The sequence below is a fragment of the Eutrema salsugineum genome, unplaced genomic scaffold (genome assembly GCF_000478725.1).
Source record: "Eutrema salsugineum unplaced genomic scaffold, Eutsalg1_0 scaffold_14, whole genome shotgun sequence".
Lineage (NCBI taxonomy): Eukaryota > Viridiplantae > Streptophyta > Magnoliopsida > Brassicales > Brassicaceae > Eutrema > Eutrema salsugineum.
The window spans coordinates 247,914-319,838 of record NW_006256877.1 but is presented as its reverse complement, the minus strand read 5'-3'; the positions used below and the strand labels follow the sequence as shown (position 1 = coordinate 319,838).

Below are 71,925 nucleotides of genomic sequence, written 5' to 3'. Positions count from 1 at the left end.
CTACAATCATAAGTTTCAGGTAATACTTTTCACAAATCAAATCTTGGTCCAGTGCTTCCCACTTACTCCAAACTCTCTTAACCTCAGCCTCCACCTCCTTCAGACAAAATTCAGCTGTCGCCAACTCCTTTTTCAACAGCTCAATGTCTTCCACCGAAGATTCAGCGTTACTCCACATTTCAGGCACATTCACGGGCATACTGCGACCCCTAAAAGCCAAAAAAACTGAGAGGCTCACCTTGTTCTTCCACAGCATCAATGACCTTTTTAATTTCTTCCATGACGGGCGTATCCCCACATTTACGGAACCCACATCCTCCACCCTTAATCATCAACACACACAAACAATTTTACCAATTAACAAACAAAAAAATAAGATTTTTAACAAATCGAAGTTTGTTACCTCATCTTTCTGGCAGGAGTAAAACCTACGTCCATGATCGACATCATTTTCTAATGGTAAAATCACAAAAGCATTGCCACAATAAAAGGCTAAAGGGATTCCCGACCTTGGGTCCCTAAATGACAAGAAGACATCTAGATCTGGAACGTCACTCCCCGATGAACTCCAATAATAACTCAACGGCATACTCACACTTTTCAAACAGGAAACCCTATCACTCGAAAAGATGAATACAAAGGTGTGTCACAACAACTTAGCTTTTTGCCGATTATATGCGGTTCAGCACTACACAGTGCATAGAAAGACTCTACAATGATTTATTACGGGGTCGTCCACATATACTCATACGCGTGGGAGTGCGGTTCAAGATTTTCCACGTTCATCATTGAATTCAGCTATTCCCTAACACAAACCATCATACAAACCAAATGTTTCAATCAAAATTAAAAATTCTTAAGTAGATAATACAGGCCCATAAGAACACATAACTGTAGCTTTAAGTCAAGCTTACAAATTCAAATAACTTAAACAAACAACTGAAGCAATTCAGGCCAATACACACACCAAAAAAAGGGCCTCCCTCACAAAAAATTCCACTTAAAACCATACTACAAAGTGCATTCAGATGGGGTTGATGCATCGAGTTTGGTTATGCCCTGGTTGAAAACACCTGGTACACTTATTCGGGTTACGTTTTTGGTCATGACCACCTGCACGGCATAATACAGAAACAAATTAAGGGTAGCAGAATAGGTTAATAGACATTATAAATTGCATTGCAATCCCCCACTTACATCCATTTCCCCAATAGAGGGTATTCTCTCAGTTCGAGGTCGTCCAGATGGCATTCTCGTACGTGGAGGAAACAAAACAAAATTCTTAATCTCATCAGGGACTTCTACATCCTTAACATCCCCTTCAGGATAAATAACACCTGCATAAGTACCGATCCACGTTTTGGTTTTATACCAATCAGCCACTAAACTGTCCCAAGGCATTCCCAAATGGTCAGCAGCAATCAAAGCATGACCGCAAGGAAACTTCAACTTATCAAACATTTTACAAGTGCAACTCCTTTCCGCCAAACACGCATACATCTTCCCACCACATGGATCCACTATCTGACAGCTTACATTTGAGATATTGTTAAGCTTACTCCCTTTGAAAATATGCTTTAAGTTCATCTTCACTAATTCATAATACCCATAATCTTTCACCTCATGCGCAAGGATTCTCTAATCTTATTTACGGTCAGTGCAACTCAGAACAAAATAATATTTCTTCGTGAATGATTGATAAAATGTGAAGATGTTCTTGATTGGATACATAGCAAGCCCGATCCTTCATTCTTCTTTGCTTGCATAAATCTTTCCAACATATAGTCGATCGTTATCAACACCCAAACCCAAGTCAGGCATATCGGCACATTCATACCGAGTATCATTAAACAAAGGATGAATGTCAAACTCCTCGACATCAATTTTGGCCATGTTACGTCTTTTCACAGGTGTAGATGAAGCCACATCTGGTATAGGTGTACTAGGCCACTCATTATCGGGAGCTTGATAGAATCATGGAACCATCGGGTGCAACGGTCGTACCGCAAGTCGAGGTTCAGGGCGAGGAACAAGACCCAGCCACCGACCCAGACGATGTCCTGGTCGTGCCAGCCGGGCCTATGACCAGATCACGTACCCGAATGCTAACGGGAGCGATCCAGCGTGTGCTTACCGGTCTTAGGAGCCAAAGCCAAACGACAGTCCAACACCGGAATCAAATCACAAGGCTATGACCATGATCTTGTACTCAGCTCCGAACTAACTTGGTTGGGGTGCTGTCTTGATACTCTTTTTCCTTACATTCGGGTTTATCCCACTGGGTTTACCGAATGGGGTTTTAACGAGGTTAAGGCATCACCCATCTCACGACCGTGGTTCGTTCGCGGTTGGTACGCTACTTAGAAGTTCAAGAGTTTTCTCGGCAAAGTATGTGAAGGGTCATCTGAGGAAGTTTGATCGTTTATCAATGTTTTTTTTGCTTTCATTTATTTTCTTTTGTTTCCTATGTATGACCGATGGTCTCCTAAAGCCTCTATATAAAGGCATCTTTGTAATCAGATTTCGATCATCACTTTTCTCTTAATAAAATTATCTTTGAGTTTCTCTTTTGTTCTTCTTGAACTTTTATTCGATACTTGGTGGTTAGCCATTTGATCGTTTTGGTTTATCAAGTAGTCTTCATCCTACTTGACGCAGTCTTCACCAACAGAGAGTGAGAGAGATCGTAGTCATATCTGGGGCTTAGGGAATTTTGGGACTTGTCTAACACCCTAACATCCGATATCGCGACCCTTGTCCTTCTTTGTTTCTATCCCCTCGTTTTCGTTCCTTTCTATGGATTAGGGCCTAAGGATATTCTGGTTTACACTCACGCCTTAGCATCTTTCCCTCTGAATCGTTTTGGAAATCGAGGATTTATCAACCTCACCGAACCAAGTGTGTGACAATTCTAGGAAGGATCTTATCAAGTGGTATCAGAGCCCACTTGCTTTTATCGGTAGCATCTATCTATCTTAAACTTTTCAACTTCCGCCTTTTCTCATATTTTCTGTTATATATTTCAAAAAAAAAAAAAAAGCAAAAAGTCCATTTAAAAAAAAAAGAGGCATTCCATAAGTCAAAAAAAAAAAACGAAAGAGAAAAAATTCTTTTCTATCTATCTATCTGTTCTTTCTTTTTCTCTTAAGTCTCCGATCTGCTTGATTCACCGTTTCGGTTAAAGGCTTAAATCGAGTTGTCGATTTAGTTCACCTAGAACCGGGGAGAAACACTAGTGTGTTGTGAGGTCCTTAAAGAGAGTGAGTGAATTCAAGAGAGAAACACTAGTGAGGAATATTTGTACTAACGTGTTGGTTCATTTTGCGAGGTACTTGTATGTCATCCGACCTGTCTGAAAACGACTGGGAGTTTTACACGTTCCGCGACGGTAATCACGTACGTTGGTTCAGTCCCAAAGAGATGGAGGCCAAGCTCAACCAGATAACCCGAATGATGGAACGAATGAGCCAACGCATGGAACGGCTTGAAGGTCAGCCGAGACAAATGGAAGGAAGAGGAAGCGATCAAAATCGCGAAGAACCAATACATCTACGGAGGGATTGGAACCATGAGCAAGAGTTCAACAACCCATTTTATGCCGATAATCATTCATCAGAAAGCAGCCGGGTGAGAACTCGAGGCAACCGCGGAGCACATCGTGGACGAGCAGGAGGAAACCGAGACCGCGGAAATGCCTTTCCTGCGAGAGACCCAAACAAACGCCATGTAGGTGGGCGACATCAGCGGCCAGTCCATGAGCGATATGAAGCCAAACCGGCTAGAGGTCGGAACGACAACGACCTAGGAGGCATGAAACTTCGGATCTGGCGTTCTATGGAAAGAACGACCCAGACGCCTTTCTAGAGTGGGAAAAGAAGGTCGATATTGTCTTCGGCTGTCAGGATCTATCGGAGAGGAAGAAGATAAATCTAGCGGCTTCTGAGTTCAACAGATATGCAATAGATTGGTGGGATCAGATATTTACCAGTCGGAGGAGAAATAGAGAGCGGCCGGTGGAAACGTGGGAAGAGATGGCCACCCTTATGCGGCAGCGGTTCGTGCCCGTGCATTATCACCGCGAGTTGGACACCAAGCTCAGGCGATTGACTTAAGGCACTAAGTCTGTAGAAGACTACCACCAGGAGATGGAACGCCTGATGTTGAAAGCCGATGTTTTTGAACCGGAATACGCTACGATGGCGAGGTTTTTGAGTGGCTTAAACCGAGATTTGCAAGATCAAATGGAGCTACAAGAGTACCATGACATGCATGAAATGCTACATAAGGCGATTCTTGTCGAACAACAGCTCAAGCGCAAGGGGACGAGTAGGTATACTTTCGGGTCCAGTTCTCGGCCAGCTTACCGAGAAGACAAATCCTACGCGTTCTGACAATCGACCCAAGACAGAAGCCAAACCCAGCCAAAACTCCGCAGAATACAAAGGCAAGGCCGAGGTTACCTCAGCCAGGACACGCGACATTGAATGTTTTAAATGCAGGGGCAAGGAACATTATGCGAATAAGTGTCCAAAACAAAGGGCAATGATATTACTAGAAACCGGCGAAGTCGTGTCCGAGGCAGAAGACAACCCCGAGCCGATATATGATGATGAAGCCGAGGAAGAGTACGCGGCTGAAGGAGAATTACTAGTGGCGCGACGAATGTTGGTATCACAAGAACCGATCCGGGAAGAAGATCAAAGGGATAATCTCTTCCACACACGGTGCTTGGTCATGGGAAAGACCTGCAGCATGGTCATCGATGGAGGAAGTTGCACAAATATTGCCAGCCAGAGCATGTTGGAGAAGCTAGGTATGGAGACGATGAAGCATCCACACCCTTACAATCTCAGATGGCTTAACAACCAGAGGAAACTCAACATCACCAAGCAGGTCACGGTTCCCTTTAAAATCGGACGATATGAAGATGCGGTGCTATGTGACGTCTTACCTACGGAAGCTGGGCACATCTTGTTGGGACGGTCGTGGCAGTACGACCGTAAGGCAATCCATGACGGGTTTTCTAACAAGCATTCGTTTGAACATCAAGGACGAAAGGTCATCCTAGCCCCTCTGTCCCCACGGGAGGTTTATTTGGATCATATCCAACTGGAAAAGAGCATCAAAACAAAATCCACATTAAGCGACCTCCTAAACACATCAAACACCAAAAATGTGAGTGAGAGTTCGAGTGAACCACCCAAAAAGGCCTTAATCAACCAACCCGTGAGTAGAGAGACCGAGAGAAATCAAACAGGCCATGCTTGCTAGACAGCCTTTTATTTTGCTCATGTTCAAATCAGCTTTGGCTAGCACTCCTAAACCTGAGCCGGAGCTACCGAGCAATATTTCTTCGGTTTTGCAGGAATACACTGACGTTTTTCCCGAAGACCACCCAGGAGGTCTACCGCCGATCCGAGGCTTAGAGCACCAGATAGACCTCGTGCCTGGGGCGTCCCTACCAAATCGGCCTGCTTACCGAACCAAACCAGTATAAACTAAGGAGTTACAGATCCAGGTCGAAGAGTTGATGGAAAAGGGCTACATCAGAGAAAGTATGAGCCCATGCGCTGTGCCTGTACTTCTGGTGCAAAAGAAAGATGGGACTTGGCAGATGTGTGTAGATTGCCGAGCTATAAACAACATCACGGTAAAGTATCATCATCCCATCCCACGCTTAGACGATATATTAGATGAACTCTACGGGTCTAGTGTGTTCACAAATATAGATTTGAAAAGTGGATACCATCTGATTCGGATGAAAGAGGGAGATGAGTGGAAGACCGCATTCAAAACCAAGCATGGTTTGTATGAATGGCTGGTCATGCCGTTCGGTCTAACGAACGCACCTACTACATTTATGCGATTGATGAACCATGTGCTTAGAGCATTCATAGGCATCTTTTTAGTTGTGTACTTTGATGACATCCTAATCTATAGCAAAAGTCTAGAAGAACATGTGAACCATTTGAAACAAGTGTTAGAAGTACTTAGGAAGGAGCGCTTGTTTGGAAATTTTTAAAAAGTGTTCTTTTTGTACGGATAATGTGGTGTTTCTAGGCGTTGTTGTCAGTTCTCAGGGCATACAGGTGGACAAAGAGAAGATTAAGGCTATCCGAGATTGGCCAAGTCCCAAGACGGTTGGAGAAGTTCGAAGTTTTCACGGCCTGGCCGGATTCTATTGACGATTTTTCCGAGACTTCAGCACCATCGCAGTCCCTCTCACATAAGTCATCAAGAAAGACATTGGATTTAAATAGGAACAAGCCTAGGAGGACACGTTCAAGTCACTTAAACACCGGCTTACCCATGCACCTTTATTATCCTTGCCCGACTTTCTCAAGACCTTTGAGATTGAGTGCGACGCGTCCGGTGTGGGTGTTGGAGCTGTACTCATGCAAAAGAAACGGCCAATCGCTTACTTTAGTGAAAAGCTTGGTGGTACTACGCTAAATTACCCGACTTATGACAAGGAGCTCTACGCATTGGTTCGGGCCCTGCAGACATGGCAACATTATTTGTGGCCTAAAGAATTTGTGATACATACTGACCATCAGTCGTTGAAGCATCTCAAAAGACAGCAAAAATTGAACAAGCGGCATGCAAGATGGGTTGAGTTCATCGAGATATTTCCCTACGTGATCCAGTACAAGCAAGGGAAGGAAAATGTTGTGGCCGATGCACTGGCCGATGCACTATCCCAGCGATACACCCTGATTACTACGCTTGATGCTAAAGTACTTGAGTTCGAGATGATCAAAGAAGCCTACGCAACTGATCCAGTCTTCCAGGAGGCACATGGAGGAGGGCTAATGGGATATTTCGGGGCTCTCAAAACGATAAGTGTGGTCCAAGACCATTTCTACTGGCCACACCTCAGAAAAGACGTAGAAAGGATCTGCCATCGGTGCATGGTGTGCAAGCTTGCCAAAGCACGCAGCCAAGGCACAAGTTTGTACACCCCGTTACCCATTCTAACCGAGCCATGGACCGACATCTCGATGGACTTTGTCCTCGGGTTGCCTAGGACCCGCCGAGGTAAGGACTTTCTCTTTGTCATAGTATATCGGTTCTCTAAAATGCACCACTTTGTTCCATGCCATAAAACGGACGATGCCTCAAACATAGCCGATCTGTTCTTTAAGGAAATCATACGCTTGCATGGGGTTCCAGAACCATCGTGTCTGATAGGAATACTAAGTTTCTTAGTTACTTTTGGAAAACCCTTTGGGTTAAATTAGGAACTAAGCTGTGTTTTTCTACAACCCTCAGACCGACGGTCAAACGGAAGTGGTCAATAGGACCTTGTCAGCTCTCTTGCGATCGGTTATTAAAAAGAATCTTAGGATTTGGGAGGATTGTTTACCTCATGTTGAGTTTGCTTATAACCGTGCCATTCATTCTACCACTCTGTTTTCACCATTTCAGTTAGTTTATGGTTTTAATCCTCTTACGCCCTTGGATCTAACCCCTTTACCTTTGACCGAGCGTGGAAGTATGGACGGGAAAAAGAAGCAGACTTAGTGAAAAAGATGCACGAGAAAGCAAGGCAAAACATCGAAAAGAAAACGGAGCAATTTCAGAAATACGCCGACAAAGGAAAAACCAAGAAGGTGTTTGAGCCCGGAAATCAAGTATGGATCTATCTAAGGAAAGAAAGGTTCCCGGAAGAAAGAAAGTCTAAGCTTATGCCGAGGGTAGACGAGCCATTCACTGTTCTCGAGCGGATCAACAATAACGCTTACAAGATCGACCTCCAAGGTAAGTATTCTGTCAGTTCCAGTTTTAATATCGCTGATATCATGCCTTTTCATGCAGACGAAGCAGACTTGAGGACAAGTCCTTTTCAAGAGGGAGGGGATGATAAAATCATGAAACCATCGGGTGCAACGGTCGTATCGTGAGTCGAGGTTCAGGGCGAGGAACAAGACCCAGCCACCAACCCAGACGATGTCCTGGTCGTGCCAGCTGGACCTATGACAAGATCCCGTACCCGAATGCTTACGGGAGCGATCCAGCGTGTGCTTACCGGTCTTAGGAGCCAAAGCCAAACGACAGACCCAACACCGGAATCAAATCACAAGGCTATGACCATGATCTTGTACTCAGGTCAGTACTAACTTGGTTGGGGTTCTATCTTGATACTCTATTTCCTTACATTCGGGTTTGTCCCACTGGGTTTACCGAATGGAGTTTTAATGAGGTTAAGGCATCACCCATCTCACGACCGTGGTTCGTTCGCGGCTTGGTACGCTACTTAGAAGTTCAAGAGTTTTCTCGGCAAAGTATGTGAAGGGTCATCTGAGGAAGTTTGATCGTTTATCAACGTTTTTTTTGCTTTCATTTATTTTTTTTTGTTTCCTATGTATGACCGATGGTCTCCTAAAGCCTCTATATAAAGGCATCTTTGTACTCAGATTTCGATCATCACTTTTCTCTTAATAAAATTATCTTTGAGTTTCTCTTTTGTTCTTCTTGAACCATATTGTTTCCTAAGAAAAAACATCCTCCAGACGTGCTCTTCCTGTCATCAAGACAACCGGTCCAATCAGCATCACAATAACCATCCAGACTCAAGTTCGTCTCCTTGGTATAGTAGATCCCATACTCAGGAGTCCCCTTGATGTATTTGATTACACGCTTCAGTGCGCTGAGATGAGACAGTCGCGGTGACGCCTGATATCGTGCACACAGCCCCACGCTCAAACAGATATCTGGACGGCTTGCAGTGAGATAGAGCAGGCTCCCAATCATGGCCCGATAGAGTTTTTCATCAACGCGTTGTCCTTCCTCATCTTTAGACAATTTTCTTGACGTGCTCATAGGAGTGCTCGCGGGTTTGCTTGTCTGCATCTCAAATCTTTTGATTAGATTTTGGAGTAAGTGCTTTGAGACACAAATATTCCCTCAGGAGTTTGCTTAATTTGCAGACCCAGAAAGTAGCTCAATTCATCCACTATGCTCATTTGGAACTCTCTAATCATGGTTTGCACAAATTTATCAACCATGTCTTGTCGTGTAGCTCCAAAGATAATATCATCCACATACACTTGGACAATCAGCAACTCTTGCTTTGCACACTGAATGAACAGAGTTTTATCAACTCCACCCCTCTAAAAACCAGCTGCTAGAAGAAATTGAGCCAGCCTCTCATACCAGGCGCGAGGAGCTTGCTTCAACCCATATAGATATAGAACACGTTTCAACTTGTGCACGTGATTTGGGAAGCTCGGGTCTTCAAAATCCTTTAGGTTGTGCGACATACACCTCCTTTTACAGCAGACCATTAATGAAGGCACTCTTTACGTCCATCTGGTACAGGGTGATGTTCATTTTGCATGCGATTCCAAACAGAAGTCGAATTGACTCCAACCTAGCAACTGGGGCGAAGGTTTCATCAAAGTCGATGCCTTCAATTTGACAGTACCCCTGTGCCACCAGATGTGCCTTGTTCTGGATCACATTACCATCTTCATCGGTTTTGTTTTTAAATATCCACTTTGTTCCCACTATGTTGACATTGTCCGGTGGTGGTACTAGGTCCCAAACATCAAGCCTGACAAACTGTTCAAGTTCCTCGTGACATGCAGCAACCCATAACTCATCCTCGAGAGCTTGTTAAATGGTATTTGGCTCAACAAACGATATGAAGCATTCCAGTTTCACCATGGCTTTGAAGTCAATTTTCCTGTTTCAAGTCGTTCTGGCATCATGAATATCTCCTATGAGATCATCAACAGAGTGATTACGATGAACTTGAGTAGGAAACTTCCCTAGCTCATTGGATTGCTCCCTCTCTTCATTCTCATTCAAATCAGTGGATTCTGCAGGTGGCATATCGGGATCTGAGTTACACATCCCATCTTCCACAAACTCCTCCAGTGTGCATGTACTCTGATCATCAAAGACAACATTGATGCATTCTCCCACCATTCTAGTCCTATGATTATAACAGCGAAAGGCTCGACTGTTAGTCGCATAACCAAGGAAAATCCCTGTATCACTCCTTGAGTCAAACTACCCAAGGTTATCCTTGTCATTCAGGATGTAACACACACACCCAAAGATATGGAAGTAGCTCAGGTTCGGAGTTTTCCCATTCCAGATTTTATACGGAGTTGTCTTTGTTCCAGGCTTGACGTACACTCTATTAATGATATAGCAGGCTGTGTTGATCGCTTCAGCCCAGAATCGAGGAGAGACATTGTTTCCGTGAAGCATTGCTCTTGCAATTTCTTGAAGAGTCCAATTTTTCTGTTCCACCACTCCATTCTGTTGAGGGGTACGAGGTGCGGAGTACTGATGTCGGATTCCTTGACTCTGTCAGAACCTTTCAAACACATTATTCTGGAATTCACCACCATGGTCACTCCATATTTGAATGATGTTTCCCTTCTCAGTTTTCAGTTGGAGAGACATAATTTTGAAACTCTCAGCTGTCTCATATTTTTCCCTTAGGAAAATGACCCATGTGTATCTGGAAAAATCATCCACCACCACAAAGATGTACTTCTTGCCGTTTATACTCTCAGTCTGAATTGGCCCCATAAGGTCCATATGCATCAACTCCAGAATTCTCGATGATCTCGTTTCACTGAGAGCCTTGTGTTGAACCTTAACCTGCTTACCCTTTTGATATGCAGCACACACTGTCTCGGTGGTCGTTTCCAGAGCTGGAATCCCTCTGACCACTTCTGCCTTGACTAACTTGGTGAGGCCATTGATATTCATGTGTCCTAGTCGCTTATGCCACAGATCTAACTGAGATTGTCTTGCTGACAAACACTGGTGAGATACACTCCACATATAGCAATTGTTCCCGGACCTGATTCCAGATAGCATGGTGTTCCCTTGTTCATCCACAGCCTTGCAATCAGTTCAAGTAAAGATCACTTGCAGACCCTCGTCACATAACTGACTGAAACTTATTAAGTTTGCCTTCAGTCCATGAACATAGTACACATTCAGAAGCTGCGGTTGATCATCACCTACCAGTGGTCCAACTCCAAAAATTTTACCTTGTCCACCATCACCAAAAGTCACCTGTCCTCCTTTGACTTTATTAAGGTTCTGAAAGCACTTTTGGTTTCCTGTCATATGTCTGGAACACCCGCTGTCAAAGTACCATTCTGTTCCCACTTCATTGTCAGTGGAGGTATAGGCGACATTGCTTAGCATCTCCGACTCAGTGATCTCCATACGAGCAAAGTTACATATCACACTCTTTTCCACATCGTCCATTCTGCCTCGTTTGTCATTGTTACTGCTGTCATACAGGTCCTTTTTGGCGATCCACACCTTTCCAAATGCATTAGGTTCCGGATAACACAACTTACTCCTCCAAGCCTTCTCTATCCGGTTTCTAAGTTTGAAGCAGTTCTTGCGCTTGTGTCCTGCTTTGTTACAGAAGTAGCATACACGCTTTCTCTTGCCTTTTGGTACAGACATCTGATGAGCCTGTACAGCTGTGTTTCCATCCGCAGGTTCAGCCTCAGTCTTCTTTGTATCAATGGTAGCTTGAGTTTTCCCACTACTTTCAGCATGACTAGAGTTAAGTTCACTGATGGAGGTACCACCAAAAACAAAGCCTGAGAGGTTTCCTGTATGGGGTGTGAGTTTTTCAACTTGAAATCCCCCAGTGTAGCCAAGCCCTCAGTTCTTCTTGGGTGGTTGCTCTGAGGAGAGAATCTTATCAAGGCATTCAGCACCTGTGTTTAGCATCAAGATCTTTTTGTGATTTTCCATGAGTTGACTCTGCAGGTTTTGGGCCTTCTCTTTTTCCTCGTTACACACCTCTCTCAAGTTTTCCAGCTTATTCTCAAGAATTTTTCTTTTTTCTTGCTCCAGAGCTAGCTCGTTCTGCAGGTTAGGGGCTTCAGTATTGGGGCTTTGTTGGCTCAGAGTTCGCCCTTGTCTCATGATCTTGAGTAGATGTCTTTTCCATTTCCAGAATGTTAAGTTGGGCCTTCATCAGAGCCTTGTCTTTGATCAGTTGTAGATTTTCAGAACTCAGCTTCACCCAGCTGTCATACAACTTCCTGTATTCTGCTTTGGGATCGATATCATCATCGTCGGACTCTGAATCTGAATCACCCGTTTTGCTCTCACTTTTTCCCTCATCATCAGCAGTGAATGCACAGATGTTCAGCATCAGGTTCTCTTTCACATCTTCTTCTTCTTCTTCGTCTGAGTCAGAATCTTTAAACACTATCATCGACTTATCACTTGGCTTCATGTAGTTAGGACACTCGTTTCTGGTATGTCTAAAGCCTTTGCACTCAATGCATTTCAACTCCTTCCTCTTAGTCAATGGGCAGTCATTTCTGAAGCGTCCAAACCCCTCACACTCATGATACTGGAGATCCCTCTTTCTGGAGTTTCCAGGACGTTTCCCATCAGCTCTCGTTCCACGATAATTTCCTATGTCACCATCTGATCTTTGAACTTTTGTGAAATTATTCTGACCTTTCTCCACCCTCTTCAGCATTTTATTGAAGTTCTTGGCAAGCAAATTCAGATTTTCTTTGACCTGAGTCATCCAATCTGTCTCCCCTGTCGCTGCAAAAGCAATCCCTTTCTGAGTTACCTTCTGATCATCAGTGGCTTCTATTTCTTCAGCCTTTAAGAGACCAACCAGTTTGTCAAACTCGAGGTTGTCTGTGTCCATGGAGTACTTTACCACTGTGCCGCAAACTTGGAGGGTAAGCACCTGAGAAGTTTCTTAACCAATTTTTTGTCTTTGTATTTCTTCCCAAGAACTGCAGCTTCATTGGCTATAGTGGTCAGTTTGGTTGTGAAGCTGGCCACAGACTCGTCAGATCCCATTTTGAGGTTCTCAAACTCCGATGCAAAGTGGTCTATCTGAGTTCTTTTCACGCTTGTGTCTCCCTCAAAATGATTCACAAGAGTATCCCATGCTTCCTTAGCAGATTCACATCCTTGAATGATTCCAAACTCATCCAGATCCACTGCTGCAAAGATAGCAGATATAGCCTTTGAGTTGCACTTAGACAGATTTTTGTCTACCTCAGTCCAGGTATTCTTTGGCTTCGGAATCTGCACCTTCTTCCCTTCTTTGTCTTCGGATGCCACAGTTGGATACGTCCATCCCTATTCAACGGCTGTCCACGCATCTTCATATATCCCTCTGATTAGGTGTCGCACACGAATCTTCCAGGGTCCGAAGTTCCTGGCTCAAAGCAGAAGAACAGCAATAAGCTCTTTCGAGGTCTCCATGTTCACCAAGGATCTCAACCTGATGTAGAAGAGATTTCCACGATAGGTGACCCGCTCTGATACCAAATGAAAGTGTTGAACACAGAGATTCTTCACAGAAATGCAAAACTTTTATTGCTTTATTATTAAGAATAACTTAGACAATCTTCTCAGATTTGTCTAATCAGATTTACACGACCTTGCTACGCAACTCGTCACTGACCAATTCCTAATCTACCCAACCTAACACAACAACAGCTGTATAACTAAAGAACAATCACTCACCAAGAACCCTAATTTCTCTCTCATTTTCTTGCGATGATCTCTCTTCTTTTTACTTAGTTAGGCCAACCCTACTAAGCTCTTCTCATCAGGAATATATACCACATCTTCAATCCAGCATGTGTATATCTCCTTCCTTTTTCTTGTTGCGATTCTGATCTTCCTTGATAACTTAGAGTTTTCAAGGCTCTAAATGAGGGGTTATCAATCCCTTATGTCACTTGCAGTACAAAGGGTATCAATCCATATGTGTGGTAGTTAGGCACTAGTTTATGTGACAAGTTCTTAAGTCAAGTGAGACAAGAAAGGTTTTTTGGTGACAAGAAACAAGAAAGCATTTAAAACAAGAAACAAGTAAAGCAATGACAAATGAACTAAACAAAGCAAGATGATGGTACTTAAGCAAATGATGAAAGATAAGCTTCAAGGTGTGGTCATTGATTAGGGTGCTTTCAATGCAAACTAATGATGCAAAACAACAATGCAACACTTGCAACTCTTTAGTCTAGGCTTCATGATCAGATTAATCCACTCTCATGACAGAAATCCCTTTGTAAATCACTTAATCAAGTCTAACAACCATTAGAGATAACCAAGCAATCAACAAGCATAATGTTTCAAGCCTAATAAGTGACCAAGCAATCTCTAACAAAGAAAGACTGAATCTTTAACAGAAAGACATAGCAAGCAATCACATGATCTCTAATCCAATCAACTTAGAGTTTAAAGCTAGATTAATCCTTTCATGAAGGTATTAATCTCTATACTAATCCATTTTCAAACCAAATTCCCATTTGTGAAATATGAACTAGTAAGCATTAAGAATCAACTCTAATATGTCACTTATGCAATTAACAAACATCATCATGGCATTAATGCATAAACCCTTAGTTAGCTTTCATTCAGGCATTTCATCAAACACCTTTGATGCATGAAAAAACCAGGTTCTAGACCCAAGTGATGTGCAAGGATCTAGCATTAGGATCAGCTAACTAAGGAAAGGAGAAGAGAATCTAAGCTTAAACAATCATTAATCTACATCTAAGCACCCTAAATCTACACACCTAGAAGCTAAAAAGAAGACTACTCACTAATCATGATGAACACACCATTTCCTAGACTCAATCCTAAAATGTGAATGCAGCTACATGAACATTTTTTTTGTGAAAAATATTCAGATTTTTCAGTTTTTTTTTTGGTTTTTTTTAATGCACTTAGATGAATGCAAAATGAGACTCAAAGTGAAAAGGAAAATAAGAAAAGAACAAACATGATTAGTAGACACAAAACCCCTCTCCCACACTCAGATAACACAGTCCCTTGTGTTATAAAAGCATGAAGGAGAAGTGCAAAGCAGAATCACAAAATGCAAAATGAAAATAAACAAAGCTAGATGCATATTTACAAGGGTGGAGTGTTACCTGATCAAGGACTGAGAGATCGGGCTGGAGAATTGACTACACCAACCTCTTGCACCGAGTGAAATCACCTTGGTGTGAGGCATCCTTGGCCATCTTTTGTTCCACACCGACCTCTTTTTGCTCGGTGTATCAGGTCGATATTTCTTCGGCTTTTTGAACCTTGATACACCGAGCTCTTGCACCAAGTGAAATCACCTCGGTGCGAACGCATTCCTAACTCGTTTTCTCAGCTTTTCTTTGGTGCATTCTCCTTATGGCAGCTCCTAAACACCTCAGAAACCTGTCCACACTTAAGCAAGACATCAAAACATCCTAAAAACAGCAAAAGAAATAATTAAAAAAGAGTATTTACATAGGATAAGCTTGGGGTATCTCCCAAGAGCACTTTGTTTAAAGTCACTAAGTTTGACTTTGAGAAACCTGTTCTTAGCTTGGGTGAGGTTGAGCACTGATGCTCTTCAGCATTTCAATGGTCCTGAGCAAGAAAGATTAGGATGGCTGCCTTTGATAACCATTAGACCCTTGTCCTTGATGTCCCATCTTTATCCCTTTGTTCACCAGCTCCTGAATACCATCTGGATCCTTATCAAGTATTACCTTTGTGAGACCTGCCCTTACCTCAGCAAAACAGTCCTGATTTCCCATTGCAATCCAGCTTATACTTCAGAGATCCATCATCATCAGCCCAAGGAGTCAGACTAAAGTCTTGAGAAGAAGGGTCAGGATCAATGCTCTTGTCTTCTGATGCTGAGCCATCACTCATGGTGTTCATCATCTTTAGATCATCAAGTGTAGGAGACCATGAGAGCAAGATGTCTTCTTCCCTGATCAATGGCCCTCCATTCTCATACTTATAGCCATTGGGGTGAGGGTCTTTCTCCTTTTCCACAGCTGAAAGAGATTGGGATTCACCTAGAATTCCAGCAGTGCCCACATACTTCATCTCAAGTACCTTAGGCGTTTCTATCTCTTGAACAACTGATCCACAAAATTCAGCCAAAGGAGGTGTAACAGGGTAAGAGACATCCTTATCCACCTTTGTAAGCACCACTGTTTGAGTATCAAAGTCAATCATTGCACCAGTGGTGTTGAGAAATGAAGTTCCAAGCAATAGGGAGAGCTATTTGGTCTTCTTCACCAATTGATAACTTAGAGTTTTCAAGGCTCTAAATGAGGGGTTATCAATCCCTTATGTCACTTGCAGTACAAAGGGTATCAATCCATATATGTGGTAGTTAGGCACTAGTTTATGTTACAAGTTCTTAAGTCAAGTGAGACAAGAAAGGTTTTTTGGTGACAAGAAACAAGAAAGCATATAAAACAAGAAACAAGTAAAGCAATGACAAATGAACTAAACAAAGCAAGATGATGGTACTTAAGCAAATGATGAAAAATAAGCTTCTAGGTGTGGTCATTGATTAGGGTACTTTAAATGCAAACTAATGATGCAAAACAACAATGCAACACTTGCAACTCTTTAGTCTAGGCTTCATGATCAGATTAATCCACTCTCATGACAGAAATCCCTTTGTAAATCACTTAATCAAGTCTAACAACCATTAGAGATAACCAAGCAATCAACAAGCATAAAGTTTCAAGCCTAATAAGTGACCAAACAATCTCTAACAAAGAAAGACTGAATCTTTAACAGAAAGACATAGCAAGCAATCACTTGATCTCTAATCCAATCAACTTAGATTTTAAAGCTAGATTAAAATCCTTTCATGAAGGTATTAATCTCTATACTAATCCATTTTCAAACCAAATTCCCATTTGTGAAATATGAACTAGTAAGCATTAAGAATCAACTCTAATATGTCACTTATGCAATTGACAAACATCATCATGGCATTAATGCATAAACCCTTAGTTAGCTTTCATTCAGGCATTTCATCAAACACCTTTGGTGCATGAAAAACCCAGATTCTAGACCCAAGTGATGTGCAAGGATCTAGCATTAGGATCAGCTAACTAAGGAAAGGAGAAGAGAATCTAAGCTTAAACAATCATTAATCTACATCTAAGCACCCTAAATCTACACACCTAGAAGCTAAAAAGAAGACTACTCACTAATCATGATGAACACACCATTTCCTTTGCAAGAGTTGATATTAATCATGATTAGAAGTAAAGATGAGATGAAGAAATGATTAGAAACAGCTTTAAAATGATTAAATCTGCTAGATATCTCTTGATCAAACTCGTTTTTACACTAAAGATGCAAAGAAACAAAGAGAATCAAACTTAGTCTGCTGGATAATGCCTAAAACATATATATAGGTAGGGTTTCTTGCTGGGCCAACATAGGACAAACTAGGTTTTGGCCCCAAAAAGGCCCACAAAAATGTCATCAAGCGAGAATGTATCGAGGTGATTTTGGCCGGTGCAGGACGTCGATATTTCTTCGGCAATCTGAGAGTGGTTACACCGAGGCGCTACACCGGCTGAACTCACCTCGGTGCGGTGTTAAGGATAGCTTCAGGGGATCAATACCGAGCAGGATTCAGTCGGTGCAGGACGTCGATATTTCTTCGGCGTTTTGGCTTCCAAAAGCCAGCCAGAATCGTCAAGATTCCAAGGTAATACCGACCTGATTTTGGTCGGTACTCCTTCTCGATATGAATGTAGACCGCTTGCACCAAATCCTTCATAACTCCTTGCTCACTAGTCCAAACCTTGATCGGTTAACTCCATAAGCCAGATGGCTTCTTCAGCTCCAACTTTGGTGAAGGGTTAGGGTTCAGATGACGTTGTCAAGGGCTCCGTTCCACCGGTTCTTTGATCCGCGTTGCTTTGGTCCATTATCCGCTCCGAGACATGTACTGCTTCTTAATGCCGTATTGTTAAGCTCACAACTCCAAATAGGACGATCACAAGTGTTCTGGAAACTAGACCCGACCCTCTTGATTCGGAATGAAGACTACAGAGGCTGAATCCTGGTGCAAGTCCTCCTTCTCATGTGATAAAGCTGAGAGATTGTCGGCTCCATAACAATTGTCCGAGTCTGATGCACATAAGGTGATGGTCTCTCCATGGCTTTTGTCCCAATTGCTCCCAATTAGCCCCAAATGACCTGTAAACACTCCAAAAGTGCAAAACTCGCTAGGACCTAATGCAATTCCTAACTAAAGACAAAAACAAAGACAAATATATGTAAAACTACCTAAATGTATGCATGAGACTCAATATTTGGACAAAAATGCAATCCTAAACATGACAAAATATGAGTATATCATTCCTTTCTTGATATGTAAGATCTCCTCACTAGCCTTGCTGTAGTCGTGCCACGTCACCTTTCTTTCCATAGCTTGCGTGTCACGTGCAACCTCCAAACATTTCCCGCTCTTCTATGTGTCACACACATCGCCTTGATGAACTGCCGAACTTACAGGACAGACCATTGATCTTTGGCCGACCATTTTTAGCAACTTTGGGTGCTATTATTGATCATGCAAATCGCTGTTTAGTTTTCTTGAATGTGGACAGGAAAAATTTCTATAGAACTACATTGGATGAAACTCCAACTCGAAGGGATAAACCCAAGGAGTAAGCTTCTAAAAACAAGAAACATGAAAACAACAAAAGGAAACTGAAAGCAATTGCAACAAAGCAATTTGCAAAGATCAAGATAGTGGTGCCACCAGACATCAGCAAGGAAAAGGAAGACAACCTCAAGGGAATTGTAGAGAAGACAAAACATGTTTTCAAAAATGCAGAGATCCTAAAGAAAGGGAAAGAGATTGTGATTCAAGATGAAGAAGATCCATTCTTCAAACTCAAGAGGATCCTAAGAACTTCCAACCGGAAGATCCTTCTTCTTCTCACTCTTAATCGCACCAAGAGTCTAGCTAAAAAATTTAAAACAAAAGCGCGTGATGGGAGGCAACCTATTTGGTATGTTTTTCTTTCTTTTTATTTCAGGATTTTTCTATTGATCTTTTTTTTTATTACATTTCAGTTCCTATAAAACCCAGAAAAACCAAAAACATTAAAAAAAAAAACTAGAGAAACACAAAAAGATAGGAGGAAGTACTAGGAGAAATCGAAAGAAGGAAGAAAAAGAAGGAGAATGGCCGAGACCATCCACCACGGCCGCGACAAGCTCAGCCACGGCCGAGCCATCATTTACCGTGGTCCAGAACCCTGACCCCCGGAGAAATGCAGCCCCACCGTGGCCATGACAAGGCCACCCGCAGCCGCCCCCCCCTTTCTTTTCCTGACTTGTTTTCCATTTTTCTCGTAAACTGGAACTTGTGATCCCGATAAATACCAGAATTGAACCGAGGTATTTCTGGAATAAATTTTTGTGGGTCACATGCCAGGTAAGTTTTATAAACTTTTAAAAATAATTTTTCTCTAGAAAAACACCTTTTTAAAAGAGAAAAGAGAATTTTTTAGATAAAAAAGGGTCTTTCTCTTCATCTTCCCAAAAAGCTTGGAGATTTTGAGTAAAGACCAGTTTTCAAATCTGCTGATTTCTATTCAAATTTTCAACACTATCCCACTCTTTTTCTAAGGAGATTTCAAATATATTATTATTTTACACTTTCCTTAAGGTATGGATCCAAATTCTTCACTTTTTCATATGAACTTAATTTTAGGGTTTCTTTAGATTCAGTGGGAATTCACCTTAAATTGATTAGAGATAGTCATTGAGCTTAAAAATAGACTTCTGGGTAGTTTAATTTCATATTTTAACACCTAGATTCTATGAATTTGGGATTTTTAGAATCTGAGATCTGGAACACTTAAGAAAAAGTCGAATATGATGAAGCTCTGTTAAATCTAGAGTGATTAGTGGCTATTACTAGATAACCTACTTAGATTTCATATGAAAACACATCTGATTTTGAAAATTCATATGAAGAACATCATAAACCGGAAAAAAGTGGGAAGAATTGATTCAAATTGCAACTTTATTCACTTGGTTTCTCAAGAATTTGTCTTTGTTTTGCAGACTATGGAATTTTTGCGAGCTCATCTCATACACACCATGAGGAGTGCACATGCGAAAAAGCCTCATTCCCAGGAGACATTGGATGCTTTGAGTTAGACACATTTCATCAGTAGAGCTCCTCTAGCCAACTTTATCTCTGCACAAAAGAAGCTCATCGCAGAACATGAAGGAAGGACCTCTACATCTCGCTGAGTAGCATCACCACCTCGCAGCATCACTTCTTCGTCAAGGACCAGAGTGAAATTTGTTGGACAGGCTCTTGATCCAAACATAATTTACTTGGAGCAGCTTGAGAATCTCAAGATCAAGCTTACACCAGCGATCAACTACTCCACCATCGAAATGCTTGGAATTAGAGAAGATGTGGTATAGTATCTTGATTCACTTGGAATCAGATCATAGAAACCGCAGGTGGAGCAGAGTTTTCCAACCTATGAGAGCTACACTAGAGAGTTTCTGATGTCAGTCACCTTGTTCTGCAAGAAGAAAGCCTATCCAATAGCTCTAGATGGTACACTTTCCTTCTCTATTAAAGGACATCTTTATTCACTAATCATTTTGGAGATGTGTGAAGGTTTAAAGCTTCCATATAATGATGAGATGACTTTGGAGAAAGATCCAGAAAAAAGATCTATGGAGAGTAATGGAGAGTAATGGGTCAAGGAGTGTATGACAAAAGGCAGATCCAAGGCCTCTCTCCTCACTCACCCAGCAATGCGATTTGTTCATAAGTTTCTGGCACACACCATCTTCTCTAGGAGCAATTAGGTGAATGTGCTCAAGCCAGAACTAGTCACCCTTCAGCTCCCATTCGCAGGTCACCCTCGTTTTCCCTGCTTTGCATGCATCATTGGCAAGAATATGGTGAAAGTAAAGCATGAAGTTTTCAACTCTGATTGCCAAGACTCCTCACCAGCCTTTGGAAGCATCATCACTGCCATTATGGTTGCATCAGGAGTTGATTTATCATCTGAGACCCTCTTCGCAAAGACTGGTTCGACCTCTCTCAGTTCTCCAGAGACATAACCATATCCAGAACGAAGATGGATCCTATTGGATTCGCTTACAAGTTATGCACTGGCACATCTGAGTTCAGAGTTCTTTTACCATCAGATTCGGTCCTTAGACTCAGAGATGGCGCAAATCCTGGATGGAGACCAGGTACACATGACTTCTTACCATCTGTTCCACTTATTCCATTGACTGTGAGTCAGTTCCTGGCCGCAAAAGCGAATAGGGATGCAGCCTAGACTCGCAGAAGACTCCAGCCTGCACCAGTGCCCATCAGATCGAGATCATCTCGCACCAGTACATCCACTAGGAGTGATGCAGATTTTGCAGCTTTGGAGAGGAAGATAGAGCAGCAGCAGGAGAGAGACTTAACAGGCGCATGAAGCGGTTCCTGAAGAAGAACCACCAGTTCGATGACGATTCCTCTGCCACAGAGACTGATAGCAGCTGAGAGACATAGGCATGCATCTACTCATCATCTCGCCATCATTACTACGTTTCTGGTATCATTTTCTTTTCCTTTTTTTCTTTTATTTTAGACTTTGTTGCTTTTCTTCACCATCTTTTCACCAACTTTTACACACTGGGGACAATGAAATAAAATTTTGGGGAGATTGTCTTATCCGTACTGATTTATTTTCTTTGTTTTGTTTATCTTTTTATGCAAATTTAAAAAAATTTCTTTTGCTAAGAACTTTAGTATTTTTCAGGTATGTTTAACACAAAACTCTGATGATATTTGACCTACATGCTTCTAGATTATACATGATGGCTCTTTTTGTGTTTAGTACTAGACTAGGCGGTAGCTAGAGTACTTGCACTATTAATTCCCACCAGAGGAATTTTATTTATGGAGATTCTTTCTGACAAGAAACTCAATATTGACATCTAATTTTCTCATCATTGGTTCTAGGCAGACATCATGATATACATCTAGGACATCTTTTTCTTCATTTTTACCACTCTTTGTTGTCCTGGATGGCCAGTTCATCTTTAGATAGTAACATACCCTTAACTCAAGCACTTATGTTCGAACTTCATGTATTCTCTCTTTAGTTTTTATCGACAGATGTGTGCAAAAACGTCGGAGATGGAGGATCAACACAGTTTTCAGTCACTCGAGAAAAGGACTGAATAGAATTGGAAAGGAAGAGTATCGGCAATCTTATCAAGCTTAATGGTGCCTCAGAAAATTTCATTTTTAATGGTAAATTTCGTGTTTTCTAAGACTCTATATCCAAAGGTGTTTCCCCTTTTAAAAAAAAAATCAAAGAGAAGAATAGAAAAAGAAAAAGAATGAAAGGAAAGTAAACAAAAGCCTAAAGAGTCTTAGATGGTCGGAATTATTTGAAGCAAAGGCTACAAGTATTCATCAATGGAGTTATGGTTTTACAACCTAGACAAGAATCTAATTCTGGGGAAATTATGAGAAGAACCTGAAGAAGGAGATCAAAGATTCTATGGCAAGAAGAAAATGACTGGAAACTGTGGATAATATCCTGCTTCTTCAGAAATTAAGGTAACCCTAAAAACATCAAACCTCAGCCCTAAAAGACCTTTTGAATACCTAGCCTTGAATGCCTTGTTTATTATTCTTTTGATGAAAACCACTGGAACTTCTAATGAATGTTAAGAGCTAGTTGACTGGTAGCTGAATCTAAGTGTGTAGATTTTCGCATGACGGATCAACAGAATAGTTATGCTTATATTTTGGTGAGAATTTTCTAGGCTATAGACGATTAGAGCATGATGATTGATTTTAGTCTAGAAGTATGGTCACTGATATTTTGTTAGTTCCTGCTATTGTCAAACCTCTTTTCTAGGGTTAAATCTTTGTTTTGTTTGAGGACAAACAAAAGTCTAAGTCTGGGGGAGTTGATAACACCAGATTTTTACCGTTTTTATGGATCACTTTTTATGTCTTATGCAAGTGTTTTCACTCAGTTTTCAATGTTTTATATGTGATTTCCATGTTTTGGAGGTTTATAAGCTTGGACTTTTGGAGTACAATTTGGAGAAAAAGTACATTTTTGGATAAATTCAGGCTGTCTGAAGTTTGGCAACCAATAAAGATCTTCTCACCGTCTGATCATCCCCAAATTTGGAGACATTATAGAGGAGAAAACCATATTTCCAATGCAAATGTAATCAATTCAATCCAAAGGTTAAATCACCAAATATTATCAATGCACTGATGGAAGATCAACACTGTCCGTGAAGGTGAATCAGCTCTCACCTGCGGCTAAGACACTCTACGCCGCGGCTCAGCCACTCTCACCCACGGTGGACCTAAATCCGACCCTCAGAAGCCCAACCAAAGCCCAAGTAATTTCCTGCACTCAATTTACAAACCCTAGACGCCTAGAAGAGGAGAAGCACTATAAATACATTGTCTTTAGGTATTTTGTAACCAAGCCTCTTTCATGCGTTAGAGAGAGTACTTCATTTTAATCTTAGGTTTTACTTTTATGCTTTTGTAGAAGGCTTTTCTCGCCATACTTATCTTCAATAAGAGAAGCTTTTCTTCATCTTCTTTTTTTTTTACTTTATTGCTTTTGTTTTTTAAACGAATGATGATGTCAAGCTCAGCTATGTCTGAGTAGTTATTTTGTTGGTTAAAGGGGCCATCAAAAGGGATCCCATGATCGATGACATCTAGGTTTTTAGGTTAAAGGATTTCGATTTTAAATGACTCTCCTATTCATCCCGTTTTTAATGTTGTATGCTGGAGTAGCTAACCAGTATCCGATCTAAGGTTGAATCAGAGAAACGAGAGTGATGTATCAGATTGCCTAAACTGGATCTTATGGACGTAACCGTTGTATGAGACAAAAGCTACCTACGGAGGGGGTGTGAGCCGAGATGAATTCCAATCAAAACTGCATGAACTCTTTTGCAGCAAGAGACGAAAGCTATTTGTCGAGTTAGAGTGATTAGATGATTAGGGTAACGAGTGTTGGCTAATCTTATAAGTGTCTATTCTAGTTTCACAGTCATAAAAAACCTTATCTAGATTCCTTGTGTCATAGATCATGAACCCTATAGATAAATCCTAAGCCCAGCGCTGTTTTTCTATTGTTTTCAAACCGATTTCTTTTCAAACTTTTATTTTCTGCTTAGTTTATTAGAATTAGTGACAACCAAAACCCCCTTCAATCTGATTAAGTCTACAATTGTTCTTAGTATCAGTTAGGAGTCCTCAACACAGAAATCCCTGTGGATTCATTCCCTAAGTACTACTGCGTTTGTTGTGCACTTGCAACTTGTTTAGGGTAAAACTTGTAATAGCCCACTGCACCCACATCATCTCTCTCTCTCTCTCTCTTTCTCTCTCTCTCTCTCTCTCTCTCTCTCTCTCTCTCTCTCTCTCCCCCTCTCTCTCTCTCTCTCTTTCTCTCCCTCTCTCTCTCGCTCACTTTCTCTCTCCCTCTCTCTCTCATCTGCTTCAACTTCTTCCCACACACTCACAATCTACTTATTAGAATACGAAAAATCGCCAACCTCTGTTGCGTGCACCACCAGAACAAAACTCATCACTATTGTCACACCTATCACGCTTCCATTGCCCTAAGATCTGAGTGAATCTCAGTCTCTATCTTTAATATTAAGCCTTGCGACCACCAGATCTGAGTGAATCTCAAGCGCCATATCCTCTGCCGTTAAAGTCTATCATTGAATCTCAACCAGTGATTAAAGTTAACTATGGTTATATCTCATGCTCGAATATATAACTCTTAATCTCAGGTGGATGCATATATGACGAAGATGACGGTGGCTATGGTGAAGACAAAAAAAGGTGACTATGGGGGATAGCGGCTGATTTGTGCCTCAACTGCACATTCTGATACCGATTAGTGCTTCACAAAAGAGGTAAATGTGGTGAAAAGCGGTTGATTTGTGCCTCAACTGCACATTCTGGTACCAATTAGTGCTTGTATTTTGTTGTTGTGCCCACACATACCCGAGCTATAAATAATTTGAATATTCATGCCTGAACTCAATTTTTTTTTTTGCCGAATCATGCATTGACTCTAAAACCCGTTAGTCAATCATGTCAAATTGTTAACCAGACTGACTTACTTGCCACACTGGAATCCCCATTGGAACGCGAACATGATGTGATGTCGTTTTGTATAATTCTGGGAAAAAAACAAATTTACAGACTCGAGGAATCAAACCCTGAACCAATCCCATTGAACCGAGCCCAGAAACCAGTAAACAGGAGGTATTTGTTAATAATCTCACACTCATTATTCCAAGACAAACCAATACGACATCGTATTGGTTATTCATCTGTTTTAAGAAAATGAGAAAATATAATCGTGTGTTCTAAAGGAAGAAAGTTTCTCCCTCGAGTTGAATGGGACACTTGACAACGACGGTCGCAGCTGTGGTTGATTTTGGGGCAAATTGATTGATCCGGATAGATGTATGTATGATGGATATGGTAGAAGAGATAATTGAACGGAAAAATAGTTCAAAATAATAAAATTAATTTGTTATTATACTATGTAACTTTTATAAATTTACAGTTTACTAGAAAACATATTTTAGTATTGTTTATTATTCTAGTGTAGTATACAAATTGTTAATGTGTACAATTTCTTCGTATCACATTAAACAGTAATTCAAAACACAGGTTTTTTCTCACATATATACATTAACATAAAGTTAACAATTAATAATTTTATTATCTTATTAAGTAAAAAGTTAGATAGTAATTTATTTTATTTTTTTTGCAGATGGTTGATGTCCTAATATACTACTCATAGAAAGTGCTTATGAGAGTATATACAGGACTTTAGTTACTATTTGACATTATGTTTATTTTGTTGCTTATGTAGCAATACCCAAACATTCTACAACGTAGTTAATAGTTTAGATAGCTGTCAATGTCTTAGCTTTAGCTAAACATCGATATATTAAAGATATATAAATTGTTAGTAAATATAAATAATATATTAGAGATGATAAATAAATTGTTAGGAAATATAAATTTAGTGTTAATAAAGTAACATAATCCATACTGATGTAAACTTGAGGTAGTGATGATCGGTGGTATATTTATGGAGGCAAGAAGAATTATAAACAACTTAGAACCTGCTGTAGAAGAGTTTGCATGATGATTCGTATAAGGAGGATTAGATCTGATGGAGTTTCTCAACCTCAGAGGTTTGCGTTCATCGGATCTCAGGTTTTTGCGAAGCTCTGTATCGTCGAAGCTGTCGGCGGCATCTTCTCACCGTCAACTTACTTTACGCCCAAAACTGCCACGTGTGACACACGTGTTTCAATTTAGCAAGCGTTATCCCTTTTGTAATGGATTATAATTGGGTTTGAAATTGTACTGGTTTTGGGCATTGAATCATCATGTAATTTGCTTTTGGGTTTTAATATAATGGACGACAAAGAAAAAAAAAAGCTCTGTTTAACGAGTTTTCTAATTTAACACATAAGTGGATATGTGAAAAGTGTGTGTGTCTCGTGTGTGTGTGTAAGCAACATTTTTCTCAGAATAGTAAAATAAAAAATCCGGAATCAGAGACACAGAGATGAATGAATTACGATAGGATACGCTGATTTGCAGAGACACGTCCGCACTTACTCGCAACCACAAACGAAAACAATCCTCTTCGCTTGCGACGCCATTGGAGAAGAGGAAGAAGAAGAAGAAGACTATGCTTCTCTTACAACCTCCACTGGTTTCATCTCGGTTTCATTCCCTCTACTTCATCACTCGCCCCCACCACCGCTTTTTCCAACCGCCGATTTCTGCTTTCTCTGCAACCGCCCCTTGTTCGCCATCATCATCATCTTCTTCTTCTTACTCCTCCTCGTGGAATGTTTTAGATGCGTGTGAAGAAGAGGACGAAGACGATGAATTCTCCGTCGAGGTTCGTCGTCGCTATGACTTCTCTCCACTTCTAAAATTCCTCTCCAGATTCGGACCAGTCGAATTGGTTTTGGATTCGGAAGATTCGGAATCCTTTTCGCCGGATTCGCTTGATCCGGTGGAATTCGAGCTCGCCGAGTCTTACAAGGCGGTTCCGGCACCGTACTGGCACTCGTTACTAAAATCGTTATGCTCATCGACGTCATCGCTCGGTTTAGCTTACGCCGTCGTCTCTTGGCTGCGAAAGCATAACCTTTGCTTCTCCTATGAGCTTCTCTACTCAATTCTCATCCACGCGCTTGGCCGTTCAGAGAAGCTTTACGAGGCGTTTCTTCTTTCTCAGAAACAGACTTTAACTCCTTTGACTTACAATGCTTTAATTGGAGCTTGTGCTCGCAACAACGACATTGAAAAAGCTCTTAATCTGATTTCTAGGATGCGGCGAGATGGTTACCAATCGGATTTTGTCAACTACAGTTTGGTTATTCAGGCTTTGACGCGTAGCAACAAGATTGATTCAGCTCTTTTGCAGAGATTGTATAGAGAAATTGAACGTGACAAGCTTGAGCTTGATGTGCAGCTTGTTAATGATATCATCATGGGTTTTGCTAAATCTGGTGACCCTTCTCGGGCTTTGCAGATTCTAGGTATGGCTCAGGCAACAGGTTTGAGTGCGAAAACCGCGACTCTTGTCTCGATTATTTCGGCATTGGCGAATTCGGGGAGGACTTTAGAGGCTGAAGCTTTGTTTGAGGAGCTGAGACAAAGCGGGATAAAACCGAGAACCAAGGCTTACAATGCGTTGCTTAAGGGATATGTAAAGACAGGTCCTTTGAAAGATGCGGAGTCGATGGTTTCAGAGATGGAGAAGAGAGGTGTTTCGCCTGATGAACATACGTACAGTCTCCTCATTGATGCATATGTGAATGCAGGTAGATGGGAAAGCGCGAGAATTGTGTTGAAAGAGATGGAAGCTGGTGATGTACAGCCTAACTCTTTTGTTTTCAGCAGACTCTTAGCAGGTTATCGCGATAGAGGTGAGTGGCAAAAGACATTTCAAGTTCTCAAGGAGATGAAGAGCCTAGGAGTTAAGCCCGACAGGCAATTCTACAACGTGGTGATCGATACTTTTGGAAAGTTTAATTGTCTTGATCATGCGATGACGACTTTTGATAGAATGTTAAGCGAGGGAATCGAACCCGATAGGGTGACTTGGAATACGCTTATCGATTGTCATTGTAAGCATGGCCGGCATATTGTGGCAGAAGAGATGTTTGAGGCAATGGAGAAGCGAGGGTGCTTGCCTTGTGCTACAACTTATAACATAATGATCAATAGTTATGGTGATCAAGAAAGATGGAATGATATGAAAAGATTGTTAGGGAAGATGAAGAGCCAAGGAGTATTGCCTAATGTCGTGACACACACAACACTCGTCGATGTTTATGGCAAATCCGGTAGGTTTAATGATGCGATAGAGTGCTTGGAGGAGATGAAATCAGTTGGGCTGAAACCATCTTCAACGATGTACAATGCCCTCATCAATGCGTATGCACAAAGGGTATCGTGACTCTTAATAGTATCTGTAAGAGATCCTTAAAAGAAGCATCATTCGATAGTGATAGTTTCTTGATTCTTCCGTGCCAGGGTTTATCGGAACAAGCTGTGAATGCATTTAGAGTGATGACATCAGATGGACTAAAGCCGAGTTTGTTGGCTCTCAATTCCCTCATCAATGCCTTTGGTGAGGACAGAAGAGACGCTGAAGCATTTGCCGTGTTGCAGTACATGAAAGAAAACGTAAATTGAAGTTATCTTTGGCTAAAACCCATTTTGATGAACGTATTTTACTGACTGACCAACTCTCAAACAACAATTGTAGGGCGTAAATCCAGACGTGGTGACATACACAACACTCATGAAAGCTCTCATTCGTGTTGATAAGTTCCAAAAGGTATGAATCTTTTCGTTTGGTTGATGAAGGAACACCCGAAAGTAAGCACTAATATTTCGAGATGTGATGGTTTTAACAGGTACCGGGTGTTTACGAGGAGATGATCATGTCAGGCTGCAAACCAGATAGAAAAGCTAGATCCATGTTACGGTCTGCTCTAAGATACATGAAGCAGACGTTAAGAACCTCATAAAAAACATAAAAGAAGAACAATGCTAAGGTTTTATCTCGAGCTTGTATCATCATATCAAGCTCAGGTCAGAGATGTAATGACACAGACCACACATCACAAGAGGAAGTCTTTTCATACAAATCCTCACATTTTCTGTCTATGTAAATATTCACACTGTACAAATATATAACTGTTACGTAGACCAAATTGGATAGGGATACGTTGAAAATTCTAAACCAAATCTCATTTAATCAAATCTCAAATCCGAATAATTATGTCTGTCATGAGACAACATTCCTAAACTGCAGCAAATAAAATTAAGAATACAAAAGTTTTGCAACCAAAAAATTACTAACTTACAAGGGTTAACTGAATCAGAGAGCTTCATCAAATAGTTTTCATGGCATGACAGGTATGGAGTTTCTACCATACTTGCTCTTGGCTATCCTGGAACAGAACATGAACATCAGAAGTACCGAGGACAACAAGAAGAGCCTGAAGTAAGTTTTTATCTCCTGCATTCCGACATCGATCACTTCCATGTTCTTCCCATATCTGTTCTTCCTTTCCACCAAATAGCCATCCAAATATTCGTCTATGGAAACCCACTTATCTGCGGACTTGGTACTGTTTTCGTCTAAATGGAGCGGTCCCAGTTTGAAAATTGTGAAGAATGCAGCAGACCAGTCGTTGAGAACTCTCTAATAACAGCACGCGGAGTTGTGAGTTTCTACTCATGTTTTGGTAATAAACAGAATCATGATACAATCCAAAACATGGTACCTTAAAAGTGGGTAGATCAACAGGGTTGAACATTTTAAAGCAATCTCTTGAAGAAGTCTGGTTGTCCCCAAAGATCTGATAGTGATGGTAACAGTTATAAAAATATGGAACATAGGTTTCCATGCAAGTGTCAAGAGCAGGTAACTTCTGTCACACAAACCTCAAAGGTGAAAGCCATTGGTGTCCTTACAACATCATAGATATAATCCGTAGCTGTACCATGTGCCAGGTACCTAAAGTCGAGAAAACCGATTAAAACGGGCAAACACACATCCTAAAGGGGATATGATAACTTTTGAAACGAGTCTCAAACAAAACTTTATTTGAAAGGATAAATGAATTTGTTTTAAGGTTTTCTGCTAATATTGTTTAGGGAAGAGGCAAACCCAACAGAGCCTCCACCAGATCCAATCATGCAGCGGTTTTGGCAATGAAATTTATTCACTTGCTCAAGTAAGGTCCTCATCTTCAGCGAAGGCAATCCTTCTGGGGTTGTGTTTTTGTGGTCATATGGCATAAATAGAGCCTGAAAACATGAGAAATCGACATCAAACTTCTCAGCAAATACATCACAAAGACCAGATCAAGAGTTTTTTGCTATACAATTTACGGAATGTGAACATCCATGCAATCCATCATTCACACGATTACTCATAAACTCCAACAGAAGTAACTAACCTTTATTACAAGATAACACTAAATGAGAAGAGAAACATCACCTCCATTCCAGAATGCACGTTTATCCATATGTGGGGATCAAATGATATAGCTAGCTTCCTCATAATTTGAGTTTCAGGTTCACTAAATGGAGCAGTTCCTGGATTCTCTTCAGATGGATCATAATCCTGAACAGCCGATAAAAAAACGACAAAAGTTCCATGACACATTGACAATGGATCTTTAAGGAAACGGAATGTGAAGTTGATATGAAGAAGTACCTTTTCTTTCTTGCCCCAGTCAACGCCCCAATTTCGGTTCAGGTCAACTCCTCTTCCTGTTATTTACAGATATGATAAAAGATGAAATGCTAAACAAACGCATTAATAACCATATATCGGAGAGACAAAAGATGGTTACCATTTCTGCGTTCACAAAGATCTCCAGCTTCAACACGTTTACGACCATTCGAGTTTTCTATAGGAACCAGCTGAAAACAAAAAGATAACAGCATCTTGTGAGTAACTGAATCTATCAGAAACAACAAAATGAGAATGCACGTCCAGACACACTTACCTTTATGACTAGCTTGTCTAGAGTGCTGTTCAGGGTTACCCCGTTCTTCTTCGGTAAGAACTGCTCTTCGCTTAAAATTGACAAAATCCGAAAGGCAAGTTCAGAGGTGATAAGCTCTCTTCCATGCTGCCCAAAAGTCTGGAAGAAAATGAATCCTCTGTCAAAAAAACAGGTATTACACAAATTATGATGAAACTTCACCTACAGAAAGACTAAAGTGTCTACAGATTTTGATTAACTAAATTTTAATATTAATGGAAAAAAGAGAGAGCGATATCAAGGGAACTTACAAGAAGGATTCTAAAGTTTGACCTGTCATCACTCTCTCTTCCACCCCGACAATATGTAACCACGTTGAGCTCGGAATTGTAGCCCTTGTTTCCAGATTTAATCATCTCAATCTGTGAAACAAATACTGAAATTGGTTTACACATTTGTGCTAAGAATAAATTAACAATGACCTTAAAAATAAAGCCGCTGGCACTAACCGAAAGCTTATCTGGATGTCGATGTACCAAAGAATGTATCTGCTCCATTAAATCATCACTGCAAATTACATACAGAATGATGATAGGGCGTGTGAGGGATCAACATATATCTTAATTAGGAGCGAATTGGATCAAAGTTACTTGTTTTTGACTATTTTGGTGGTTGAGAGGCTTTGGCTTATAGAGAGATTAAACACTCAAACAAATCCTAAATCTCTTTTCTTTATATCCAAGGAAGTTCCAGAGTTTTGGCCCATAATCTCCCCTGGTGCATAGGTCCAGTCGTTCTTTACGCTTTAAGGCGTAAATCACACTTAGTGACCTTGAGTACTCAATTTCAAGACCACTCGACCACCACCTACTTGGTCCCTAAACTGTCTTGTTCTTCATGCTTGAGTAATAAAAGAGATTATCGACCTTGATTCTTATCAACGGGCTAAAACGAAATCTCATCTAACAGCTTCCTCAAACAAAACAACAACCACTAGAAGAAGCAACAACCAAAAACCTAAAACATTGTGAAAGGTGATACAAGTGCAAATGAGTTTGTTTTACTTGTTTTCTCTCGATTTTTGTAACACTTGAAGAAACAACCGAAATTTAATCATCTCAATTATGTGATAAAGTGAAACTCAGTTTTCATCGAAAAAAAAATTAGAGAGAGAATCACCTGGAGTGGTAGAGATCCCAGTTGATTGGAGTAATGAAAGACAAGTCGGAAGGATCAGTTCCGGCGAGAACGAGCAATAACAATGGTGGGAGGAAGATGGCGTAACATATTAGAGGTCGCAAACGCATGGCCGCTTTGAGAGAGGAGAAGAACGGAAGAGAGAAACGGGAAGAAACGAAACTCTTCTTCGAGTTTTGCTTCGTTGGGTTCCTTTGATGTCATCTCATTTCTTATTCTTCAGGTGTGAACAAAGAAAAAGAGACGGAGAGGGAGAGAGAAATGGATCTAATGTCTGTCAGAGATGGCTAGATCGGGCTTGTGTCATTCTTTTATTTTATTATTTTCCTATACTTTCTTCGGTAAAGTAATTTTAAAAATTCGGAATGATTCAATTGCAGTATATACGAAAGATATATTTACGAAACAAGTATAATTTTTATATAATAAGCAATATAAAATAATATTTGATTAGTGAAATAACGGAAAAAAGTCGATTAGTACCTCAACACTATAATCTGGTACTAATAAATATCCAAACAATTTTGATAGGTTAATCAGTACTTAAACTTATTAAAATTAGTAAATACATACTTCAACAATATTTTGTGGCCAATTAGTACATTGACTTTTTCTCTGTTAATCAAACCTATTAATTTGCAAACGGAATTGGATGCCACGGTGGATGCTATATTCGAATGAAACCAATACGACGTCGTTTTAGGTTAAAAATCTGGAAAAAGAAGCAAAAACGACGTCGTTTTAAATTTATTATACATTAAAAAATACACCATATATATCTTCTTTCGTCAGAAAAGAACATCGATAATTAGGGTTTGAAGGGTGTTCGAAATCAAATCAGAATGACTTCATCGTCGAATTCTAACGCTTCTTCGAAGACTCCTGGTAGGTTTAGGGTTTAGGGTTTAGGTTTACAATAAAATGTTTGAATAATGAACACGATAACAAATGATACAAATTATAAATTGTAAAATAATAAATATATATAAATAATATAATTGTAATTAAAAACTAAATCACATTTTTCGTTAAAATAAATAGATTTTTGGTTTTTTTATATCAAGTTATGTACTATTAAATAAATATGTTTATTGGTATTATTATTTTTTTGTCTACTATTCATCTACTAAGCCACGTCTTGATTGGTAAGATGATGATTACGAATATTTACCCCCACCGATTCTGTCTGACTTATATGAGAGAATATGATACCACATACTCGAGCCTTTCTAGCGAGAGAATCGGCTCAGGAGTTTAAATCTCGGGGAATATGAATAATAAGGGAGGGGTATAAGAGTTGAAGTGATCCTGGGAGACCTCAATCTCTTCCTCACATTCTTTTCGGTTCGCTATCCTCCAGCTTTCCGCTTTGAGTGAAGCTAATTGGAGTGTATTCATCGCTGGAGTATCTTTCCGCTAAACAGTTTATCATTTCTTGCTTTCCATATGTACCATATGATCCAAGGATAAATGTCTTTATGTGGTTCAGATAGACCCACTTCTTTTGTTCTCCAAAATAGGAAGTACTCGGGAAGAAACCCGGAAGAGACGGAAAGTCTGATAATGCCCCAACTTTTAAGGCCGGGGGACATTCAAAAATAAGATGGTTGCTAGATTCTTCAGGGCCTCAACATCTAGGACAGCTCATGTCATTGCCTATGTGTCTATAAGTTAATCTTTCACAAGTCGCCACACATCCCGAAAGCGCTTGCCACGTGAGTGTTTTAGTTTCTCCGCTGTGCGGATTTTCCACACATGACTTTGGAGGCTACTGATACTTGGTTCTATCACCTCCGAATCCCCACATAAGTTAAATTTCTGGATTAAATTATATCTGGATTTCACCATATAAGTTCCTTATTTTGTGTGATTCCATGCATACCCATCAAGAGAAAAATTACAACTAGGTCTCAACCCAAGTATAAGAAGGATATCCTCAGATTGGAAGTATTCATGAAGAAGGGGGACATTCCACTTTTTAGTATCTCATTTAATAAATGTATGAACCATGACCTGAGGGTGGCGATAGCCTATCCCGACAGAAGCTCTCGTAGGTCTGGCCGGCATATCTAGGATCCACGGTTCACTCCAGACTCTAGTATTAAGACCTGAACCAATAGTCTTCCTCAAACCAAGTTTTAAGAAGGGTTTTGCGGCAAGAATACTACACCATCCAAATGATGGTGAGTAAACTTTCCTGTCTTCTAGCAGGCATGATCTATTATAGTATCTACCTCGAAGGACTCTCGCAAGTAAGAACGAGGGAAACTGAATAACCTCCACAATTGTTTTGCAAGTAGGGCAATATTAAAATCATGGAGGTCTCTGAATCTCAACCCGCCTCTATCTTGGGGAATACAAATTTTATCCCATGCAATCCCTACTATTTTGCTTGGAACTCCACCAAAATTTTGCTATTGCACTTTTAAGTTTATCTATAAGTCCTTGTGATAGCAGGAAGCACAACATAACATATGTCGGCAGTACTTGGGCCATAGATTTTATTTGAATCTCTTTTCCACCCTTGGAAAGAAGTCGTGCTGACCATGAGTTCACTCGGTTATTAAGGCGTTCTTGGACAAATGAGAAGACCTTCATCTTTGAGCCAGAGATTTCTTTTGGGATTCCCAGATCTTTTCCCATGCCACTTTCTGTAGAAATACTGGTGATGGCTTTTATCTCTTCTCTTCTAGTCTGGTCAACTTTGTTTCCAAAGACTATAGAAGATTTTGCTGTGTTTATACGTTGTCCTGAAGCATTGCCGTATATGTTTAAAAATTTTAGGACCTCATCACATTGCCTGACCTCCGCGTTGCAGAAAAAAAGACAATCATCCGCAAACAATAAGTGAGAGACCCGTGAACTTGCCTGTGCGACATGCAAGCCCATGATATGTTTCTCTTCTTCTGTTCCATTTAAGAGGGAGATTAGTGCATCTATACAAATGATGAACAGGAAGGGTGAAAGTGGGTCTCCTTGACGTAGACCTCTCGAGGATTTGATCTTGCCTCTTGGTTCGCCGTTCAATATAATCTGGTATGTAACCGAGGAAATACAACACATCAATAATTTAACCCATCTCTCATCAAACCCCATCTTTATTATTAAAGCTTCAATAAAGCTCCATTCTACTCTATCATACACCTTGCTCATCTTCGTTTTAATAATCATAAACTCAAGTCTACAGCTAGTATTCGTACGAAGGGCATGAAAATCTTTTTGCGCTAGCAGAATATTATCGATTATTAGCCTTTTCGCCATAAAAGCTGATTGGGTTTCTGAAATCAAGTTTGGAAGGGCTCTCTTAAGTCTCTTGCATAGCAGCTTGGAGATAATCTTATAGCTGACGTTGCAAAGATTAATTGGCCTAAAATCAGCCATCTCTCTTGGTCTGTCCTTTTTAGGGATAAGGCAAATATTAGTTTTGTTAAATCTTGGGTCAAAGCCCCGTCTCGAAAGACTCTCTCACGAGTTTAATTATGTCTTGGCACATCGCTTGCCATAATCTTTGGAAAAATCTACTAGTCATGCCATTTGGACCCGAGAAAATTGCTGTATGGGTAGTTTTTAAGTTTTAAATTAGAGGAATACGATGTTTTCAAAACCAAGGAAGGATAGGGTTGTTTTTACTGTTTGCCTTCCCGCGAGGGTCCTAAGGCAATTTTTTATTTTCAAAAATGCCATTATCGAATTAAAATAACTAAAAATTTCTGGTAAAATCCGATTTGGTAAACAGATTACACAAAATTATAAACCGAAGTCCAATATCATAAACCGAAGTAAAACCAAATGTATAATTTATCGACAACCCAACATTTAAATTAAAAATAAAATTTGGGATCCACATCTGGACGTAGTCCATCTACCATCTCCGGCAATCCATCTCCGATTAGACCTCCGATTGACCGTTGTAATGGCGCTGAGAGTAAAAAAATCGTTAAGGCGCAACAACACCGTGCCTCCGGTGTCCAGACGAGTGCTCCGGAGTAACTCGAAGACAGCTCCGACGGAGCAGTCGCCCATACCGGCCATGGCACCGCGACGGAGTGACCGGGTTGAACATCCCATTCACGCGAGTCGTCTCAATCCACGCCGGCGGTGTAGATCCAAAGTACAATTCGCTCCTCTTCTTCTAGAATGGCCTGCTCAGAATTCTAAAAGTAAGTTACATTTATGAACTTCGACCTTGTCTGAACTGTACTGGCGGTTTGTAACTCAAATTAAGATTGAAACGGGGGGTCTGATTGGCCTGATTTATGTATTAGCGGTTATGAACTCTAGTACTTATGTCTATATATTGAATTCAAACAGTTGGATTACTCTTATATCATCTAGAAACAGTTACAGAAGTTTATATATGAGAGCATACGAATAGGGTAGTTTTTCCAGATCTCTGTTCTCTCGTTCGAACTCCTTCGAACTCCTTTCCCTCAAACTTTTCCCCTGGTTTGCATTTAACTGTTTATCCAGAATATTATATCTTTCCTGCATTTCGGAATTGTTGTTTTGGTTCAAATACAGGAATGGAAGACGGAGAACCTTCAAATACAGGCATGGAAGATGGAGAAGCTTCAAATAACCTTTCGGAAAAACTACCAAAAAGGGTCCTCGGCGATGGTTGCTACTTGTCGAGGCGTTAAAGGGTACTGAAGATCTTGAGAAGCTACTTCATTCCCAGTTTGGGAAGTTATTCCATCTACCTGTTGCAAGATGTTGCAACAGCGCCAAACTAGTCCATGCTCTTCTATCACGACAACTTGTGACCACGAAGAAACACGAGATTTGGTTCCTCTTTGGTGGACAGCCTCTGAGATATTCGATACGGGAGTTTAAGGAAATCACGGGATTGAATTGCAATCCCGAACCTGATAGCACAGAAGAAGAAGATGTCGGAAAGACAGGAATCTGGAAAGACCTGTTCGGAAGAGCGACCGCTATGAACGTGTTTGATGTGCTTGAAATGCTAAAGGATCCGGATCCACCCCGATGGAAACGGCTTCCATTGGCCCTAATCGTTCTTGTCGACGGTGTTCTGTTTTGCAATAGCAAAAATCTGGCCGTCACCGAGAAATACATTGAGATGTTGACTGACTTGGATAGGTTCATGCTGTATCCATGGGGAAAGGTATCCTTAAACAAAACAGTATCTCGTTTTCAAGCTCCGAAGGCAATCACGGATGCGGAGAAAAGGGAGAATCCTTTAACACGATTGCGTCGTCAACTTAAACAGAAAACCAGTGCATGCTATGGATTCCCTCTATCACTACAACTCATGGCCCTCCAATCTATACCAATGTTGGTTTCCAAAATTTATCAACCTGATAACTTGAAGACTTTCGTTGAAGATCCCGAAGGCTGTGATGTGTGCTGTGTTGAGGGTGTCAAGTTTTACCCTAAATGAAATCAATAGCCGCAAGTGCACAGCTGATTGATTGTAGTACTTAGGGATCACATCCACAGGGAAGGAGGATCTTTTCCTGCAAAAGCCTTCGAAGAAATGTAAAGTAAGGAAGTCTAGAACCAAACGGTTTTGTGGGGGTTTTGGTGGTGTGTTTAAAATGTAAAAACGAAATCTAAGAAGAAACTACGGGAATTAAATGGCCTAATAACTAAACTTAACGAAAAAGAATAAAAACGAGAAAAACGGATATTCTAATTGCTTAAATGAAAATCGATTAAAAAGGAATGAGAATATTGAACTAAAGCTTGAAATAAAAACGGTGTGAATCTATAAGGAAGAAAGCGTTGGGCTTCAGAAAAGTTTTCTCAGGGGTACGAACGATTCAAAACATTGCTAGAGAGTAAATTTGATAAGATCTTAGCTTAAACTTTTCGAACTGGAGTCACGGACGTATGAATACGCCACTGTCGTGATCATAGACAATTATCTCTCTCAACCCTGACCAGTAGGTTTCCACTCTGGCCCTGGAAGAGAAGAGATGCATTATGTTTAAGACTCGTCAGCATTCACAAATCGCCCATAGGTAGGTTTCCATTCCTATGTTTGTTTTGCTCTCCCAAACTAGATCTGACATCAGATGAACACTTTCGTGTCACCAAGCATCTGGATCATATTTTAGTTCATGACGCTACTCTCATGCAGTAAAAACGAATTCAGAAGAAAAAGTTCTAAGATTCGGCTCAAAAGCTCATGGAATCCGCATCGAACATATAAATTCCCATCGAAAATCCCTTAATCCCAATAATAAAACTACTCAGATATAATGAACGAAATAAAAAAACATAGTATTAATAAGTAGAATAGAAACCGAAATTGAAAAAGAAAGAACAAGGGTTCAAAAGACAAATCTCTCTCTCCCTAAAAGCTAAAGTAAAAACAATAAGAAAAATATGAAGTAATGATAGATGATGATGATGATTCTTTTTCATCGATTAGGGTTCCTAAAACATGTATTTATAGTGCTCAAGACATCTCTGGACGCCACTTAGGGTTTCTCCAAATGAGGGAATCATTGTGGGCTTCAGAAATGGGCCTTCGGACTCGGAGTTGGCTGGCCGCAGTCGGGATGGCTTTTACCGCGGGAAATGGATGGCTGGCTGCGGTCGCGGTGCTTCTGACTGCGGGAAATACTCTGTTGGCCGCGGGTGGAAACGCTCGCCGGCTGGTTTACGGGACATCTTGCTCTTCGCGTATCTTTTGATTGAACCGTTGGATTGCCAAGCTGTAAAGTGTGCTGGAAAGCTGATACTTTCATCTTTAAGATCTCCAAATTTGAGCTGGATCAGACGGTGAGAAGGCCTTCAATCAGGGGTGAACTTCTGACGGTTTGACTCTGAGCTGAAATCTGGTTTTCTATCCATTTTGTTAAGCTTTTCCCTAAGTTACCTGAAAAGAGTCTTGGAACTACAAATACTAGAAAAACGTAATAAAAGTACTTGAAAGCAATTAAAAACATTAAAAAAGTATTTCAAAACGATCCATAAAAATGGTCAAAATACGGTGTTATCAATTCCCCCAGACTTAAACCTTTGTTTGTCCTCAAACAAAGCAAAAGCCTAAACTGGTTAAGTGAAAACAAAAATAGGAAATGCACAAATCTCATAGACATGAACTCCTAAACTAGGACCAAAGATAGTGCATCAATCCACAACTTAGTCTAGAAAATTCTCACCAATGCAAAAGAGATACTAGTCCACTTTTTCCGTCATGCAAAACTTAAACAATCTAAATCTTGATTCCAGTCAACTAGCTCTCTACATTCATTAAGTTCAATAGTGAGTTCTCATTAAAGACATCATCCAGGGTAGACGGCGTTTGGCATTAAAGGGCTGTTTAAGTGGTGGAGTTAAAGTGTTTCGGGTTACCTGAAGATCTGGAGGATGCAAGATAATATGCAAAACCGCAAGAGAGATAAGGACCTGTTGATGACCGCAATTTTCAGTCACTTCTTCTTGCCAAATGTTTTTGCATAATCCTTCCTCCTTTGTTTTAAACAGCTGTTCCCCCAGACTTAGATTCTTTCCGGGAATCAGAAAACAATCTCCAAAACTCCATAAAATCGAACTCCAGTTGCCTTGGGACTTAAAATTGAACCTCTCTAGACTCTCTAAGGCTTTTATTTCCTTTCTTTTCTTATTTTCGGATTTTTTTTTTAAGGAAATGCCTTTTAAAGAGAGAGAGACTAGAGGACGAGATTGTACCAAAATTTGAGATTTTTCTAAGGCAAACTGAGCTTTCTCTTGTGTTGGATCCTTCCGGGAACTCTTCCGGCAAATCGCAGGTCTCTGTCCTTGGTGACTGAAAACTGCATCGTTCCTCTTTCTCTCCAACGTTTTTGCACTTATCTGCATATAAGACAATAGAAAACAAGAGTGCATGTGGTTTGAAAGAGGATTGGTTAAGGTGGGGAACTAGCTAAAGATGAACTAGCCATTCAGGATCAACAAAGAGTGGTAAAAGGATAAAGGAGTCCTGAATGTATGATTCGTTTCCCTGGTCTAATGCTTCAATGAGAAAGTTAAGTCCAAATTAAGTCCAAATAAAACAGAGCTAGTCTATCCCTTCATCTAAATCGAAATCATTCAAATTCCTCTGGGGTACTTCGTTTCAAATGTGCTTAGCTATCGCCTAGTCTAGTCCTAAATCATGAATGAGCATATCACTAGGAACAGTCTAAAGCACATAGTCAACTATCATTGATTCATGTTCACCATTCCCTTTAAAACGTATTTTGTTTTGAAAACCGGTTTTGAAAAACTTTAAGGAAAATGCAAAAAGTGTAGATAATGCAAGACTCATGAAAGAAAAGTGGTTAGAAAGGGATGAAATCCTCCCCCAGACTTAAATCACACTGTCCTCAGTGTGAAACAAGTCGAGATTGGATGAGAAAAATGCATAGATAATCGAATTGGTAAGGCCAAAGAGAACTTACTTGGATCCGGGATGCTGGTGGAGATGAACCAGATTCATTCGAAGAGGTTTGGGAAGGTGATAGGTGGTTATGAAGGTGGTGGAGGGTGATGAATGAGGTGGAGTGGGGATTGGTGAGGTGGAATGGGGTGAAGTGGGTGGTTTGGGATCGGGTTTGATCTCAGCGACCATTTGCCGCGGTCAGAGGTCACGCGACCGCGGTAAACAGGTGCTTGGCCGCGGTCAGAAACACGCGATCGCAGTCGAAGAGGCGTTTCCCGCGGTCAGGACGTCTGCAACCGCGGGGCTTATTTCGCGGCCTCTTCCTGCTTCTTCTTGGTTCCTGCTGGGCCGAGCAGTCAGGGACCATCATTCTTTTTGGTTTTTTTGGGTTTTTTTTTTTTTTTGGCTTTTTTGTTTTATAAGAAACACCTGAAACTAAGAAAAAGAAAAAGATCAATAGAAAAAGAAAGAAAAATCCTAAAGTAAACAATACCTAAATGGGTTGCCTCCCCATTAAGCGCTTCTGTTTTAAGTCGTTTAACTCGACTTTTGGTGTTGGACGTGGCTTATTCCAATGAAGAAGACTTTGTCCTGAGACAAGTCTTTTTCGACATCTCCTTGCTTTGCCTAGCAAGTTCTTCGTCACTCCAAAGTTCTTCTTCAAACTCTTCTGTTGCAGAACGTTTTCCTGCTTTGCTGTTGTATAGGACAGCTTCTGTGAAGACATCTTTGTCGATATTAGCAAATGAAATCCTCCGGTTTGGCCAGTCCATTATAGCTCCGGAAGTTGCTAGAAAAGACCATCCGAAAATCACTGGATATGTTGCATCTCTCGTCTCGACAATGTAGAAGTCGACAGGCACTATGCAATCTCCTATTCTCAAAGGAATTTCATGAGCTATTCCTTGAGGTGTTGCATTAGAATCATCAGCTAGACTAATCTTTGCTCTAGTCCTGCACAGGTGTTTAATACCAAGTCTCAAAGCAATTGCCTTGGACATCATGTTAAGACAAGCTCCAGAATCACAAAGCACGTTTTTAAACATTTCTCCTCTAATAGAACAAGAGATAAGAAACTGACCTGTAGTCTTGACCTTATGGAGAATTCGAACTTGCCTTTCTCTATAGGTGTTGGCAGGTGTCTCAAACGCAGAATATGATTCACAAAAGAAAGCTGCAGCGTCATATTCAATGATTGAATCGATGTATGGCATCTTTATCTCACTGCATGTCTGGTCTTCTTGGATTGAAGAGTCAGCTGAATCTTCAACAATTTCCTTTGCCATCATACAAGGTAATGATTCCTGCCAATCTGTTTCTTCTTCTGAAACTCGGTTTTCTTCTTCCTGAGTTGCTTTTTTAGGTGCTGGAGGCTGAAGTTGGGACAGGAGATGTATTATTTTCCTCTCAAAACCCGGAGGTGCATTTGAACGACCAACTCCCGCGGTCAGAGGAGTCGCGACCGCGGGAAACAGGGATTTGGCCGCGGTCGGAACGCTTGGACCCGCGGCTCCGGATGTGATTTGCTCATAGTCCGTCTCTTCCTTCTTGTACTTGATACGAACCTCTCCAGCTTCTTTATTTGGTAAACTAGCATCATATGAACTCATACCAGGGCGTTGTTGTGCATCTTTATCAGGATCTTTGGGAGATTTCTTAGAAAATCTCTCAATTTGCTCAATGTTGGGCATCTGTTCCATTCTTGCATCAATCTCCCGTGCTTTGAGCTCGAGTTTGTTCAGCCTGTGCTCGATCTCTTGCAACTCTTCGTCTGTCTTCTCTTTATACTAGGAGGCGGATTTTCTGACTTCTTTAATCTCCTGTTTTGATTCGACAATATCACTTGAGTTTTGTATGATGTCATACCCTTGTGTTGTCTGCTCTGTTGCGACTTGGTGGATCATCCCAGCTAGTGTTTGTGAGTCCTTTTGGTTTTGTTCTTCCAAAACTCGAACATGATTGGCCATATCATCGAATTTTTTTGTTGAACTCTTCAGAGATTGAATCAATTTTCTTGAGCAGGGTGTTTTCGGTGAGAATCTGCTGATCAAGGAACTGGTTTATCATTCCTTCGAGGCGTCCCAAACGTCTGCTGATCCTCAAGTTATCCTCTTGCTGACTAGGGTTCTGCAGTGCAGGATTATAGGCGTGTGGAGTAGGTTGGAGGAGGACCATAGGGATCTTCCCGGCGTCGAACAGTCTCTCTGCGCCGGTGGTAAGGGTGATTTGGCTGGCTATATCGATCCATGTAGCTAAGATTTTGGGTTTGGTGTTCTTATCTGCGTCTGGTGGCTTGAGGAGTGTTATAGAAACCTTCCTCATAGTGTATATTTCAATTTATAGGATCCATATCTTCTGAAATGGAAACAAAATAACCGAAAAATGGAAATATGCAGAAAAAGGGGTTCTAGAGTCGATTTACCAATCTTTCTTGGGGTTTTGCAGAAAAGGAAACGTGTGCCTTCTCCGGCAACGGCGCCAAAAACTTGATGTGTGCTGTGTTGAGGGTGTCAAGTTTTACCCTAAATGAAATCAATAGCCGCAAGTGCACAGCTGATCGATTGTAGTACTTAGGGATCGAATCCACAGGGAAGGAGGATCTTTTCCTGCAAAAACCTTCGAAAGAAATATAAAGTAAGGAAGTCTAGAACCAAACGGTTTTGTGGGGGTTTTGGTGGTGTGTTTAAAATGTAAAAACGAAATCTAAGAAGAAACTACGGGAATTAAATGGCCTAATAACTAAACTTAACGAAAATGAATAAAAACGAGAAAAACGGATATTCTAATTGCTTAAATGAAAATCGATTAAAAAGGAATGAGAATATTGAGCTAAAGCTTGAAATAAAAACGGTGTGAATCTTTAAAGAAGAAAGCGTTGGGCTTCAGAGAAGTTTTCTCAGGGGTACGACGATTCAAAACATTGCTAGAGAGTAAATTTGATAAGATCTTAGCTTAAACTTTTCGAATTGGAGTCACGGATGTATGAATACGCCACTGTCGTGATCATAGCCAACTATCTTTCTCAACCCTGGCCAGTAGGTTTCCACTCTGGCCCTGGAAGAGAATAGATGCATTATGTTTAAGACTCGTCAGCATTCACAAATTGCCCATAGGTAGGTTTCCACTCCTATGTTTGTTTTGCTCTCCCAAACAAGATCTGACACCGGATGAACTCTTTCGTGTCACCAAGCATCTGGATCAGATTGTAGTTCATGACGCTACTCTCATGCAGTAAAAACGAATTCAGAAGAAAAAGTTCTAAGATTCGGCTCAAAAGCTCATGGAATCCTCATCGAACATATAAATCCCCATCGAAAATCCCTTAATCCCAACAATAAAACTACTCAGACATAATGAACGAAATCAAAAACATAGTATTAATAAGTGGAATAGAAACCGAAATTGAAAAAGAAAGATCAAGGGTTCAAGAGACAAATCTCTCTCTCCCTAAAAGCTAAAGTAAAAACAATAAGAAAAATATGAAGTAATGATAGATGATGATGATGATTCTTTTTCATCGATTAGGGTTCCTAAAACATGTATTTATAGCTCAAGACATCTCTGGACGCCACTTAGGGTTTCATGGAATCCTCATCGAACATATAAATCCCCATCGAAAATCCCTTAATCCCAACAATAAAACTACTCAGACATAATGAACGAAATCAAAAACATAGTATTAATAAGTGGAATAGAAACCGAAATTGAAAAAGAAAGATCAAGGGTTCAAGAGACAAATCTCTCTCTCCCTAAAAGCTAAAGTAAAAACAATAAGAAAAATATGAAGTAATGATAGATGATGATGATGATTCTTTTTCATCGATTAGGGTTCCTAAAACATGTATTTATAGTGCTCAAGACATCTCTGGACGCCACTTAGGGTTTCTCCAAATGAGGAAATCATTGTGGGCTTCAGAAATGGGCCTTCGGGCTTGGAGTTGGCTGGCCGCGGTCGGGATGGCTGTGACCGCGGGAAATGGATGGCTGGCCGCGGTTGCGGTGCTTCTGACCGCGGGAAATACTCTGTTGGCCGTGGGTGGAAACGTTCGCCGGCTGGTTTACGGGACATCTTGCTCTTCGCATATCTTTTCATTGAACCGTTGGATTGCCAAGCTGTAAAGTGTGCTGGAAAGCTGATACTTCCATCTTTAAGATCTCCAAATTTGAGCTGGATCAGACGATGAGAAGGCATTCAATCAGGGGTGAACTGATGGTTTGACTCTGAGCTGAAATCTGGTTTTCTATCCATTTTGTTAAGTTTTTCCCTAAGTTACCTGAAAAGAGTCTTGGAACTACAAATACTAGAAAAATGTAATAAAAGTACTTGAAAGCAATCAAAAACATAGAAAAAGTATTTCAAAACGATCCATAAAAGTTGTCAAAATACGGTGTTATCAGGCTGTCAAAACGTTATCACACTATTGCATCTTGGGGACATACTTGCCGTGGAATCTGACCCTCTGGTAAATTATTTGTAGTATTATATTTAGTACTATTTATAGTCTTATTTTGTAGTACTTGTCTTAAAACATAAGTACTCTGTCATTTTGGTTGGTAATTTTGCAATTGTTTTTGTTGTCTTAGTTGTCTGTGAAACAGATGGTAGTGGATGATGGTGACAATGACCAACAGAATGAATTGCGTTGGGGAAATGAGGTAGAGGATGCCGAAGTTGCATTCATGCAGGAACTCATGGCCGAGGGGTACAAATTCACACCTTCGGATTTTGCAGTGGCACCGGCACCTATCGTGGATCTTAGTGATGCAGAGGACGACATTACCAATGAACAGGAACCTGAGCCATCCACCCGACCGAAGAAGAAACTGAAAACTCATCAAACTGAAAAACGTAAGATGCAGAGGAAGAGAGGCAGGGGCAAGAACTCTTCTAATCTATTGGAAGATGAAACCCCTGAAAGTGGACAGATTGAAGATCTTAAAAGATGGATAGTAAGTCAGAATGAATTGCTCCTTCGTAAGATTAAGACAGAGTTGGACAAGAGATTGGGCGTATATCAACAGGAAGAAGAAGATGAGGATGTACACCAGTCAAAAGAAGATGGGGAACAGGATGCCGAAGTACAGAATCCAAAAAAAGGTGGTCAAAAACCGGATGAAGATGAAGACGAAGCCGAAGATGGAGGTGAAGAAGGAGGTGATGATGGTGCACAGTCTAGCGTACGCCATGATGATGGTGTACACCCCCAAGATGGTGTACACCAGAAAGAAATAGATGATGAAGAAGGGACATCTACTTACTACGGCGGGGACCATTATTCTCCCAGGGACCATGCGTACTTGAAGACTCCAGAAGCTCCGACGAAGACCCCTGAAACTGAATAAGCCAATTCAGGAACAAGTCGTCCACCTCCTTACTTCGTCAATCCGGATGAAGATCCACCTTCTGGCCTCAACGAGGTGAGCTAATTGTTTAGTCAGCACCTGACTCTATTAAGTTTCATAACGGGTGTGTACTATGCTATTTTTTTATGACTTATTCAGGTGGATGGTCGTCGAACAATTTGGTGTCTGGCACCTTAGAAGTCTACAAACCTCAGACTGCTCACCCATTGAGCTACGCATATAAGAAAAATGAAGCGCAGACAGATGCACAGGATGCACAGGTCAGACATTAAACTTGTTCATATGATATGCATGTGTATACAGTACTCTTTAGGTATACGCTAGGTATACGATTGATATGTTATACTCTTTATTGTTACGGTGGTTTGTAGGCTGTGGCTAATAAGGAGGACTCAAATGCGGGGAAAGATTACCATACTGCGCCTGAGGATGCAAGTGATGCTTCGCAGAAGACCCCTTTTACTCCAAAACCCCCACAAGAAGTTGAGGGATCGTCTGGTGTAAAGAGATAAAGTAGAAGAACAGGAAGAGGAGGAAGAGGTAGAGAAAAACGCGCACGCGTACGGTCGAACAAGATTCGAGATATTTACACCACAGATTCAAAGGTGAAAGCTCTATTTGTATCCAGATCGAAAGCTGCGTACAAACCACTAGAAACAGTGGAATAAGACCAGTTCAAGGCATTCCAGGAGTTATTATCGCGTGAAAGAAACATGTAAGTTATATCGTATGCAAAGCAATTTATCCTTAAACTTTCATTGTTATCAATTTCCAATTGCTCTCATTACAACGACTTTTGCATTGTCACTGGTCATAATGTGAACAATCAATTCTTCCTACAAATTGCGAAGCCTACTGAGTGGGTTAACACGATGGTAAGTATATAGTTAGTACGTACTGAATCTTTAATTATCTGTATTATCAGTTATTTATTTTTTGTTATTCGTCAGCACATGCAAGTCATAATGGCCATGCTTTGGAGACGTAGAGGTGAAATATACTTGAAAGACAGGGTAGCATTTGTAGACACCTTGTTCATATCCATCATCGGCAACTACTACAACGATTTCATATTTGGAGACAAAAATCAGTATGACTGGGGGAAAACCATTCAGGGCATTGTATTGGGAAAACCTGCAAAGTGGGCTAATCAGCGTCAGAGACAAATGTTTCTACGGTTTGTGGACGTTGTCTACGTCCCGATGAACTGGGGGTCTGAGCATTGGGTGGGCCTTGTAATTGACTTTAAAAAGGGCAACATAAAGATTTTGGACTCATTCATCCGTCATAATGATGATGCGGCTGTGGAGCAGTATATGGCGCCCGTGTGTCAAAGTATGCCATTTATATTGAAGCGTTATTTGGATAGCAAATTAACGGAAGGCCTACGCACCACCCCTTACACATGGAGTTGTTTGGAGTGCATATATCAGAACGCGAGATCCGGTGACTGTGGCCCATGTGCGGCCAAATTCTTAGAGATGCATGCTGCAGGGCTTGGAGTGGAGGAACTGGGTTTGATAACGGACGATGACGTTGACAGGTCAAGGGAGAAATACGCCATGGACTCATACAAAGAGTTTGTTGGGAATCCGGCTGTTGCCAACGCTTAGGACGAATGGTGAAGTTTAATGTTGAACTTGACAATTTATGAAAGGTGTATTTGTTGGATTATGTGTTTGATAATGTTTAGGATGTGGGTTTATTTGATAATTTATATGCTTATACTTTACTGTACTTTAGTATTTATTAATTGGTGTGTCAATTCGTAGTTCCGGGAATAATTTGGTATCCGTACACCAATATGCATTTAGTTGTACATCAACTGCATCAAATGGGTGTACATCAAGAAAAATTTGTTTATACTTTATTTTACTTTAGTATTTATTAATTGGTGTGTGAATACTTTGTTCCCGGCTTAATTTGGTATCTGTACACCAATATGCATTTAGGTGTACATCAAATGGGTGTACAACTTCAAAATTTTTGGTTTAGCCACCAAATTTACAAACTCATTTACAATCTTAACGGTAACCGCATTTTAATATATACGCTCAGTTAATGGGATTTTTTAATAATTATATATATGCAACATAAACAACCGTTATCCTCACAAATCCTAAACCACAGTTATTCCATCTCCATAAACAACCGTTTTCTTCACAAAGCAACCTCACAAATTAACTATGGCACCAAAGAGAGGGCGATGTGATGCAGATATCCGTGATTGTCGATCCCCTCTGATGGCGCTACCCGAAGATCTATTGGAGAAGGTTCTCGCATACAGTTGCAACTCCGTCCAACAAATTTTCACACTAAAGCAAGTTTGCAAACGGTTCCAGGCCTGCACTTTAACCAATAATTTTCTAGCATCGGTTGATCCCGTGGAATTGGAGATGCCTATTCTCGAAGATTTTGATATGCCTTTTATCGCAAGTTGGGAATTTCCCAACTTGTTGAGGAGGATGTATGACGCACGCAATCCGGGTTTGCTGTTCATGAAGGGGATGCAAGACTACTTCTGCCGTGGAGAAAATTGTGGCATAAAACTCATCAAGGAATCTGCAGATATGGGATACGAAACAGGTATTTACATGTATGGCATGTACATGAAAGCAGTGGTCGAAGACCCCGTGGGTTTAGAGTATCTTTCAAAACTAGGCAGAGGGGCAATGAGGAGAATAATTCAGAAAATTATTGATGGAGGTGAGCGTGGTTATGTCAATAATTTGCCTGAGGAATTCTCGAAGAGGAGATTTGAAACTAATGCTCAGGGTTTAGTCTTGTCGCTGTGGTGTTGCCAATGCTCAACTTGATTGGCATGACGAATTGTTAAAGGGGCCAAGCATGTGCACGTCGTGTTTCTGGGCACAGGAAACGCAAAAGTTCTTTGTATTTGTTTGGTATGCAGTGAGGTCTGGGCCGTCAATGGAAAAATGGTGAGTAATTGGTGAAACTCAACCATTTTTCGGTGTGTACACCTCGGTGTGTACACCTCGTTGTATACACCTTCGGTGTGTACACCTCGTTGTATACACCTTCGGTGTGTACACCTCGGTGTTGCTGTTATTTCAGAATTCATCGAATTGATTAGCATCCGCCGTTGTATACGCCTTCTATGTATGTATGTATACTTTGGTGGGTGGTTGTGGCAGTTTTTCGAGAAGCATTATCTTTTATATCTTTAAAGTCTCAGTTTACCTCTCTATGTACGCCTAATAACTAGAAAATAAAAAACACCTCAATCTGGACTCAATATGTACACATATATTTGTACACCTGAATGTTAAAGACATATATATTTTGAGTATACAAACGACATTATCTCTTTTGTGGGAATTTTCGGAGAAGATTTGGTATACAAACGATATTATCTATTTAAAGTCTCACCTTACCTATTTCTGTACGCATATTTAAAAAGTAATCATGATTTCGTCTATGTGGACTCAATCTGTACTCTATATCTCGGTTAACGTGATGTTGAGAAAACTTCTGTAATGATGACAAGAAATATAGTTTCCAAAATATAAAAAGGTCTGTGTTGTTATTAAAATTTCGATTTAATCATAAATGATAATAGTAGTGTGGCATAAATCATAAATGTATTGTGGTACATCATAAATTAAATTATATCATAAATCATAAAAGTTTAATGGTGAAATTTGCTTGGATTTGGTTATTCTCTGTATTTATTGTGGTAATTTAATTTTGCCGACAAACGAAAAGACACATTTTCGTCTCTTTTCAACGTCTCTCTTCAAAGACAGCTATTCGGCTCTATTAAAACCGCACTACCTCTTTAAATTCAATCCCTTCAACGTAACATCCTACTTAGAACCATCATAACTTCCTCTTTCATTCCTCTTTCATTCCATTCTCCTCTTCCTCAATCCCTTTTCTTATCTTTTCTATTTTCATCGAAATCAACGATGGTTCCAAGGAGAAACAGAGGTGGTGATGGTGATTTTTCCCATCTTCTCTTACTCCCTGATGAATTGCTGGAAACAATTCTGGCCGCTACAAACCCATCTCTCAGGGAAATAGCCCGCCTCCGTGCTGTATGTTCTCGTTTCAACCGTATCGGCACAAGCAGGGGTTTCTATCAAGCGATTGATCCCGCCGAAATTGTCCATGAACAAGCGGCGGTTCCACATTACCCAACGATGATGAGGAGATTTTATGACGCGGGTAATCCAGGGGTTATTTTCCAGAGGGGGATGCAAGCCTACTTTTTGTTCCACGATGGTGAAGGCGTGGAATTGATAAGGGATGCTGCGGAGAGAGGCTACGACCGAGCCATTTTTGTGTACGGGATGTGGCTCAGAGCAGTGCCGGAAGACTTCGTCCGTGCAGAGGAGTATTTGGGCAGGCTCCCGGTGCAAAATCGGAGGAGGATGAGCCGGTTGTTGCTGGCCGACGTTCCACACAGATGGAATTTCGATTTGCCAGTCGATTTCACTGAGAAAGCGGCTGCCTTTCATCCGAGATTCCTGGCGCTGTACACCTATCAGTGCGGGGTTATCAATTACTGGCTCCAGTGGTTTGCATAAGATTTTAAGCAGCCAAAGTGCACAACCTGTTTCTGGGCCCAAGAGACCCAAAGGTTCTTCCGCTTCATAAGGAACGTCGTTCCAAGCTGGCCGTTGATGCTCGATTGGTGAAAGCCGTAATCTTAGTATTTTGTTGCATTCGTGTCTCTTTAATTATTGATGTTGTCTTAGTATTCTGAACTACAACGAATGTTTTTCATTTGCATGTCTACTTTCGTTTTTTAGTTGCAACTCTTACTTTTCTATAAACATAATCTATCTTAGTAGTTGATTTTATGATATTTATGATACTTATGTTCGTAAATGTAGTAATTAATCATAAAGGTGTTTAAATTTTTTATAAAAATGGAGAATTTAGCCTTTCCCAAAATCGAAAAGAAAGTGGTTGGATATCATTTCATCTAGGACAGTAATTAATTATGTACACCTATTCACGTACACGTATGTACGTACACCTACTTACGTTAACGTGAGCATAAACAGGGTTGGACACCTTTTTACATAAATTTTATCTCGTTGACTTTAATTATTTATGTACACCTATTAACGTATACGTATAGACGTCCACCTACTTACGTATACGGGATCAGAAACAGATTGGAAAGATATAGCTGTTTGAAAATAAAATAATAGTACACATTTTTAAAGAACGATGAATACCTACACCTATTTTAACAAAAACGTACACCTATATACGTCCACCAACATTGGTATACGGGATCGTATACCTTTTTAGACATAAGGCTGTTTTTAAACTTCTTATTTAGTTTTGTAATATAATTTAATTATTAATACATCTTCATATTTAGTTTTGCAATAACCACAACAATAGGAAAATATATTGAAATATTAAAATGTTAAAAACAATCGACAAGCGACCATACCACATCAATACTAAAGCATGTATGATATGTGTTGTGCCGAACATCTAAGATAACATTTTTCACATTTAACAATTTAATGCAAATTCTCGTGATACACTTCGCACGGCGCTTCGGTTTCTTCATGAATGAGACTAGGGTACCTAAACTTTTTCTTGTATGTTTTTTTTATTACGTGGGCAAAATGACCAGAATAAGGATACTATATCTTCGGCGACTTCACGAAGTTCACGAGAATGATGAGGATAGTGGTACCTGAAAACTATCTTTAGAAGTTTTTTCCCTCTGTTAGGGCGACCCACGCACATTTGCAAAATGGCACAGCTGTAAGTGGCATAGACGTCTGATGGAACGAGCTTATTTATGGCGGTATAGATCTTCTCCTCTGTTGGCGGTATAGATCTTCTCCTCTGTTGACACGAACCTTATAGATTCGACCAATATGGCCTGTGGATTTCTCGACGCTAAGCAGCGCAGGAATAAGGGCCGATATACTCCACCAGGGTATATCCGAGATGGTGTGTCATGCAATGTCCATATGTATGCCGATCTGAGTACGCTAAACGCAATGTCTCTACCACGGGTCCCTGCCAGAATAATCGGTCCAAGGTAGATGCAGTCAGACTCAGCAACTTTCTTGACAATGATTTCGAAAACATGATCTGGTAAATCTGGTAAATCTGGCATTTTTTGGGAAGGTTATTGGGTTTGTGTACGGTGAACTTTCTTCGCAATATTATGAAACTATATATTGAATTTGATGGGTAGTTCTTGTTGAGAAATAGTTAATGGTAAGACAATTAGTAGTTGCAGGGTTTAATGTGTAGATGAACAGAGTAATATTACAATAAGTTTGTGAAGTGATGTTTACTTACTTTGTTACAACTACAGAAATTAAACTACTAGTTACATTGTTACAACTAGTTACGTTTGTAGTAGGTACTTGTTACAATAATTTTGTGAAGTGATGTTCACTTACTTACTACCTTTAATTTATTACAAAAAGTAAACAAGTACTTGCAATTAAAATAACTAAACTAAAGAAAATATCTTATGCGCAGAGCCATGCATTGTAGAAGGCAATACTCGCAGTCTGGTGTATTTGTGCCATCGTAATGCTCATCTACACACTCCGATATAGGTTCTTCTTGGAGGGTGATGGGGAAGGACCAAAGGCTACCCCACGTATCTTTAAACGGTCCTAGAGGGAACTCCCATACGTGATGTATAACGTCGTGCGCTAACAGCTTCATTTCATTAGCCGCATAAGGGACGTGTAGAGTGAATACATACGTGAGGAGTTTTTTAGCCCTTCGTGGACGTCCGACGCAAATTTCAAACATGGCACATGCAAAAGTAGCATGTTTATCACATGGGACAAGTCGGTTAAGCACCCTAATCGCTGAATACAATCTTCGCTCACGCACGGCAACTCTAATGGCTTCGAAATAAATAGCTCGTGGATTGTAGGCGCGAAGACAACGCTCAAAGAATGGGCGGTAAGGGTTGTTAGGGGATACGTCGATCGGTGAACGCGATGGCTCTTCCACGTTTTCCTGCGCGAATAATGGAGCCAAGATGATAGGAGTCATCCTCAGCTAGTTTCTTTACTATTAACCCTAAAACATCATCGTCTAAGTAGTGCATTGTTGTTTAACTGTGGTGACAAAGTAAATATGATTCGTTTTATTTGTAGACAGGGTGGATAGATATATAAATGTCCTAATTCATGGTTGGTATAAAGTTAAGAGCCACTTCAATAACTGCTAAACTGACCCCAACAGGTCGCACTACATTATAAATGAAACTAGTTTCGGGCACTTTAATAAAAGCAAACTGACCATTACTCTTTAAAAATGGTGCGTAGAAAATGGTTAGGTGAAATATTTACTAAAAGGCAGAACACTATTATATTATTTTTAACCGTATAATAAATTCTCCACCCCCCAACCACACACCAGTGAAGTCCATACATGATGATTTTGCTTTGTCTTAACTAAACTTGCTTCCTTTCCAACGAAAACAAACCCTAAACCAAACATAACAAACCCTAAACCGAACATGACGCTCCCAGACTTGCCTGATGAAATTCTTATCGAAATCCTCAAGAGGCTCGGCAGTGAAGCATTTTGGCGACTCGGACCATTTCTCCGCGCTGGAAGGTGCACCCTCCGGCTTGTTTTCAACGATGATGTCCTCAAATCTAGCAATATTTATGCCCTTTGCTGTGTCCCCAACGACATATGCCCTGGAAAGGAAAGACGCCCATTCTTTCTGAAATGTTTGGCGAGTGGAAACCCTGAGGCAAGATACTGGGAAGCCCTGAGACTTGCAACCAGAGGCGCAGATCTCATTGCAGGTAGGACCATGCTGGAACCAAATGTTCCCACCGACGCTCTCTCGACCCTGGCGTCGGCCATGTTCAGCGTTTGCTTGGGTGACCCTTGTTCCGCAAGCCAAACATTGCAACTGTTGGCAACGCATCACAGAAGTCTACAGCCAGAGCGCGTGAGACAATTAGGTGAGGAGTTAATTCTTGAGATTTCATATTACGGAACTGCATACATGGATACGTACTCAAACTCATTTTCATATCCAAACGACGACGTCATCAAGCTGCCTGATTGTGCATTTGATCATTTCGAACCTGAGATCCGAGTACTTTGCAATGGTTGCTTCATATATTGGTGTGCTAGGCGTATCTGCGAAATGCTTTAAAAATAAGTTTATGGTGTACACGAGTATGTGTAGACTATATGAAGTGTACACCTATATTTCATTTTAAGTATGTAATGAAAATTCTTTGAATTAATATTCGATGACTTATGTTTCATATCAGATACATATTTACGTAATTAATCACGAAACTACCAAATGGTTGGACAATTTATGAAATCATAGACATAAAAACATAAATTGATATAAAAAATTTAATAAAAAGCATAAATTGATATAAAAAATTCACGACTTCATGCTCCTCCGGCGTGCTCCACCGTCCATGCAAGTGCAGTGGTTTCAAAAGCAGCCCTATCTTCCACGTAAATCCTAGCAATTTCTTCAACAAAAAATGTCCTTCACTTATTTGGGGGCCAGTTAACATTTGATGTATTTCCGTTAAGCCCTGATTTAATCGAAATTAAGATTATTAAGCAAAAAACAATAACGATTTATTTCTTTCATAAGTAAAAATACATCATTGATGCTGTTGTTGGTCTTGAAGTGAGTTGGGTTCAACATCTTAAGAAAAATGTTCCCATAAGTATTAACGTTTGGGTGATACACTTTTGTTTTGAACATCACCTGAAAAAACAGTGTTATTAGTAATTGAAATCTTTTTTGACTAAATCCAAACCCTAAAAATACAGCAATTTGAGGGAGCAAGCATATGCTTCATTCCTTACCCTCGGTGGCACGAAAGGGTAGTCAAGCGGAAAGTGAATATCTAGTTTGAAAACACCATTCTCATAGGGTGAACCTTTAGGCCCCGTTATGATAGCTTCCCAGTGATACAAGTCCTCACCCACAGGTCCTAATGAAATCGGCAAAACACTAATGAAGTAGACGATGTAAAAGACCGATCTCCAAAAACTAAAACTAAAAAACTCCCCTATTTTCAAAAGAATCATCAAATACCTGTACTGAAACATGCATTGTTTTTCCTCTCCACTTCCTTTAATTGCAATGAGATAACTTTGGCAGAGTACATTTTTAGAAAGTAACTATTAATTTTCTGTATAATTATCTTAAGCTGTAATTAACTTTTCCTGTCTCCGGAAACTTGTTTCACTGAAGAAGGCAGGGGACAGTTTTTATAGAGGACGACAGGAAAAACGTTTTAAAGTAAAGAGAGCAAAACGAGTCGGTCAAACGGTGCAACGGGTTTCTAAAAAGGTACTTAATTAGTTTTTGTCGTTTCCAATTTGATTTTTTGGGTCGCGTTTATTCCTCATACACTGTTTTCCATTATTGCGGTTTTCAAAAACGCAATGACTTGATTTTTGAAAAAACCGTTTATTTGTGCTGTCCTGTCCTACAATTTCATTTCAAAGACACGATCATTGTCCGTTTTCTAGATAATGTTTTCTTTCTCTGCTATAAAACCATGTCTTTGATAATTATTTTGATCCAGAACCATGTCTTTGATAATTATTTTGATCCTAAACCCTAAACCCTAAACCCTAAACCCTAAACCCTAAACATAAGCCATAATGTGCATACACCTAAATTTATATGCGTACAACATAAGCCATTATGCGCATACACCAGATAATGTAAACTGATTCATGTTGTCCACCATCACAGTGTACACAAACTGTGTCCACTGTCACAGGTGTACACAAACTGTGTACACCTTGTCCAGTAAACATCATAAATTTTATAACAAATATAACATAGTTCATGCCTTGCCAAGTTTAAATATAGGGAAACATAGTTTACGCAAGAAACAAAACCGAAATACAAACCGAGATCCCCACAAAAAAAACCAACAAGAGACACACAAAAAACAATGTGGCTCGCTCTTTCCTAAACACAACAAAAGACACACAAAAGCCACACCCGGTCAACCCAATGGTTCCTTGCATTTTGCCCGGTTATGGCCGGGATTTCCACATCTCGAGCATTTGTTTGGCTTCTTTTTTTTCGCAACCTGCAACAGCGTATATCAGCAATCAGTAATCAGTATGACTAGGGAAAAATAATTGTTTAGTGTACACTAATCTGAGGATACTCTCCTGCTGAAAGTTTCCTCTTCGTCGTAGGCCTTCCTGATTGACGTTTTGACTTAGGTGGCATAATATTCAGGTCACGCACCTCTGCTGGGATACGAATGTCGTCAGGGTCAGGCACTGGTAGGATTTTGCCACAAACTGTTGCACTCCAAATTGATTTCTTAAGAATTGGATCAACCAAACTGTTGTACTCTACTTGGCGAAGCCTAGCCGCGACCATTGCATGTCGGCAAGGGTATTTCAATGTCTGAAACTCTAGACATGAGCATATTTTTTTTAGGAGATCAACATGCCGCCTTACACCGAACTCAGAACTCACTTCAACCTCCCACAAAGAAATGCCTTGAACTGATAGTGCAGCAGATTTTCCAAGCTGCAGGTTCATTAACTTGTCAACTTCTTCTGGAATGTCACCATCCATCTTTTGAATTTTCTCTCTTCTGCGTTCATGCCACCTACTTAACATTCGCCTGATAAATTCTAGCATTGCAAAAATTGGACTGTCTCTTGCTGCGAATAATGCATTGTTCAGAGACTCCGCAATGTTACTGGAGGTCATATTATACCTCTGACCAGAAAAGTGTGATCTAGTCCACGGTGCAAGAGGGATTTTTTCCATGTACTCCCAACAACGATAATCAACATCCTTCAGCCTTGCGTATAGTTTCTTGAAATTAGAAACTGTGAACGCTTCTCCAGCCTTTCCGACCAACCCTTTCTGATCGGAACCTTTGTATTTACCGTGAACATTTCTCTGGATATGGACAAGACATGCACCGTGGTGTGACTGTCGATACAATTTCTTTTTATCTTTGGCAATTCCACTGTGCCTATCCGAGATAATAGTAAGATCACAGGAATCTGGAATAATGTCTACCAACTTCTCAAAGAACCACCTCCATGTCTGGTCAGACTCTTCATCGACAACGGCGAACGCTATTGGAAAAACCTGGTAATTAGAATCTTGTCCACTGGCCGTTAATAGACAACCCTTATACTTACCAGTCAGGTGAGTCCCATCAACAACAACTACTTGTTTCAAATGTTTCCATCCAGATATAGATGCAGCCAATGCCATAAATACAGATTTAAACCTGGTGATACCTTTTCCATCTATTTCATCTCTCTCGGTTATCAAATGCGTTATGGTGCCGGGGTTAGCATACTTGAGCACATGGAGGTAAATCGGTAATAATTTGAAAGAAGTCTCCTCTGTTCCGTGAGCAGAGTATATAGCCAGCTCCTTAGCTTTCCTGCATTTCCAGTATGAGGCTGTAATATTATATTCGGAGAGAACAATCGCAGGTAGCTCACTCGCACGTGGACCAACTATTGCATTCTCGTACTTAGACTTCAGCAGAGCCGCCATGACTTTAGAAGTAGCATGCTTAGAAAATTTCCTTCTTGTATCCGGGTGGCATGTATGCTTCAAGCACGCCTTCCTCACCTCATACAACGCAGAGTCGCCAACTTGACACCCCAACACCCTCCAATCACATATCTTTGCTGGACATTCCGGCGACTGTGCACTTCTTCGCATGCTTTTTGAATTCGAACGTCACTACATTCTTCAGTGCATTGATGGCCAACGTGATTTTAAAGTGTTCCTTGTTCCTGAACTTTTTCCCAACCCATATCTCTCCATCTTCATTTGACAAATCAAGTTCATCGAAATCCCCTCCCATATCATCAGAGACTGGTGCCACATCCGGAAATCCATATAGTTCTGTACGTTTAATCGCTTTCTTCAGCTCTGCACCGCCATTCTGACGCCCCCAAACGACATCACCTGTCGGACTCTGCACAAAATCATCATCATCTCCATGGGGAGCCAGAACCTTCTCACATACAGTCCTCTTTCTTCCAGGAAAATGAATAGGACTCTCCATTAAGACAATGGAGTTGTCCATATGGTTTGAATCACTCGGCTCAATTCCGCGACTACTTCCACAACCCCCTAAACTACCAGAGTCATCCTTATCCTCATCAAATCCAGGTTTAGAATGGAAACCCTTACCATCTGCTAGTATGTAATCATTCCACCAGTCAAAATCATAATCCGGATCATAATCATCATCAGAGCCGTATGCGTCATCGTCAACATCATCAGCTTCCTTCTCTTCCAAATCTCTCGCCTCGTCTGATTCCTGGGACATTTTTAATTCCAACTCAGGGTGGTCAACAGAGACAGCGTGACTTGGAACATCAGGTTTTACGTTAACGGAGGTGTTAGTGCTGGCCTTAGCCTCTACTTTCTCTGATTCCTGGGACATTTTTAATCCCAACGAAGGATGGATTACAGAGACAGCTTCAGGTTGTACACCTTTGGAGGTGTTAGTGCTGGCCTTAGCCTCTACTTTCTCTGATTCCTGGGACATTTTTAATCCCAACGAAGGATGGATTACAGAGACAGCTTCAGGTTGTACACCTTTGGAGGTGTTCATTGCGGCCTCTGCCTCTACTTTCTCGGCATGTGCTATCAGCAAACAATCATCGATATCTTCATCATCTGCTTCATCATCGGGTTGACTAGACTCTGCCGAAGAAGAGGCTATGAATTTTGTTGGCCCTAATGACTTTCGCCGTTCCCTAGCAATTTGAACTTCAAGACTTTCCTTCCGTTTCAATCTCACCATTTTACCATTAACTGACTCCTTGAATGTGACTTGTCAGACTTATGCAGCGAAAGGAAGAATTTGTACTCTTGAGGAGTAACTATCATACATGGACAACTCCCATCACCATTAAGCTCAGCTAGAACATCATCAAACCAGTAGGAAATCTCCACCGAAACAACTCTCGGGTCTAATCCGAACTCATGCGCAATCAGATTTCTCAAATCATCAGGTCCGGACACATCTTTGCAATTTATGCACCTTCCACGACGAGATATGTCCATTTTGAAATCCCAATCTCCTATATAGTACCTTATCCATGTTCCCGCCATAACAAGAATGAACGCATCCACTGCAAATCGCAAACACCATATCTAAAAAACTACTGGCAAATAGCGAACACCAGAACAAAAAAATTCGAAAATAACAATGACTAATCTATGGGTGTACAATAATAGGATTAAGTAACTAAACGTGGTTGCTGTCCTCTTGATCATCGCATAATTTCTCCTTCAATTTCAACATCTTTTGGAAAGGGAAACTAGGGTTTCTAATTTGGTTAGGGTACTTTGTTTCTTATTTTAACCAAATTATCTCCATTATCTCTAATTAACCACAATTTTTCCCGCCAAAAATAAAAAGAGAATGGGAAGGGTAGTTTTGCGTCTAATGAGTTTGGTAGTTTCCGGCCCATAACCGAGGCCCAGTAAGGTGGTTTTTGGAAATTTCATTCCGAAATTCGAAATCAGGCCCAAAAAACGACTCAATCACGCGCGTGAGTTCTCTCTTCCCGGCTGTTACGCGCGCGGACACAGACTACTCCTGGGACCCACGGTATTTTCTGCGTCTGTCGCTCTCTAAGAGACAGACTTCTCTGTCTCTCTCTCTCTCTCTCAGTAACAAGGGTAAGTTTGGCATTATGAAAATATGTCCCTATCCTGACTAATTTAAACATAAAACTACCATTTTCTCAAATAAAAACTTTGGACCCCGGGCTTTATCTAGGTTGATGTCAAAGAATGCCTTTTTTATCTCTTCTTCTGATGGTTCAGTGAGTAAAAACAGATTAGTAGAGGAAGAGTCTTTCTCGGTAATATACCGGACTGACTCGCCCATTTCAGATGGAGATGAGGTTGGAAAGAGCTCTTAAAAATAGTGAACAGCGATTCTTTTTATTCCACATGCACTTTCCACCAACGTCCCGTTTTGATCTTTTAGGCTGATGATCCGATTACGGGCTCGTCTTTGTTTGGTTATCGCATGATGGAATTTTGTGTTGCGGTCTCCCTCCTTGTGCCATAAGGTGCAACTCTTTTGTTGCCAAAAAAGATCCTCATCTCTAAATGCTGAAATAAGTCATCGTCTCAAGTCTTCAATTTTTTCGAGAGATGTATTATCATCATCTTCGGCTATATCAATTTGGTTTTTCAGGTCTTCGATTAGCTTAGCCGAATTCGATGGATTATATCTCTTCCAACTTGCAATACTGCTACAACATGAGGTTATTTTTTTATGAAAATCCCGCCCTTGGGTAACATTAAAAGAACCCCACCCCGAGATCACTGCTTCTTTAAATCCAGGTTTCCCTATCCATCTCTTATCAAATCTAAAGCTTAGCCTCGATTTTCTTGTACTCGATTGGATACGTGCAAGGAAAGATCTGTGGTCTGAACCGCAAAGATTTAAATACTTAGTTGTAGTATGAGGAAAGAGAAATTGCCATTCCTCATTTGCAACCGCTCTATCAAGTCTGCATTTGACTTTTCCAGATCATCTTTTTCCCACCCACGAAAAATAATTTCCTTTATTCGGAAGGTCAATCATCCCGCAATTGTCTAGCATAGTGCAAAATGGAATAAAAGTGCTTTCTGCTCTCCTTCTTGCCCCTCTTTTTCGTGGTTACCTTTAATTTTGTTAAAATCTCCAATCATAAACCAAGCATCTCGTCTGTTTAGACTTATCCTTGTGAGACGTTCCCAGACTCGTTCACGATTTTTTTATTCCGGGTCTCCATATATGAAAGTCATGAAAGATCTTGTGCCCTTCAAATTTAATCTCAATATCGATCATACGATCATCCTCATATAAAATAAGAACTGATGGATCATCCATATAAAAAAGAGCGAAACCACCACTGCGGTCTCTAGGCTCAACAGTGTAAACATGGTCATAACCAAAAGAAACTTGCAATTTTTGCAGAAAAAAACTGATTGTTTTTAGTCTCTGATAAAAATAAAACGATATGAGAAAAACATTTGTGGAGTTCTTCGAGCTGCTCCTTCATCAAGTCGGCTCCCGCCCCTTGATAATTCCATGTGATCGTGTTCATCTTGGAGTCCTTAGTGGTTTCTGGATTCTCACCATATTGGATTTAGATTTGGGCTCTAGATCCTTGCTTGGGTTCTTCTTTTTCATAATCTCCGCATTATTAGGCCCAGCAAGCATTTTTTCTCTTTGATCTTTGGTGAGGCCCGGCCCATAATCATTATTTTCCTTTTTGTTGACAGCCTAGCAACTTTTGGGCTTGTGGAGACTTTCTTCTTCCTCGCCATCTCCGTACCTGCATCAGAATCAGGGAGGAGCTTCTGCGGAGAGACGATACCTTCATGAGAGGTGATTTGTGCAGATGGTGCCTTCGCAGATCTGATTTGGGATAAATCATCCGCTTCTTTCTTTGAATTTTTCAGGTTTTCTTCCACTTCAGGGAGACTTTCACAAGGTAAATTAAGACTTTCCCCATCCAAGAGGTCTTCTCCGAGTATATCATCATCTTCAAGCAGCTCTTCATCTCCATAGTATTCAGTATTGTTCAGCCATTCCTCATCATCTTCTTAGACCTTCTCAGAGTTGATCTCCCCCAGTTCCAAAATAGGATATACTTGCATCAGGTCTAGGTCATTCTCTCCATCGTCATCTTCTTCCAAGGTCATCTCATACCAACTTTTTTCCTTAGAATCTTTTATTGTAGCGTCGATTGTTGGGGAAATTTGAATTTTTTTCTGAGACTAACGAATGAACCTCAAAATTTAAGCTTTTTTTTGCTGAGCTCCCAGCTTCCGACGAGTCGACCATCTCTGCAACTTTTCCCTTAAGTTTCTGGTCAGCGGTTGATCTCTTCTGCAGGATTAGCTTGAAAGAACTCTCCCGTAAGTGTTTCGGAGAGACTGTAGCTTGTTTTGCCCTGAGAATATTTCTCTCCGAGATAGTTCTTTGAGAGTCTGAATCCTGCAACGAATCAGAGCCCTTTGCAACCCCATGGGTTAGCAGGTTTATCAAATCCTTTCATCCAGGTTATTTCGTTTCATTATCCTCTTTTCTTTTTCTCTGTGTTTGCTAGCCTTGGAAGGCTCCTCGTAACGTCTTTTCTGGTAAATCTCATCGGAGTGGTGTGAACTCTCCCTCCCACGGGAATAAAAGTCAATGTGAGGCTCACAGTGAGGATTGCCACGAGATACATATCTGTTAGAGGGGTCGATGCGTTTCCAAACGCTATCTCTCCCTTGAGGAGGCTCATCTCTAGCAGTTGCAGGTGAACCCGAATGATTCAGAGAGGAGGAGTGAATACCTCTGCTGTCTTTATGATTATCCCTTGGAGCTTTCTCAATTTTTTTCCTTTCTTGGGCGGGAGCATGTCGGCCTTCCAATGGATGATGTCGGCCTTCTATTGGAGCGATTCTCTGAGCTCCTTCTCCATTCCTCTGGTATTCCATTCTGGTAATGTTTCCTTGCTCTCTAGCTGCCTCTCTTTCAATTCTTTTTTCTTTTCTTTGTTGTTCAGAAAGTTGACGGCATGATTCTTCTTCATGAGATATATGTAAGCAGGTGAAGCAGTAGCGATACAGGTTGATGTACTGTAAAGTCACCGGAACAGTTTCGCCAATTCTGAGACGCAGCTTGAATTTCAAAGGTAAATCCATATTCAGCTCCACTTGAAATCTTTCTTTTGATGCATCAGCAGCCTTCACATCTCCTATTTTTTTTCCCAAATGCTTGGAAAATGTCTTCCATCCAAAGGTAAGAAAGAATACATGTAACACGAACCCAAAAGATCATGGTGTTCATAAAGGTATCCTCTATGTGAGGAGTCCATCTTTCTAGAGACAAAGATGATAACACCGTATTTTGACCACTTTTATGGATCGTTTTGAAATACTTTTTCTATGTTTTTAATTGCTTTTAAGTACTTTTATTACGTTTTTCTAGTATTTGTAGTTCCAAGACTCTTTTCAGGTAACTTTGGGAAAAGCTTAACAAAATGGATAGAAAACCAGATTTCAGCTCAGAGTCAAACCGTCAGAACTTCACCCCCGATTGAAGGCCTTCTCACCCTCTGATCCAGCTCAAATTTGGAGATCTTAAAGATGGAAGTACCAGCTTTCCAGCACACTTTACAGCTTGGCAATCCAACAGTTCAATCAAAAGATACGCGAAGAGCAAGATGTCCCGTAAACCAGCCGGCAAGCGTTTCCACCCGCGGCCAACAGGCCATTCTCCGCGGTCACAACCACTGCGACCGCGGCCAGCCACCCATTCCCCGCGGTCACGCACATCCCGACCGTGGCCAGCTAACTCCGACTTTGAAGGCCTATTTCTGAAGCCCGTATCATTTTCCCAGCCTCAATTCTGGAACCCTAGACACCAGAGAGTATTGGAGACTATAAATACATGTTATTTAGGTCGTTTTTAAGGAGAGAAGAAGAGAGACGAAATACTTTACAGAAATTTTACTTCAAGCTCTGTTTTTAGGTTTTAGGGAGAGAGAGATCTGTCTCTTGAACCCTTGTTCTTTCTTTTCAATTTCGATTTCTATTCTACCTTTTAATACTATGTTTTTGATTTCGTTTATTATGTCTGAGTAGTTTTATTGTTGGGTCTAAGGGATTTTCGATGGGGATATATATGTTCGGTGAGCATTCCACGATCTTTTGAGCCGAATCTTAGAACTTTTTCTTCTGAATTCGTTTTTACTGCATGAGAGTAGCGTCATGAACTACAATTTGATCCAGATGCTTGGCGACACGAAAGTGTTCATCCGGTGTCAGATCTAGTTTGGGAGAGCAAAACAAACATAGGAGTGGAAACCTACCTATGGGCCATTTGTGAATGCTGACGAGTCGTAAACATAATGCACCTCTTCTTTTCCAGGGTCAGAGTGGAAACCTACTGGTCAGGGTTGAGAGAGATAGTTGTCTATGATCACGACAGTGGCGTATTCATACGTCCGTGACTCCAGTTCGAAAAGTTTAAGCTAAGATCTTATCAAATTTACTCTCTAGCAATATTTTGAATCGTTCATACCCCTGAGAAAACTTCTCTGAACCCCAGCGCCTCTTTTCTTATAGATTTACACCGATTTTCACTCAAGCTTTAGTCTAGTATCTTTACTCTTTCAATCGATTTTCACTTAGCAATTAGGTCTAGCCGTTTTTCTCGTTTTTACCCATTTTCGTTAGGTTTAGTTATTAGGTCATTTTAATTCCCGTATTCTCTCATTAAAATTCGTTTCTACATTTTAAACACACCACTAAAACCCCCACAAAACCGTTTGGTTCTAGACTTCCTTACTTTATATTTCTTTCGAAGGTTTTTGTAGGAAATATCCTCCTTCCCTGTGGATTCGATCCCTAAGTACTACAATCGATCAGTTGTGCACTTGCGACTATTGATTTCATTTAGGGTAAAACTTGACAACCCTCAACACACGACACACCACATCAAGTTTTTTGCGCCGTTGCCGGAGAAGGCACGCGTTTTCTTTTCCGAAAAACCCTAAGAAAGGTTGGTAAATCGACTCTAGAACCCCTTTTTCTGCATATTTTTATTTTTTGGTTATTTTGTTTCCATTTCAGAAGATATGGATCCTATAAATCGAAATCCATACTATGAGGAAGGTTTTTACAACACTCCTCAAGCCACCAGATGCAGAGAAGAACACCAAGCCCGAGATCTTAGCTACATGGATCGATACAGCCAGCCAAACCACCCATACCACCGGCGCAGAGAGCCTGTTCGACGCCGGGAAGATCCTTATGGTCCTCCTCCAACATACTTCGAGCCGCACGACTATAATCCTCTACCGCAGAACCCTAATCAGCAAGAGGACAACTTGAGGATCAGCAGACGTTTGGGATGCCTCGAAGGAATGATAAACCAGTTCGTTGATCAGCAGATTCTCACCGAAAACACCTTGCTCAAGAGAATTGATTCAATCTCTGAAGAGTTCAACAGAAAATTCGATGATCTGGCCAATCATGTTCGAGTTCTGGAAGAACAAACCCACAAGGACGCACAAACACTAGCTGGGATGATCCACCAAGTCGCAACAGAGCAGACAAGACAAGGGTATGACATCATACAGAACTCAAGTGATATTGTCGAATCGAAGCAGGAGATTAAAGAAGTCAGAGAATCCGCCTCCTGGTATAGAGAGAAGACAGACGAAGAGTTGCAGGAGATCGAGCATAGGCTAAACAAACTCGAGCTCAAAGCACGGGAGATTGATGCAAGAATGGAACAGATGCCCAACATTGAGCAAATTGAGATATTTTCTAAGAAATCTCCCAAAGATCCTGATGAAGATGCACAACAACGCCCTGGTATGAGTTCATATGATGCTGGTCTACCAAATAAAGAAGCTGGAGAGGTTCGTGTCAAGTACAAGAAGGAAGAGACGGACTATGAGCAAATTATACCCGGTGCCGCGGGTCCGAGCGTTCTGACCGCGGCCAAGGCTCCTTTTCCCGCGGTCGCGACGCCTCTGACCGCGGGAGTTGGTCGTTCAGATTCACCTCCGGGATTTGAGAGAAAAATAATATATCTTCTGTCCCAACTTCAACCTCCAGCACCTAAAAAAGCAACTCAGGAAGCAGAAAACCAAGTTTCAGATGAAGAAACAGATTGGCAGGAATCATTACCTTGTATGATGGCAAAGGAATGTGTTGAAGATTCCGCTGACTCTTCAATCCAACAAGACCCGATATGCAGCAAGATAAAGATGCCATACATCGATTCAATCATTGAATACGACGCTGCAGCTTTCTTTTGTGAATCCTATTCTGCGTTTGAAACACCAGCCAACACCTACAGAGAAAGGCAAGTTCGAATTCTCCATAAGGTTAAGACTACAGGTCAGTTCCTTATCTCTTGTTCTATTAGAGGAGAAATGTTTGAAAACGTGCTTTGTGATTCTGGAGCTTGTCTTAACATGATGTCCAAGGCAATTGCTTTCAGACTTGGTATTAAACACCTGCGCAGGACTAGAGCAAATATTAGTCTAGCTGATGATTCCAATGCAACGCCTCAAGGAATAGCTCATGAAATTCCTTTGAGAATAGGAGATTGCATAGTGCCTGTCGACTTCTACATTATCGAGATGAGAGACGCAACATATCCAGTGATTCTCTGATGGTATTTTCTAGCAACTTCCGGAGCTATAATGGACTGGCCAAACCGGAGGATTTCGTTTGCTAATATCGACAAAGATGTCTTCACAGGAGCTGTCCCATACAACAGCAAAGCAGGAAAACGTTCTGCAACAGAAGAATTTGAAGAAGAGCTTTGGAGTGACGAAAAACCTGCTTAGCAAAGCAAGGAGATGTCAAAAAAGACTTGTCTCAGGACAAGGTCTTCTTCATTGGACTAAGCCACGTCCAACACCAAAAGTCGAGCTAAACGACTTAAAACAGAAGCGCTTAATGGGAGGCAACCTATTTAGGTATTGTTTTCTTTAGGATTTTTCTTTCTTTTTCTATTGATCTTTTTCTTTTTCTTAGTTTCAGGTGTTCTTATAAAACAAAAAAGCCAAAAAAATCAAAAAACCCGAAAAAACCAAAAAGAAGGATGGTCCCTGACTGCTTGGCCCAGCAGGAACCAATGAGAAGCAGGAACGGGCAGCGATATAAGCCCCCGCGGTCACAGATGCTCTGCCCGCGGGAAACACATGTTCGACCGCAGCCGCGTATTTCTGATAGCGGCCGAGAACCGGTTTGCCGCGGTCGCGTGGCTCCTGACCGCGGCAAATGGTCGTTGATATCAAACCCGACCCCAAATCACCCACTTCACCTCATTTCACCTCACCAATCCCCACTCCACCTCATTCATCCCTTCCCACCACCTTCATCACCACCTATCACCTTCCCAAACCTCTTCGAATGAATCCGGTCCATCACCACCAGCATCCCGGATCCAGGTAAGTTCTCTTTGGCCTTACCAATTTGATTATCTATGCATTTTTCACATCCAATCTCGACTTGTTTCACACTGAGGACAGTGTGATTTAAGTATGGGGGAGGATTTCATCCCTTTCTAACCACTTTTCTTTCATGGGTCTTGCATTATCTACACTTTTTGCATTTTCCTTAAAGTTTTTCAAAATCGGTTTTCAAAACAAAATACGTTTTAAAGGGAATGGTGAACATGAATCAATGATAATTGACTGTGTGCTTTTAGACTGTTCCTAGTGACATGCTCATTCATGATTTACGACTAGACTATGAGGTAGCTAAGCACATTTGAAACGAAGTACCCCCGAGGAATTTGAATGATTTCGATTTAGATGAAGGAATACACTAGCTCTGTTTTATTTGGATTTAATTTGGACTTAATTCTCTCATTGAAGCATTAGACCAGGGAAACGAATCATACATTCAGGACTCCTTCACCCTTTTTACCACTCTCTGTTGATCCTGAATGGCTAGTTCATCTTTAGCTAGTTCCCCACCTTAACCAATCCTCTTTAAAACCACATGCACTCTTGTTTTCTATTGTCTTATATGCAGATAAGTGCAAAAACGTTGGAGAGAAAGAGGAACGATGCAGTTTTCAGTCACCAAGGACAGAGACCTGCGATTTGCCGGAAAAGTTCCCGGAATGATTCAGCACAAGAGGAAGCTCAGTTTGCCTTAGAAGAATCTCAAATTTTGGTACAATCTCGTCTTCTAGTCTCTCTCTCTTTAAAAGGCATTTCCTTTCCAAAAAAAAAAAAATCCGAAAATAAGAAAAGAAAGGAAATAAAAGCCTTAGAGAGTCTAGAGAGGTCGAATTTTAAGTCCCAAGGCAACTGGAGTTCGATTTTATGGAGTTTTGGAGATCATTTTCTGATTCCCGAAAAGAATCTAAGTCTGGGGGAATAACTGTTCACAACAAAGGAGGAAGGATTATGCAGCAACATTGCCTGAGTGTTTGGGAACCACCAACCCTTTGTCTTTGATCACAATGCCTGAGTGTTTCTTGAAAAAAGAAGATTAAAGTGTTTGGTCTGAATCCAAAAGTTTCCTTTTAAGACTTAGATCACCAGACTCAATCACCATATCAGTATCATTAAGAATCGATCTCTAGGAAGCAGATCGGTATTGTCTCCCACCATGGTTGGAGAAGCCTTTGGCAGAGGTAGCAACAGAACATAAGAACTTCCTGGATGAGGAGACTGTGAGTGAGAACTTTCTTCCTGCTTTTTAAAAATATTAAGAACAACAATTCCATCTGTCCTGTTCTCGGTTGTAGTGTTTGGATCATTACCCACCATCATCAAATGGCCAGCCAAATGAGAAAGCAAGGATGCACGGGGACAGACATCATAGTTGTGAGTGAGTTTACCACAAGTAGTACAAAACTTCTAAAGGCCATGGTACCAGATTCAATCTCCACTGGTTGACTTTGGTTAGTAAATTGAACCTGATGAGCCAGGGTGATTTCTGCATCGACATCAAAATTAATTTCACCCGAACCTCTGTCGGCTGATCAACTTTTGGCTCAATGATAAGGACTTCTTCACCGTGCCCTAGTTTAGAACCAACACTACGAACCATTCCAGGGCGTCGGAAGATTGGTGTTATGTTTTTTATCTTAACCCAGAAAGGCAGCTGACGAAGAAAAGTAGGATAGTCTCTATGGTTCCATCGATAAGGGCAATCATCCACCCACGATAGTTATACAGGCCATTATCTAGAATCGTCAGCATCTGATGCTCCTTAGCAAAATAAAAGTTTACGCTTCGTCATCATTTACCTCGCCTTTAACAGATCCGATGAGAGTCCAAGCTTTAGGGATAAAATTCTTGATTCCTGCAGGATTTTCATGATCAGGGTTGAGACATTTTGCAACAAGGCATAATCAGTTATCTCTCTTGATCTCTTGTTGTTCGTCTTCGTGAAGCAAACATTTTGCCTTATCTGCTCCAATTTTAAGACTCTGAAGCTGTTCCCATATTTCTTTTTGAGAAGACATCGAATTAGATCACCAGATGAAAAGGAAAAGCACGGTAGAAGGATTTAATCCAGATCTGGAAGATTTTTTCGATCAGAGTCGAAAATTAGGGTTCGCGAGAATTGCAGTTTTTGTCGCCTGGAAACTTTGCAAAAGGGAAATGTTATATTAGTATTTCTCAGCTTACTCTAATTAAATGATTCAAATAGCCAAATTTGTTAGGAAACATATTATTAAAAATAGTACTTTTGAAAATTAATACTAAAAAGTAGTATTTTCAAAAAATTGCATTATGAAAGTAGTATTTTTGAAGTTCCCCCAAAATTATTTATGGGCAATTTTTCTAAATGGCCCAATTAAACTAAAGTTTTTATGGTATAGCGCTTCATTTGGGCTTGGACAAATGTAGCTTTCATTACCTTCAACCGCTTTATTTTCACTTTCTTTGAAAAAAAACTGAAACCTCACAGAAACAAACCTTCGTCCATTTCTCGTGACTTCCACCATTGCCGGAATCTCGTCTGGATTTTGAAGGAATCGTCGTTGGAGTAGGCGAAATTTCACTCTAAATCGAGGTAATTGATTTTTGTTAGGGTATTGTTTCGATTTTGTCGATTTCGCTTCATCAAAAAGTTTTGTCAATTTGTATTCACCAGTTATAATAGGTATCAAGTTTCCTCAGAGATCGGGGGCTTTTGTAGATTCTGATGGCCGGATTGTGTGGTATTAGGTGTTAAATCCTGTTTGATTTTAGATTAGGGTTGTAGATGTTCGTTTGAAAAAAAATTTGAAATGTTTTCCTAAATTGTTTTTATAAACCCGAAAGTATTCCTAAACCCGAAGGCATTGTGATTGTGTGGTATTAGGTGTTAAATCATGTTTGTTCATTTTGAATTGTTCATTTGTGTTTGATTTGTGCATTGTTTTCATAAACCCGAATTCATTCCTAAATTTGTCTTTGTTCATTCATGTTTTTTGCATTTTTAGTATTATCTGGGTAATTTAGAAGGAATTCTTAACACCATGACACTGAGATTATGTTTGATCATGTTATTGATCATGTTTGATTTTAGATTAGGTTTGTATTTGTTCGTTTGGAAAAATTTCGTAATGTCTTCATGAATTACGTTTGTGTTTGTGTTTTCTGAATTTCAAGAAGGATTGAGTTTGTGTTTTATGAATTTGAGTTTAAATTTGTGTTTGATTTTGTCTGAGATTTGAGTTTGTCTGAGATTTGAGTTTGTGGTTTTTTAATTTCAGGAAGGATTCTCAATGGATATATTCTCCCTTTTCCTAACAATTACGCTCCCTAACCTTCAATTTAAGATAGGAGAGGATCCGAATCAAGAACCAGGCTCAGTAGTCAACCAGTTTGCTTCTTTTAAGATGATCGACAAAGTCAAGAATGAGCTCAGCATTGAAGAATTTCAGAGAGTTAATGATGTGTGTGTCGGTGTCGAGGGTTGTCAAGTTTTACCCTAAATGAAATCAATAGCCGCAAGTGCACAGCTGATCGATTGTAGTACTTAGGGATCGAATCCAAAGGGAAGGAGGATCTTTCCTGCAAACACCTTCGAAAGAAATATAAAGTAAGGAAGTCTAGAACCAAACGGTTTTGTGGGGGTTTTGGTGGTGTGTTTAAAATGTAAAAACGAAATCTAAAAATAAACTACGGGAATTAAAATGACCTAATAACTAAACTTAACGAAAACGGGTAAAAATGAGAAAAACGGCTAATCTAATTGCTTAAATGAAAATTGATTAAAAAGGAAAGAGAATATTGAACTAAAGCTTGAAATAAAAATAGTGTGAATCTATAAGGAAGAAAGTGTTGGGCTTCAGGGAAGTTTTCTCAGGGGTACAAACGATTCAAAACATTGCTAGAGAGTAAAATTGATAAGATCTTAGCTTAAACTTTTCGAACTGGAGTCACGGACTTATGAATACGCCACTGTCCTGACCAGTAGGTTTCCACTCTGGCCCTGGAAGAGAAGAGATGCATTATGTTTAAGACTCGTCAGCATTCACAAATCGCCCATAGGTAGGTTTCCACTCCTATGTTTGTTTTACTCTCCCAAACTAGATCTGACACCGGATGAACACTTTCGTGTCACCAAGCATCTGGATCAGATTGTAGTTCATGACGCTACTCTCATGCAGTTAAAACGAATTCAGAAGAAAAAGTTCTAAGATTCGGCTCAAAAGCTCATGGAAACCTCATCGAACATATAAATCCCCATCGAAAATCCCTTAATCCCAACAATAAAACTACTCAGACATGATGAACGAAATCAAAAACATAGTATTAAAAAGTAGAATAGAAACCGAAATTGAAAAAGAAAGAACAAGAGTTCAACAGACAAATATCTCTCTCCCTAAAACGTAAAACTTAAAAAGTATTCTAAAACAATAAGAACATATGAGGTGATGATAGATGATACGAATTAGGGTTCCTAAGACATGTACTTATAGTGCTCAAGACATCTCTAGACGTCACTTAGGGTTTCTCCAAATGAGGGAATCATTTTGGGCTTCAGAAATGGGCCTTTGGGCTCGGAGTTGGCTGGCCGCGGTCGGGATGAGTGTGACCGTGGGGAACGGGTTGCTGGCCGCGGTCGCGGTGCTTATGACCGCGGGGATTGGTCTGTTAGTCGCGGGTGGAAATGCTTGTCGGCTGGTTTACAGGACATCTTGCTCTTCGCGTATCTTTTGATTGAACCGTTCAATTGCCAAGCTGTAAAGTGTGCTGGAAAGCTGATACTTCCATCTTTAAGATCTCCAAATTTGAGCTGGATCAGACGGTGAGAAGGCCTTCAATTAGGGGTGAACTTCTGACGGTTTGACTCTTAGCTGAAATCTGGTTTTCTATCCACTTTGTTAAGCTTTTCTGAAAGTTACCTGAAAAGAGTCTTGGAACTACAAATACTAGAAAAACGTAATAGAAGTACTTAAAAGCAATTAAAAACATAGAAAAAGTTTTTCAAAACGATCCATAAAACTGGTCAAAATATGGTGTTATCAACTCCCCCAGACTTAAACCTTTGTTTGTCCTCAAACAAAGCAAAAGCCTAAACTGGTTAAGTGAAAACAAAAATAGGGAATGCACAAATC

General features: G+C 40.5%; 4 protein-coding genes across 5 annotated transcripts; 1 reads left to right on the top strand and 3 right to left on the bottom strand.

The window, feature by feature from the left end:
* Positions 1–26,395: 26,395 nt before the first annotated feature.
* On the top strand, positions 26,396–29,151 carry LOC18022411 (pentatricopeptide repeat-containing protein At5g42310, chloroplastic). The gene is made up of 4 exons (XM_006405197.2): positions 26,396–28,340; positions 28,427–28,579; positions 28,662–28,733; positions 28,813–29,151. Exons 1-4 carry the CDS (start codon positions 26,565–26,567, stop codon positions 28,924–28,926), a joined length of 2,115 nt encoding a protein of 704 aa, XP_006405260.1. The 5' UTR covers positions 26,396–26,564; the 3' UTR covers positions 28,927–29,151.
* A 48-nt stretch (positions 29,152–29,199) lies between these two features.
* LOC18022409 (metallocarboxypeptidase A-like protein MCYG_01475) lies at positions 29,200–32,363 on the bottom strand. Of its 2 annotated transcripts, none has more exons than XM_006405198.2 (11): positions 32,080–32,363; positions 31,410–31,467; positions 31,212–31,322; positions 30,922–31,078; positions 30,766–30,835; positions 30,627–30,682; positions 30,408–30,533; positions 30,075–30,214; positions 29,849–29,921; positions 29,689–29,763; positions 29,200–29,606 (listed from the first exon to the last, which is right to left on the bottom strand). In XM_006405198.2, exons 3-11 carry the CDS (start codon positions 31,238–31,240, stop codon positions 29,304–29,306), a joined length of 1,029 nt encoding a protein of 342 aa, XP_006405261.1. In that variant the 5' UTR covers positions 31,241–31,322; positions 31,410–31,467; positions 32,080–32,363; the 3' UTR covers positions 29,200–29,303. The 2 variants fall into 2 exon arrangements, with proteins under 2 accessions (XP_006405261.1, XP_006405262.1); XM_006405199.2 differs by having other exon boundaries at positions 30,922–31,059.
* A 21,872-nt stretch (positions 32,364–54,235) lies between these two features.
* LOC18022408 (ubiquitin-conjugating enzyme E2-16 kDa) lies at positions 54,236–54,972 on the bottom strand. Its single transcript, XM_024158936.1, has 5 exons — positions 54,900–54,972; positions 54,668–54,795; positions 54,459–54,566; positions 54,365–54,387; positions 54,236–54,311 (listed from the first exon to the last, which is right to left on the bottom strand). The coding sequence occupies exons 1-5, from the start codon at positions 54,970–54,972 to the stop codon at positions 54,236–54,238; spliced, it is 408 nt and encodes a 135-aa protein (XP_024014704.1).
* A 998-nt stretch (positions 54,973–55,970) lies between these two features.
* LOC112088546 lies at positions 55,971–57,365 on the bottom strand. The gene has a single exon (XM_024158935.1). The coding sequence runs from the start codon at positions 57,363–57,365 to the stop codon at positions 55,971–55,973; it is 1,395 nt and encodes a 464-aa protein (XP_024014703.1).
* Between the last annotated feature and the right edge of the window lie 14,560 nt (positions 57,366–71,925).

Bases quoted from the DNA above. Each gene is read 5' to 3' on its own strand.
- LOC112088546 (XM_024158935.1), bottom strand. From the start codon at position 57,365: ATGGCGGCTCTGCTGAAGTCTAAGTACGAGAATGCAATAGTTGGTCCA.
- LOC18022409 (XM_006405199.2), bottom strand. From the start codon at position 32,207: ATGCGTTTGCGACCTCTAATATGTTACGCCATCTTCCTCCCACCATTG. The intron at 31,323-31,409 runs GTTAGTGCCAGC...TTTGTTTCACAG, and splicing joins GACATCCAGATAAGCTTTCG to ATTGAGATGATTAAATCTGG. The intron at 29,922-30,074 runs GTTTGCCTCTTC...TCTCGACTTTAG, and splicing joins TCTGGTGGAGGCTCTGTTGG to GTACCTGGCACATGGTACAG.
- LOC18022411 (XM_006405197.2), top strand. From the start codon at position 26,565: ATGCTTCTCTTACAACCTCCACTGGTTTCATCTCGGTTTCATTCCCTC. The intron at 28,580-28,661 runs GTAAATTGAAGT...CAACAATTGTAG, and splicing joins TGCAGTACATGAAAGAAAAC to GGCGTAAATCCAGACGTGGT. The intron at 28,734-28,812 runs GTATGAATCTTT...TGGTTTTAACAG, and splicing joins GTGTTGATAAGTTCCAAAAG to GTACCGGGTGTTTACGAGGA.
- LOC18022408 (XM_024158936.1), bottom strand. From the start codon at position 54,972: ATGTACTCTGCCAAAGTTATCTCATTGCAATTAAAGGAAGTGGAGAGG. The intron at 54,796-54,899 runs GTATTTGATGAT...CGATTTCATTAG, and splicing joins CAATGCATGTTTCAGTACAG to GACCTGTGGGTGAGGACTTG. The intron at 54,388-54,458 runs GTATTTTTACTT...CGATTAAATCAG, and splicing joins CCAACAACAGCATCAATGAT to GGCTTAACGGAAATACATCA.